Source organism: Camellia sinensis, chromosome 4 (assembly GCF_055761805.1).
Source record: "Camellia sinensis isolate YWXY chromosome 4, ASM5576180v1, whole genome shotgun sequence".
NCBI lineage: Eukaryota > Viridiplantae > Streptophyta > Magnoliopsida > Ericales > Theaceae > Camellia > Camellia sinensis.
Window position 1 is genome coordinate 37,180,829 of NC_138964.1, and position 72,089 is coordinate 37,252,917.

Genomic DNA, 72,089 nt, shown 5'->3' on the forward strand with positions numbered 1-72,089 from the left:
TCGAGCGGACCTCACGATTTCAGATTCTATAAATTCGCAAGTTGCTCCAAATCTAGGATTACTTCTCCATATCTTCTTCTTGGGTTCTAGGATTTATATCTAGGGATATTTTGCTAGTTTTCTTTGATGTTTTGATTGAGTATTCAACTCATGGTTTAAAGAGTATACATCAAAGGATTATTTGTTTGTTCTACATAAAAGAGAAAGTTGTTCTTCGGTGGATTCTGAAGAATTTGAGCCTGAAGCTTTGGTGGATTCTGGAGTGGCTCATCGTCAAGACAATTTCGAGGTGAAGACGGGGTTGGAAGAGATGGGGATTTGTGATTATGTATCAATTTTAAGCAGTAAACAACAATCCCAATCAAACAATCAAGACAAATCGACACAACGATTTTACATGGAAAAACCATAATTGGATACCTTCAATTGTGATAAAAAAAACCACGGGCAACAGCCACAAAACAATCCACTAAGAAAATATAAAGGAATTACACAAGTATACTCTCAATTACCTAGCGAATCTACGCCCGAATTGAACCAACCTCTATGTGTCTCTTCCAACCCCATCTTCACCTTGGAATTGTCTTGACGATGAGCTACTCCAGAATCCATCAAAGCTTCAGGCTCGAATTCTTCAGAATCCACCGAAGAACAACTCTCTCTTTTATGTAGAACAAATAAATAATCCTTTGATGAATACTCTTTAAACCATGAGTTGAATACTCAATCAAAACATCAAAGAAAACTAGCAAAATATCCCCAGATATAAACCCTAGAACCCAAGAAGAAGATCTGGAGAAGTAAGCCTAGATTTGGAGCAACTTGCGAATTTATAGAATCTGAAATCGCGAGGTCCACTCGAGCGAGGGAATTGACACTCGAGCGGGGACTCCAAATGACGTGTTCCACACTAGGGTGTACGCTCGAGCGGGGATTTCGACGCTCGAGCGGGAAAACACAGATCACAGTATTTTTGTAGACTCACCAAACTTCTGGAACTTAGCATTCTCCGCTCGAGCGGGGGAATGGACGCTCTAACGGGGAGGCAACTTTGAATGCATTTTTGCATTTTGCTTCGGGGGTGCTGCCCCTCGACCCTGCCGTGGCGCTGCCCCGGACCCGCCAAGGGGCGCTGTCCCCTCGACCCCCGCGAGTTGACCGGGCAGCTCGATCCTCGTCATAATCAGTGAAGTGGTAATCTTGAAAGTATTAACACCACAAACTTATCTGCAAGGCACAATTCGGGTTGGATTCGCATCTAATAAACTCATAACCTCACTGAAAATAAAGTGTGAAAACAAGTACAATTGAAAGGAGTTTTGTCAAACAGGATTGCCAAGAATAAAAACCTAACATCTAGGGGATTTCTAGATTTTTCACCATACGCTCAAGGTTTTCAAACCTGGTTAGCTCTGATACAAAGTTGTCACGTCGCACATTTTAATTACTAGGATACATTACCAAAACCTTTAACTTAAAACCAGGTACATAACATTGTATGGGAATAATCATTACACGTGAGTAAATCAAAAATGCTCTCTCTCGAATCAACATAACAAAAGTACATGCCCAAAGTTTACATTGAAATAATGAAAATAAATAATTACATGAGAAGACACTCATTAATCCCAATTCATAACATGCATTTCATTTACACACTACATAACAAATACACATAAAAGAAAATGGACTTCTTGAATATTCATACCGGTGTTTCAGACTCTATTTTTTGAAAATGGTGAAAACAACGTGGGATGAACAAATATGTCCAGTAGGGATCTACAATAGTTCTCAACAATAAGATCAATAGATATATGCGATCATGAATGCTAAAAGAAGATACACAAATAAATAATGTGCCATTTATATTCAAAATAAAATACACATAGATAATACCTTCCTCATGAAAATGTACTAAACTTTTCGAAGAGAACTCTTTCTTTATCTGCTTATCATTCTTGTATAAATTTCTAACAGTCTTTCTTAAAGTACCTATGTAACATTACATAAAGATTCAAGATCTATTAACCATGCGCTACTAATGATCATACATCCCATATTGTAAATCTCCACTAGTCATCGCCCACCGTAATCTACATAACTTCAATATATACATATAACTACACTTATTTCAACACACACCAAATAACCAATCCCTATACAACAAATCAATTCATTTCTATTTATCACATTCACACATACCAATCCCATAATAATTATCTTGCACAAGTCCACAGTCAATAACCGGTTCCATTACCAATCCACATCAATGAACCACACACTTTTCTTTCGAAAGGAAGGTGAAACCTCTATCAAGTGACATGCTTTACCGGTCACAAGCCAGAGGAAACGCAAAACCTTCACATATCTCAACAGACCACATGCTTTTCTCGAGTGCTATTCCAGAAGGAATACGGAACCTCTATCAAGCGTCATGCTTTACCAGTCACAAGTCGGAAGGAAACGGACCGTTATTCTAATATCACCAATCATTCATTCGTCATGTTATTCTTTATTACAGCTCATGGATAAATCCAACAACATCATTCATTGTTTCCATTATACATTAACCGAACAACACATCTATCATAAGCATGAAGATTTATCTTAGAAACTATTACAATTTATTTTCCACTACATTCTTTACTTCTCAACATTAACATCAACTCTTTATATTCAATTATATAACAGAATTGTTTTCATATTCTTCCAAAGATTTATTAATTCAATTTCCAATGTTAATTTCTCCAACATAACCTCATACACCATAACAATTTTCACAATGACTAATTATCCTTATTTATACTCATCTTAACCAAAAATAATCTTAATTTCTAGAATTTGGGGTCAAGTAAACAATCTTTCATCTTCATGACGAAAAGCCATAACTAGGGTTTGACAAAAATTAGGACTTTTTACTTTAGTGTGCAAAACCATATTCTAGTAACTCAAGTTTTCCATATTCCACTTCAATCATAAGTTCAACTTTCATAATTTGAAACCCTAACTTCCTTCACATGCTTTCATGAAAATCTCCTCAAATGAGGTTTTTATGCAATATAAATCTACCACCCATCTATCTATAATAATATATTAAAGAGAGGTAAAGAAATCCCTACCTCTAGCAAGAAGAGGAAGAAAGTCAAAATCCTAACTTCGATGAAAGCGTGATCTGCTTGGATAGATAGAAAGCCCTTGGCGTGCTCTTCGTTTTTATATAAGGAACATGGGGGTTAGGAAATGAGTAAAAAGATATGAAAATCAAACTTGAAGGCTTGAAACCCACAAAAATGGCGGAATGGAGGAAGAAGAGAGAAAAAATATAAATGAATGAAGAAAAGTAGACCAAAAATAACTTTTAAAGATGCTAATCTCGAACAGACCGCTCGAGCGACCACTCCTTCGCTCGTATGTCAAAGACACCACACCGCTCAAGCAATCAACCCTATGCTTGAGCGAACATTAACAGCTCCCAGAATCTTAGGTCTGCAAAAGTACTGAAAGCTGCACAAGACCACTCGAGTGATCAATCCGTCGCTTGAGCAATAAGAAGAAAAGAAACTTTTTCAGTGTGCTACATAATTAAATTTATGCCCCGTTTTGTTTCGGCAAAAATAAAAATATGTTCACAAAATAAAAAACATTTTCTTATATTTGGTCGCATTTTTTAGATTAATGTACTAATAGTTACATTAGTGGCGGTAGTAATGGCAGCGATATAGTGGAGGTGGATTTGGAAGTGTTAATGTAGTGGTAGCGGTAGTGGTGGTAGCAATAGCAGCGATCGCGGTAGTGATATGGTAGTAGTTATGCTGGTGGTGGTAGTGGTAATAGTGATGGGATGGTGATGGTGTGGTGGCGATGGAGGTGGTAGTCATGACCATAGTGGTGGTAGAGATGATGGTATGGTGGTAGTGTGGCATTGGTAAAACTTTAGTTCGAAAAACGTTTTTCATCTTTTAAAAACATTTCCCTTCCAAATAGGTTTATTTTTCGTTAACTATTAAAAATGTTTTGGGCGACCTACTTGCAGGTCACAATAGGTGAATTTATTACTCAATTGGTTATGTGATAATTAGCGGCATTTTTATAATAATAAAAAAAGTGTCACTAATTGTTAATTTTGTCAGGTCTTTTTTATATATCATTTATATAAAATAATATAAAAAAAAGATCGATATAATAATCATAATTCGTTCGATTTATAGAATTTGTCTCCAAAAAAATAGATGACACATATGTTTTCAAAAAATAGATCATCCATTTTTTTAGTGACAAATGTGGCAAATTAAATAGGCTAAAAATATTAGATCAACCTAATTTTTGTGTGAATGATATATACGAAATACGTTACAAAATAAATGGTTCAGGTTATCAAAATTAAACCTATAGTACATCCCACGACTCTAGACAACACCTTCCATTTCAAATCATGAACTAGAGGGGAGCACAATCCATTCAAATATATATTTTTTTTATAAAAAAAATCATCTTTAATTAAAAATACTATGTATATGAAAAATCCTTTTGTGTTCCACTATTAAATTTAATAAACTAATCTCTAATTAATGAAATTATTCACAAAAATATTTGAGTAACTCAATTCCATTTTCTTAATTTACAAAAACTATATGCAAATATTATATATATTCTTTTTTGCTAGATTGACTGTAAAATAATAAACAAACAACACATCACCTTCAATTGAAAAAAAGAAAAAAAAAATTATTAGCCTTAAAATATATTTTTCATATATATTTTTTTAATCAACTATGAATTTAAAAATGTTGAGGTACCTTAGTGAAAATAATATTAAAATATATAATTAATTATTTATTAAACAGGTATTTGTGTCATGTTTGACACTAATTTGATCCATTTAAACTTCGTTTGACAAGTGATTATTTTAACTAAAAAATCATTAAATAAGTCAAAAAGTCAAATATTTTTAACTTATATAAAAAAAAATCAAAGATTTCTTCGTAGTCACTCTCTTTCTTGCATTTTTTTTCGTAAAAGTCACAAAGTCTTTTATTAAACATATTGATTTTTCCATTTCATATTTTAGCCCCAAAGTCACTATCCAAATGAACCATTAATATTCATATTTTCAAATCGTATCATATTTGTACTCGTGTCAAAAAATTATCAACACTAACCCATTAATTTTGCATACAACTTAAATCGTTTATCATGTCATGCCAAAAATTCTCATCCCTACCTATATGTAAGCAGTATAAAATTTGGAGAGCTCAACATAGAATAAAAACTTCTAAGAAAAAAAAAAGACCATTGTAATAAAATTTTGTTTGAGCTTTAAATTTTATCAATTTAAATTCTAATATTTTGATTTTTTTTAATCTAAATCATTCATTTATTTCCCTTAAATAAAAATATTTTAAAAAATATATTTTAACCATTAAACTCGATATAGTTGTACACAAAATGTCTAAAATACCCTTTTTGTGGAGTTTAATGACTAAGATATCTTTTTTTCCGTTGGTTTTATTAAATGAACATTGACAAATTGTTTAAATTGAACACAAATCAAACAATTAGGATTTAAATAAACAAAATTAAAAACGCAAAATTTATTTCATTATAAAGTCAAACTCTGTAAAAAAAAAATTATAATTTTCTCAACTTTTAATTGATCAAATTCAAAATAATTAAATTGTTAAAAAAGTGTAGGCTCATTAAAATCACGGGACTTGGTCCATTTCAAGAGAAAGTTGCACCGAAATAATGTTGGTCCATTTTGATGGGTCAATTCGTTGGATCACTCTTAAAGGTATTGCAGTCGGCTTCGGCCTAAAGTTGGCAAAATTTTTGCTTTGGGGCTCTAAAAATTGATTGAATCCCATAATATTTTGGGAGTTATGGGCCGGTCCTGTGAACCGGTCTTCTTACCTAACAAGTCTTACTCAAAAAAATCAAACAGTGTTTTTCATTTTTACCTCTAGACTCAACACTACAAATTTATCAATAATTTAAATAAATTCATCACTGGTTTAAACAAATTTATCACTAATTTATCACTAATTTAAACAAATTTATCACTGGTTTCAACAGATTTATCACTAGGATCTTCCCCAATATACAGAGAGAGAGAGAAAGAGAGAGAGAGAGAGAAGACCCGGCGGCAAAGAGCCTAGATCCTAGATCTAGAGGTGGAGGCGACGACGATTATGGAGGTGGAGGCAGCAGTTTTTGGCAGCGACAATAAAGGTTGAGGTGGAGGCAAAGACGTCGGTAACTATGGAGGTGAAGACGTCGATAGAGGTGAAAGCAATGGTGAAAATGGAAGAAGATGCTAGTTTATGGTCGCCGACAATGACGATAGTGGATGCGGCGGTGGTCAGCAACAGTGGAGATACCGATGGTCGTTGGTGGAGAAATGTGCATAGAGAGAGAGAGAGTAATAACCCTTGAAGGATCAAAAATGTTCAGATATGAGTATAAAAATCTGAGAGCAAAAATGGAATAAACAAAAATGTTCAAGACCTGTAGGTAAAAAGGTCTCCATTAAGGACTTGTTTGGTAATAACCCTTGAAAATAGGACTGGCCTGTAAAAATCCCTAATATTTTTAGCTATTATACTAGTCCACAAAAAATAAAAAATAAATAAAATAAAATCCCCTATATTTAAAAGGCCCTGATTAAATTTGGCAAAGATTCAATACTAATAAATGGTTGATGTAGTGAATTATTTAAAACTAATAGATGGTTGTTTTTATTATAAAAAAAATTTAAAAAAGTCAATTGATATAGTAAATAATTTGAAATTAATGGACGATTGTTTTTCGATTGTTCTTAGGGAAAGAAAATTTTCAAATTCAAAATTGATTAAATCTTACCTTTGGTCAACTATGTCATAAGAAAGATTAAATGATTTAACAAATTTATCGATTGAAAATGATTTAGTTGATAGGTTGGATTGTATAAGTTTGATTGCCAATTTTGTAATTAAAAATGCGAGGACTGTAATGCTTAAGTGATATTTTGTTACAGTTTATTCACATTTTATGGAGAAATTTTATTTTCACACACTTTTTTATCTCTGTATACATAATTTCTCAATGCACACCCTTATGTAATTGGTTTTATGTTTTTGTTCTGTGTCCACACCTCACGTGTTCTAATTATACCCTAAACTAACATCCTTGTACACACATTATTTAAACCATTTGTTTCGCAGAGAATCAATGGTGTAGACCCATTTTTTATTCCATCCATCTTGAAAACACAACAACATCTTTTACAATAAATCCCTCAGCAAATTGCTCCATAAATCTTTACATTATACAACAAATTACTTCCATTCATTCCAGTTACATCATCAAACTGATTCCTTCGATCAACAATCTAGTCAACATCGAAAAAGTCATTAATTGGCATCGACTTGTATCAACATATATCTTGAAACAACATCATTTTGTATCAAACTCCATTGAAGACGTACAACTTCATCTATCTCTTATTTTACATAAACTCTCATTTTTTTCTGGAAGCAATTCGATTTTGCTTATTCGGTTCTGGTTATCTGAATGAAAAAGATTTATTCAATTTTTAACTTCCGAAACATGTAAAAAAATTCAGAACTTAGTTTGCGAAATAAATTCTTAAATTCGAAAGTTGATTTTCGAATAGAATTAATAATTTCGACAGTTGATATCCGAAAAAAGTAACATGTTTCAGCACTGGTTTATCGAATTAAAATCGTGAAACAAAGATTTGCACAAAAAAACTTACATTTTCATTACTGCTTTTGTTGTAACCAGGCATATTGTTATTTGAATTTGAATTTTCATTTATTTGCAACTCTTCCATCACAAAAATCAAGAATTATGGTGGATTCTAATGACCAAACGATATAATCAATGAAGTATAAACTCAGAGAGCAAAGCAATATGAATTGCTTTGCAAGCAATAGATGACTATAGAGTACATAGCAAACAATGGTCAATGGAATAAGTGAACAACAATGACGGAAGTGAGAAACAATGGAGACATTAGGGTTTCGTTTTTTTTTTTTTTTACTTAAAAAATGTGCACTGAGATGTTTATTTTTATTTTTAAATGATGTGTAAAAAAAAACTTTGATTTAATGTAATGGTGTGTTTTGATGTACATTATGGTCATTTTACTTTAGGGTAAAATTGTCATTAAAATAATATTTCATTAAGTGTGTACACAGAGATAAAGAGGTGTGTGGAAATAGAATTTTCCCTTTTTATGTGATACTTGAGTTTAGATTATTTTGATTTTCTTTATTTATTGTAAACTTTGTTATATATTTAAGTAAATTTTATGTAAAAAAATTAAAAAAAGGAAGAAAAAGAAGAAGAACACATAATCTTTTTGTGAAACCCCATATTTCTGAGGTATTAATATTTTTGTGAAGGACATTGGTGGTAGTTTGGTGGTGAGATTTTTAGATGAGAACATAACTTATTTTCTCTATATGTTTTATCTCTGTTTACCTCCATTTCATTATTATCATTATTCATCACTTTTATTTTTTTATTTATTTTTAGTTTGCTTAGGCTCTAAGTAAAGGTTCATTTCTTTCTCTCCAAGCAACTTTCTTTGCCTATAAGTCAATTATCTTTCTTTCTCTCCAAGTTTATTTAGAAGCCTTGTTTTGTCTATAAATTAGAACTCATCCTTTCAGCTTCTATCCATTCTTCTTCTTCGTCCATCCATCTCTCTCTCTCTCTCTCTCTCTCTCTCTCTCTCTCTCTCTCACTCTCATATTGTTCTTTTTTAAATTATAGAAATTTTTTTAGATTAAGAGTGTTTAGAATGAGAGTTGGTATTTTATTTAAGAGGAGAGTTGTAGATTTTGTTAAACTTTATGCACCTTTTCGATTCACAACCTTTGGAGATTTATGGTGATGATTAAAAGAATTGGTGTTGGAGGGATTTTCCATCAAGTGATCATGGAATTGTTTTGAGGTAATTCGGATGGTATACAATGTGCTTCCTCTAAATATTGTTGCAAAAAGTGTTTATCGTAATTACTTCACATTGGTACTCATCTTGATTATCTTGGTCATATGTTAAATTTTGTGGAATCATTCATGTTAATAGGTTTGATTATTCTAGTCATTTGATCAATTCTGTGAAATTATTCTGTGTAGTTAGTGTTGATTTGTCTGAATAAATGACGTGGAAATACTCTGTATATTGATTGAGTGGACCTTGCCCATAGCTTGGACCAATAGCTTGGATAAGAGGTTGTGCTTGAGTGAGGTGGGTGAGGCCGGTCACTAGTCATGTACTACGTAGGACAGGGTATTTGGTCCTGAATAAATTATCATATGTCGAGTTGACTTATCTGTGCAATTTCGTAAATTGCTTGGTATTTCAAATCGAATCGTTTGTGCCATGCCGTAAATTATTGGATTCCAGTTGATTTATTCTCTATTTGAGCATTGTTATTGTAGCGATCCCGGTTTCGATCCTTCTTTCATGATTTGCCACTTCGACTGGGCCGCTCGGGGGTCAATATGCCCGGTCTACTCGCGAGGGTCTAGGGGGCAGCGCCCCTTGGTGGGTCCTAGGGCAGCGCCCTGGTGGGGTTGAGGGGCTGCGCCCTCAAAATAAAAATGCAAAATGCATTCGAAGTTGCTTGTCCGCTCGAGCGGCCGTTTATGCGCTCGAGCGGAGAATGTTTGGTTTCAGAAGTTTGACTTGTCTACAAAAGTACTGGGTTAGTGTATTTGACGCTCGAGCGGGGCATTCCACGCTCGAGCGGACCATGTTATATCAATTCGTCAATCTGATATTTCATATCACTTTTTCAGTCATCTTTCTCTCTCTAAAACTCTCTAGAATTCCAAATCGGGAGCTTCTCTCTCTAGAAGTCATCTTCTCTCTTTGATTTCTCTAAATCCATTGGGATTTAGACCTAAGTTCTTCACCAAAGTTGGTTATCATCTCAAGGGCTTCGTTGTGTGCGGTGAAGATTGAGTTTTGACACCGTTGATTTTGGGGGTTTCATCTCATTTCTTCTTTAAAACTTGAGGTGGGGATTTTCTTAGAGTTATATATATGTTTTTGCAAGATCTAGATGATTTTCAAAATCATCCTTTGATTAGCTTTGAGAAATTGATTGTTGATTTCAAGAAGATGAGTGATTTTGAAAGAGGGTTTAATTTCTTTTCCTTTTAAAATAGAAATTGAAGATTTTGAACCATATTGATTGAAGAAAGATGATTTTGGGGAGATTCTTCTAAATATCTTGGAGATGAATGGTTTTGGTGAGAAAACCTAGAAATTGGGTCTTAAAGATACTGAAAATCCTTGGAAGATGTTGTCATATTTATTTTGTGTACCAAAATAAATGAATGTTTTGAAAAATTTTTATTTATATATAAATGACGAATTTTGTGAAAAAAATGAGAAATGTTGTTTATTTTGGAAATTGTTGTCAAAATGTTGATTTAGTTTTGAATTGACTAAATTGTTGAGATTGCTCGAAATGTAGGAATTACGTTATTCTCTTGAATGAAGTGGATATAAAAGTATATATATATATATATATATATATATATATATATATATTCATCTTGTGGAATTGTGTTGAAAAGATGATTGGGAATTTTGATCACAATGGTATATTGTGTGGAACAATTGAATATGGAAGTAATGTTGCATGGCATTATTCAGCATACATTGGCATTTCAATTCATTGGACTATGTTAAGCTTTGGAATTTGCAATGAGAAAAGAATGTTGGGAAATGAGTTTTCATAAAATGGTTTTGGGATAAATACGGTGGCAAGTCTTGATAAGTGGTGTAGATGAAATTGTTTAAGTTGGATTGAGTGTCCTTGGTGAAAGACCAGAAAGTCGCGTGGATAGGTGTCCAGCCTTCCGGTTAATACCGGTAAAAATGACAATTGGTAGTACTCATATAGTCTACTTGCAGACACCGACCTAGGGATTACCAAAGTTGTATTTACCGCCCCCTTTAATTAAATTGATAAATTTTGAACAATTGAAATTGCATAACATCATTGAGTATGATGGCTTTCAAAAGATGAATGTGTTTTATTTTCAAAAAGGCATGGCATGGCATGTGCATTCATCTCTTGAGACTTGTATAAAATGTATACACTTTGTTAAGGATTTCCTACTGGGCTTTATACTCACCCTACCGGATTTTTGTGCAGGAAAAGACGTGGTGAATTCGCCTAATTAAGGGCGTGGAAATGTGTGTGTTGAGAGCACTAAAGTTCTCATTTGCTGTGATTCTATTTGTAAGCCAAGGGCTATGTATATGTGGGTTTGAATAACCATTTTGTGTACCGGGCTTAAGCCTTAGAAGATTGTAAACCCTTAAGGGTGCTTATTTGGTTATTTACTTGCTGTTGAATCAATGTAATATCGCATGAGGAACTATTATTATTATGTAATGCAAGTATGGGAAGTTATATTTGGTTTTCCTTTAAGAGAGCCATGATTGTTGCATTATCATTTGGGCTAGAAATTTGAGGCGTTGCAACTTGGTATCAGAGCTACCAGGTTTGAATACTTGGAGCTCGTGGGAAGTGGTTGTTTAACCACAATGGGTTCATCTAGCATGCTTACGAAATGTTATGCATTTTGTGACTATGTGATAACATGCTTATGTGACTAAATGGTTATGGGATTGGACTTTTGAGATGTTGTTTGTGCCTGTTAAATTCCTTGAGGTCTCATTAGAATGGTACTTGATCAATACTTGTTCTACTAAGAATTCTTAGTTTTTCGTGAGACAAATTTCTTCATGAAAGAATGATCCGTATGTGCTTACATGACTAAGTGCTTATGTGTAGTAAAATTGAATTGTGTATATGGTAGAGAAATATATGGAATTGTTGTAGTCGAACGTGTAAGTCAAGTTACGAGCACATATGAGTTAATGTGCTAAATTATTTCTCTTGTATCCTTTATTAGGATGTCAGGAAGGGGTCAAGTCCGTGGTGGTAGAGGCGGGAGGCGTGGTAGGGCTCGCCGAGGTGTGCATGAGGTACCGGTCCATAGGGTTCCGGTGCAAGAAGAAGGGTTCGACCAAGCTAATATGGCCAAACAAGTAGGCCAAGCTAATGTGGCCGAGCAGGTAAGAGAAGCGGGTCAAATCGCAATGGGGGCCCTAGCCCGAGAAATGGCGGGGCTTTCAAGGAGTCTATGAACTTGTTGAGGACGAAGAATCAAGCCCGAGAGAACACCGTGGAGTCAAGGACGAGTTTCTTTACTAAAGAGTTTTTGCGGGCCAAACCAGATGAATTCCATGGTGGCCCCGAGCCCAAGAAAGTGGATGAATGGCTGGAACAAACTGTGAAGACGTTCGAGATACTTCATATAGATGATAGCGAGTTGAGGTGACTCTAGCGAGTTACTACCTTAAAGGGGATGCGGGTCAGTGGTGAAAGTATGCCAAGGATAGGGTGGAGCCATCATGGGAAGCCTTTGTGGTTGCTTTCTAAGATAAGTATGTACCTCCCGCTGCTAGGGAGAGATTGAGGCAAGAGTTCAAAGACCTCAAACAACTCGACATGACCGTGGCCGAGTTCGAGACGGTCTTCTCTAGTTTATCTAGGTTTGCACCAGAGTTGGTGGCAACGAAAGAGCGTCGTTGCATTGAATTCGAGAAAAAGTTGAATAGTAAAATTTTCTTTAAAATTGTTGGGAACATGATTCGGAACTATGACCGTCTTGTAGAGTCGGTGGCATACGTTAAGATTTCCGTACAAGCCGAGGAGGAGAGGCTTCGGAGTTCGAGGCCTATGGGCCAAAAGTCTTAAGGAAACTATAGGCAGAATAAGAAGAGCAGGGGTACTTTTTCATTCCAGCCACAACCACAGCAGTCAAAATCCACTTTTCCTTTGCCTAGTGCGGTTCCGGAAAAAAGTACATCTTGTGGCTTCACGTGTTTCTAGTGTGGCCAGCCAGGCCACAAAGCCTTTTCGTGTCCACAGAAGGGTGGAGGACAATTGATGTTGCCACCACCACCAATTAACCGATCTCAGAGTCAGAGTTAGTCTCAGTCTCAAAATGGAGGCCAGGGATTTAATTGTTATCAGTGTGGTCAGTCGGGGCATATGAAGAGAACTTGCCCTCAGTTAGGAGGCGCATCTGGCGCATTAGGATTGAAGCAGACTCAGAGCCACCAGCAGGCTCATTCAGCTCAGGCTTCACGAGCTAATCAGGGAGCCACTTCGGCTCAGTCGGTACAATGGGCTTATGCTCCGAGAGGGGGGCAAGGTAATCAAGGGCCACAGGGGCGCGTGTATGCTGTTACCGTGCCAGAGTAGTTTCCAGAATCCTCAGTTGTGAGAGGTATTTTTGTTGTGTATAATTCTTTGGCTACTGTATTGATAGACACGGGTGCGTCTCATTCATTTATATATACTACATTTGCTTCTGCGTTGGGGTTAGAAGTAGCACAGTTAGTGCCTCCACTCAGAGTAAAGTCACTTGTTGGGGGTACAGTTGATTTAGACCAGGGTTGTCATGATTGTGAAATAGAAGTTGCCGGGCGTCGACTTCTGTTTGCTTTTGTGTTGCTAGATATGTCGAGTTTTGATGTCATTTTAGGCATGGACTGGTTGTGTTCTTATCAAGCTGTGATTGATTGTTACCGTCAGAGAGTTATAGTGTGCACTTCGGGTGGTGATCGTTTCTATTTTCGGGGGAACCGAGTTGATAGAGCCTTGTCGCCAGTTGTTGACCCTCGTAGTAGGAGCAAGCTTAGTGGCCTTCTTGCAATTCTCTTGGATAGTGAGAGTGACATGGCTCATGTTGAGTTACCAAGGGCAGTTTGTGAATACACGGATGTCTTTCCAGAAGATCCTCTACCCAAAAATTAAATTAATATTAATTTAATTTTAATTAATATTTTATAAAATTAAATTAAATTATTTATATATGTCTATATATTAATTATTTTTAAAAATATGTTGCAATGTATGCATTGACAAAAAATATGGGAATGCACCAACAAATTCCAAACCAGAAATTTTTGAATCATTTAGTCCTGCCTTTTATTTTATGCACTGATAAGTCTCATTTGAGTGGTAATGACGTTTTTGTACATGGTGTTAGCGCATGTTGTCCCAAATGCTATGAATAAATTAGGAATTCGGTGATGTCAAAATTACGTTATGCCTAAAACGCTTATTATATTCTTTTTTTGTTTTCCCTCCATTCCGATCAAAATGGAAGAGACGAAGATGGAAACATTATGGATTCCTGATGTTCATGGTTGTAGATTGCTTCGTTTGTTGTTTATTTGATTTTAGCAGCGTTAAACCCTATCTTTGTGTTGTCAATTTTGATGCTTAGTTCCCTCCAAACCCTAGAAATACAAATCTCCAATTTTGAAAATACTGTGATTAGGATTGAGAACTACATCATTCCATTGTTGGGTTGACGTTACCAACGTATAACCGGCATGTGTACACTCCTCATTGCGTCGTTGGCGGCAATTGTGTTAGTGGGCAATGGCATCGGGTATGTGTTTCGATGTTGTTATTTTACTTCTTTGATAAACATTCTAATTGTGTTGTCGACATTGTTGTCTATTTTTATATGTAATGTTGGGTCAGTCATATTATAAGTTCGCATCGTAGTGTTGTTGTATGTGAATGATAATGTGGATTTAGAGTACATTGGGGTTTTGGTAGTGTGGTCACTATTCTGTTGTGGGTTCTGCATGTGTAGATGTCATTTAACAAGTTGGTGTAATTTTGTATTACCGAACAATGATTGTGTTGTGTAATGTTATGGTTTTTGTTGGCCGCATCTTGTCATTGTGATGTTTATATTAACATGTGTTTTGTACATGTGCAATGACTCCTATTTTTTGACATTATTATGGTTATTGGGAACATAGCAATGTTAGTGGTTTGGGTCATTTAGATGTTAATTAATGTCAATGTTATAAGAGGGACAAACACCACAAAAATTAACGAACACCAGTAACACCATAAATGGGATAACATCATCCACTCACAAATCACACCACTAAATCTCTTGAGAAAAATAGAAACGTATAAACCTACTTTACCCACACGCTCCCAACATTAGGAAAAAAATCAAGCAAAATCACACACAAGGGCAAACAAGTAAACTCCCAAACTCTGAAATTAAGGAAATACAACATATTCAAAATAAAAAGGACTAATTGGTTTGAAAGAAAACTTTAAGGATTAAATGGAATAACTTTTCTTCAAATCCGAATTATGAGTAATTTTTCCAAAAAATGATATTAATTTTATCATGATAGAAAATAGAACATAAATAAATATATATAATAATTTTAGTTGAATTATATATATATATATATATATATCTCTATGTGTACATATATATTGAACTATTTAAAAAATATATTATGAAATATGCAATGCAATTTTTGTTCTGTTGAATTATGAATGTGTATTTTAAATATCTAAGTGTACATATATATTGAACTATTTAAAAAATATATTATGAAATATGCAATGCAATTTTTTGTTCTGTTGAATTATGAATGTGTATTTTAAATATATATATATATATATATATAATATTTTTCTATTTAATTTGAATATAGTAAAATAAATAGTCATTTTAATATTAAAAATAATAATTAAATAAAGAATGATTCTAATTATTTATTTTGATAATCTTAACCTTATTATTCTATACAAGTGTTATTTAATCAAATATATATATATATATAATAATTTTATTTCATTTCATTTATTTATGTATATTCTAATAATCTTAACCCTATCATGCTATAAAAGTGTAACTGAAATAAATATATAATGATTTTATATGTTATTAAATTATAACATAATAAAATAAACACTCAATTTGACATTAATAATAATAGTTAAATTGCAAAAAAAAATAGTAACATACAAGTAAAAATGATTTGAATTATTTAATTTTTTTATTCATTCGTAAATAAAAATAAGGGAAATTTTTTTTTAAGGTCCTTCATATTAAGATTTTAGAAGATAAAGGATATACAACATTTTCTTAGTAATTAAGGTCCCTCAACATTTTTGCAGAGAAAATTCAACTTAAAGAAATTTTGCTCGACTCAAAAAAATTTCAATGAGGGCGAAATTTCTATGAATCAAATGAAATTTCTCTGAGTCGGGCAAAATTTCTCTGTATCGAATTTTCTCTGTGAAAATGTTGAGGGACCTTAGGTAATAAAAAAATCTTAGACCTCTCTTACTAGCAAAGTTGGTGAGGGATGTTTTGCTAATTTTTCCTAAAAATAGGTAGGAATTGAAGTTATAAAATAAAAAATAAAAAAATCTATTTTTAAAAATTAAATATATGTTGTGATTGGATTAAAAAAAATAGATATATTAATTATGTTGAGAATTAATTTTTCTTTAATATCTATTTTAAAACTGTTTATACATATTATATATATATATATATGTATATAAAGTTTAAATCAAATATAAATTTTCCTAATAAATAACTTCAAGTTAAATAGGAAACACAATATAAATTAATAGTAAAATATAATTAAGATAAACAAAAAAAAAGAAATATATTAATTTTAATATAAAAATTGAATACTTGAAAAAAAAAGTGAAAAAAGTAGAAGAAAACTAATTCGTAAAGTATTTTTTAATACATATAATTTTATTAAATTTTATTTATTAGTAGTTCAAATTAAGTAAAAATCTTTTAAATATTAGATTTTAGAAATAATTAAGTATAAGAGTATGTTACATAGCACTTAAAAAAAAAAAAAAAAAAAAAAAAAAAAAAAAAAAAAGATATGTCACATAGGAAGGAAGAAATATTTGAGGGTAAACACTACTTATATATATATATATATATATATATATATACACGATAAGATAATGATATGATGTGTCGCCTATTTTCAAATAATCAATAAATTAATTTAAATTCTTAAATTATAAACAAAAGAAATTTCAATAAATATTGATATTATTGTTTAAATAAAAAGATATTCTAAAACAGTATTAATGTTTTAACAACACATACAATACAAATAAGTTATGTATAATAAATTTATGGGTTTGGTTATGGTGTGCAACTTACACCTTACACCTTTTACCTTACACTTACACCTTACACTTACACCTTTTGTAAAAAATTAAACCTTACACTTACACCTTTTTTTGAGGTTGCACACCATGTGCAACCCACTTACACCTTACACCTTACACTTACACCTTACACTTACACCTTATACTTATACTTACACCTTACACTTACACTTTTTGTGTAAGTGGCACATGGTGTGCACTTGCACACTTAAGAAAACTCCTAAATTTATAGACAAGAAAATTAGTGAGTAAAAAAAGCCCTAGTTTTTATCCCAAAAGTTGTTGATTTTTTCCATCCTAAACACTAATGTTTAAAAACAATCATATGGGAGTTGCCTTCAACAATGCCAAGCAATTAATGTGTTAAAGTTTGTTAATCTGAAAGGAGAGAGCTTTAGAGAGAGTGATGATTGAGGGAGAGCTCAGTGTCAAAGCGTATCGTTGAAACTTGCAAAGTAGCATTTTAGATACAATAGGAGAACAGGTCAAAAATACAAATAAAAAATTATAAAATATAAAATGTCCACGTGCATAGCTTAAGCCTACAACATAATACTTTACATAAAAAATAAAAAAATTAAAAAATTAAAAAAAAGGGGGTAGACATACTATCTAAAAAGAAAAAGCTACATAAGAGTCAAACAATAAAAAAATTGCATTGATGAGTTCAAAATAGTTAGGTTTGAAATAATGGGTTCACGATTATATATCTTAGTATAGGAAAATGATTTGTTTCTCTAAAAAAAATCTCTCCTAATTCTCCTAATATTCAAAACGACGTCGTTTTGGATTTTTTTTTTTTTTTTTTTTTTTTGTCTTGGTTTGAAATTTAGAGCGATTAGGGAGCCAAAAATTAAGGGATGTAGCATGACCCTTTAGTATATTTCCTTGCAAACTTTTGACCTTTACTTCAATAATTATATAATTAAAAAAAAAAAATTCATTGAAGGATTCGGCTGACACCCCTGTGTATACTGGCGTCGCCCCTACTCAATAGTTGAGAGAGAAATGTTACCAAATCAACTTTTTATTGGCTTTTTGGTTAAGCCTAGGAAGGACTTCATTTGGGACTTTCTTAGCTTTCGTTTGGGAATTGAGTTGGCTTTTTAATTTTTTGATTTTTTTTATTATTTTAGTCTGGGGCTACAAAATTTGATTTGAAAAAGACTTTTTGGCTTTTTGATTTTTTGGTGAGGTGTCATCTTGTTAAATTACAAAATTGCCCTTTTCTATTTTTTTTATTTTTTAATTTGGGTTTGGATATGGCATATTTTCCCTTTTTTTTTTTTTTTTTTTTTTTTTTTTACAATTTTGGCTTTTTGCTGAAAATTTTTGTTTTTTTTTTTGTTTGGATTTGGCATATTTTGGTTATTTTTAATTTTAATTTTTTTATGTTAGGTTTTGATTTGGCGTATTTTGCTATTTTTTTTTTTTGGGGGTTTGGATTTGGCTTGTTTTGTTTTTTTGTGTTTTTTTTTTTTTTTTTTTTTGTATATTGGGTGTCGATCTGCCGACTTTTGCTTAATTTTTTAATTTTTTAATTTTTTATTTTGGGTTTGGATTTGCCATATTTTGGTTCTTCTTTTTTTATTTTAATTTTTTCATGTTGGGTTTCGATTTTGCGTTTTTTGCGTTTTTTTTTGTTTTTTTTGGGGGGGGGTTTCGCTTTGGCATTTTTTGCTTAATTTTTTTTGTTGACAATTTTTGTATGTTGGGTTTCGATCTGTCGAATTTTGCAAATCCAAATTTTTTATTTTTTATTTATTTATTTTTTTGAGTTTGGATTAGGCGGATATTGCGTTAATTTTTTATTTCTTTGACAATTTGTGTATTAGTTTTCTTTTTCATTTGTTTTTATTTGTTTCACCTTTTTTTGTTTTTCCACAAGCAAAATTCGTATGGATTGTTGTTTTCCAAAGTTAGGCACGTCAGCAACTGGAAGGGGTTACAGTCCCGTGGAAACTCATGCATGTTGTACATGATAATATATTTGAATACAGTCTGTTCCACGTGTATCATTATGTGACAACCATACGAAAATTATTTCGACTACTATTGTAGACGTCCCCCGAACGCCCCGGGGAGGAACGAGTCCCCCCCGTTCCGTTCGATATTGGGCTCACTACAGTTCGGACTCTCAAATTGTCACGGTTCTAAGTCTGAACCAAAGAGTCCAAATCCGGCAAATCGTTTTTGAGAAAACAGATTTTTTTTAGAAAAGAAGTGCCAAACATGGACTACTTTGCCAGACACAGAGTCGCCACCGAAATGTTTTATTTTGGGAAAATTTAGGAAACCCTGACTTGTTTGCCTAAGGCCACGTGTCCGTCATCACCAAAGTTGCATCGGCTCGGGAACTTGAGTACGATTGGGGAAGCTCACTTCGTGAGCACCCCCGCTCGCCCGATCAAAGATCGGCCTCTACTAACCATGATATTTATTTTTGAAAACTTTATGCATTCTTATTCCGGTTATTAGCCTAGATTTACTATGTGATGCACACAGCATACAAGTATAGACTGGATTGTCTGAATTGGAACAAAACATTTCATGTTGGTTTATTTTGAAAATGGTTTGATGGTGCTACCCGCAAGTAGGCTAAGACGTGGATTTACCACCCTCGGGTGGGCTTAGAAAAACATGATTTTGCCACTATCTAGTGGGCTTAAAACACACATTTGATGAATTGTTCCAATTCAAATAACCCAACCTTCACCCACAGGCATTCAGGCAGTTATATCACATAAGCATATAGCCTCATGGTAAGCATGCTATTCATGGCAGTCACTCACACGCATGCAAGGATGCTAAAGTATAAAACTTACCGAGTACTCCAAGCTAAAACAGAAGCTAATTAGAAATCCATGCATGATCCTAATTATACAGAAATGCCTAATGCAACACATGCAAAAATGCAACTATAGCAGGCTCGGCTATTCTAGACATGGCATATGAAATGCGACAGCTAACATGTATTCAACTTGGAATTGAAAAATACAATGCAGTTAGTATGATGCGCCAAGCTCGGTGCATGCAAAACAGATGAATGAATGCAAACATGCTATCATACTGTATGCTAATTGAAACATGCCCTAATCTAACCATCATAAGCGGGTAAATAAAAGGGAGAAAGACGTGGGGTTGGAAGACATACATCACACACACGCACACTTATTACAGTTGTGCCCTCGCGCAGAGGGTCCGAATAAAATAATATACAGTCCCAAATAAATAGTACAATCCAAATAAATAATACAGTCCAAATATGTACAAAATCCAAATTAATTACCAAATTAACTAAGAAAACAATAAACTGGCATGCAAGCCAGGGACTGTCTCGACGCTGCTTCGGATGATGAATGATGCATGTCCGGGTTACTTTTACACGGAAATCCACTGTGATGCCCCAATTAGCCTCTGTTTTGCAATAATTTTTGGAAAGCGCGCCACGCCCCGGAAGACTGCTGATTCTTGATTTGCTGCAACAGAGAGCAGGAAAGGGGCATGGGAATGTATTTTCACAAATGTATGCATGCTTCGATCCTCGTGCCACTAATCACGCATCTCGATGCATGATGGCCGAGGAGTCGAATTGTGTAACTCAATATAGAATGAATGCATATGAAAACACAACAAGACCTAACTCCATCATGGATAATCCGGAGTGTCGGTAACTGGGAATTGAGACACGTTCCGTCACTCGGAGTACGAAACGTCCCTCGTTTCCCGTGCTCGGGCTAACTCCTATCCCAAGCATGATGCAAAATGCATGATATGCATGAAATGCAACTAAGATACAACCTAACATACACAATGCTATGAAATGGCATACACGGTGCACGAGATAACATGGCATACACAATGCGCTAACATACAACCTAGCATACACAATGCTATGAAATGAAATGGCATACACAATGCAATATGGGCTTACACCAACATGAGTGGACCTCAGCCATACTCACATAGGAGGCCATGAGATGAAAAATGAGACATTCAAAATGCGTGCACACGTGTACGCAAACCGAGGACCGAACCTAAGGCACGAATGCCACTCTAACAAGGCATGGCAAGGCACGAAATATGGCACACAAACATGCAAGTTTCAGCACTGAAATGTGATGCAAAATGAACCCGAAACATGGAAACATGGCACCCGATGCATGGAATGGCCCCGAAACACAAAACTAGGCATATGCATTGGCCTATAGCTATACAAAACAGGCATTATTTGAACATGAAGTGTGAAGAAAGATTCAAGGCAGTTCAAAAACAAGAATATTTACATTTTTAAGCAAGGCCAAACAAAGAACACAAATAGGACTAAGCTAGCATGCAAAAATGGCCCCGTAAGAGAGGTAATGAAGCAAGTAGCAGCTTCTGGCCCTAAATGGCCAAGAGCCCTTTAACAAAGTTTAAGAGGGGACCAAAATGAAGCACCTTATAGTTTACAACAAGCCACGGATGTAAACACAAACAGGCCCAAAACAATGTGCAAGAAATGGGCCAAAAGGGGGACAAAGAAGCAAGTGATGGTTTCTGGCCTCAAAAAAAAGACGGCCCTTCAACAAAGTTGAAGAGGGACCAAAAACATGGTATTTTACAGTTAATGACCAAACCCAAAACAGTGCACATGTAAGCCTAAAATACTATGCAAAATAAGGCCTAAAAAGAGGTTTAAACACAAAGTGTAAAAGTGGAGCCTCAAACAGAAAAAGACCCTTGATCAACCATGAAGAAGGTGTCAAAATAAGGCTATTTACAGTTCAGACTAGAGTCCAAAAACACAAGCACAAGGGGCTAACAAAACATGCAAAAATGAGGTCAAAAGAGGGATAAAGAGGAAAGTGACAAAAGGAAGCCTCAAACAGTGAAGATCCCTTCAACAATGTTGAAGAAGAGCTCAAAATAAGCCACTTCACAGTTTATAACCAAGCTCAAAACAGTTTACAAATAGGACAAAAATACTATGCAATATAGAGGCATACAAGAGAGGTAAAGAAGCAAGTGTTAAAAGGAAGCCTCAAACAGGGAGAGGCCCTTAAACAAACATGAAAAGAAGCTCAAAATAATGGTATTTTGAGTTAGGGTCAGAGCCCAAAAATGGAAGCAAGTATGGCTTAGAAAGCATGCAAAATAAGGCTAGAAAAGGGAAGAAAGTGACTCACCCTTGTAGACCAATGCTCCAACAACCTTTGAGCCAAGTTTGGGAGTCCTTCACTTCTGGAAATCAGCCTCAAGTTGCTGGAATGGAGGATGGGGGCCTTGTGCTAAGGGGTGTAGGGTAAATAGTGTAGGACTTGAGAGGTTTTGATGCTTGGAAGAGAAGGAGAGGGAGATACAATACAAGAGGCTTAGGGAAAATTTTGGTAACCCTCAGATGGGAGCTGGAGCTGCTGTTATATAGGCAAAAGAAGGGAAGAAAAGGGGGGAAAAATGGGGGGAAAGAATTCAAGTTTTCCCCCAAAAGTGCAGCCTCCCGGATACAAATTCTGGGGGGAAACAGAATACACTTCTGTAATGTGTCTGGAGAGAGGATCAAGGCCAGCTGGTTATCTAGGGTTTTGGTGGCCGGCCGGCTCTCCCCATGGCCGGCCGGCCAAGGGTCAAAAGGATCAATCATGATTAGTGGCCGGCCATCCCAGAAAGAGGGCCTCCCATGTGTGCACAACACAACCATGCAATAAAAAACTGGAGAAAATGAACCAGGAGAGAGAAAAGGCCACTTTTAGGAGGGGTTCAAAAGGGTCACACACAATTACTGGCCGGCCATGTGATATTGGTGGCCTCCCAGGTGTGTACAACACAAATATGTGGTTTGGGGCAAGAAAAAGTGGCTTTAGGATGGTCAACATTGGCTTTCAAGTGAGAAAAAACAGGCGACAGAGGGCGGCGGAGGAATAAAACTGGTTGCTGGAACAATTGCTAGCCTCCCACCCTTCTACGACCTTTCTAACAATGAAACAGAGGTCCCTGGGAAAAATGAACTCAAACCGATGCAAAATGAAGGTTTGGGGGCCGAAACACGCAGCCCGATGCCCCGAAAACTGACTGTTAGGCACCGGAAGTGGTGTTCGACCACGAAGTTAGTTTTTCGAGCCACAGTGTCCCTCAAAAGGGAGCAAATAAGATGCATGCCAAAAACCGGAGCAAACGGAGGTGGTCAAGCGGTCCCGAACCGAGACACACAGCCAACGGCTCCGAAAAACCGGAAACCGGACTCCAAACGGGCAAAATGGCCTACGACCACGAAACGTAGCCTACGGCCACTAAGAGATGATCTACGAGACCTCTCCCTCCCTTCGGGAAGAGAAAACAGAGAAAACAGAGCCTGGTTCGCAAACCGAGGCAAAGCATGAAAGGGTCCGGAAGTCCGGAGGCAAGGCTCGCAGCCGAGACTCTGAAACCTCTGAACGAGCACGATATGCAACATCACCAAGCGCTCAATCGGTGACATCTGAGTCTTAAGGACGGTCAAAAATGGGGTGTCTACAACTATATATTTCCTAACATTCCGTTATTACGCATGTAACATAATTTGTCACGTATGTGAAGGCGGACCAATACCATATGGGGGTCCTCATCTCCAACCATTAAACCATCCTCGTCATGTTCAACTTCTGGTATGGCATTTACTATTGTCATTGCCTCTTCCTCGTCACAGATTGGTTGAACAGTTGTTGGGTTACCTGTGTTTCACCGTATATAATTATGTAATGCCATTGACGCACTTACTAACTGAACTTGCACATTTGCAAAGTCATACCGTGGCATGTCTCAAATAAACCCCCATCGATTTTTCCAAGCACTGAAAGTGTGTTCCACCACACTGCATAAGGACGAGTGCACTTTGTTAAATAATTCCCTTGGTGTGTTTGCCATCGTGTTCCGTGCAATACGTCGGAATTCTTGTTGGTGGTAACGGTGGCCTTTGAATGGTGCTAAGTAACCAATCCGGTTTGGATAGCCAGAATCGACAAGATAATATTTGGCTGCAGACATGACAACAATGCATGACACCAAAACGAACATTCAGCATCATTTTCATATAACGCTTTCTCAGGAAAAATTTATTTGTTAATAAATCTAATAACAGGACCATGTGTTACCTTCGTCAGGATGTGGGAAGGCGACATTGTCATTTGTTAGTATCTCGTTGAATATGCGACTATCATGCATACTTCCTTCCCATCCGCAGGAAATGAATATGAAACACATGTCAAAATCGACAGCGGCCATTATATTTTGTGTGTGACAGTATTTCCTACCGAAATATGTTGCCACATCTGGCCCGTAACCCATGCACTGACATGTGTTCCGTCTATTGCGCCAATGCAGTCCTGCAAACATGGATAAATTATTTTGTTGCGTAAGTGGGTAACAAGTGTTTCGTTTTTATAAAAGCGTCACGTGCAGATAATAACAAAAACAAAATATATTGTCTTCATTTATATGTCAATCATGTTTTTCAGAAGTACCTTGAACGGTAGGTATTTTCGTTTAGACCGCACGTATGGATGTATACGATGCTGACTGTATGTGGGCCGGCAATGAACAACGGTGAACTCTTTCATGGAAGTTAATATGTTATGCACGTGCCTCGACAGTCTCCCCGGAATGTTGGAACCGTTCTTGGATTTCCCGATTTTGCTTCCCTTTCAACACATGGATAAACATCGCAACGCTTTCTTCAATAGCTAAGCCATGGGGACGTTGCGGGACTTGTAACCCAAAATCATTGACTAATGTCTTACACAATGCGGCAAAAACTTCCTTCGGCATGCAAACATTTTCCTCAAATCGACCCATATGCCCCGCATCTAGTTCGCATATCCATGTATTCCCGGTTAGTATAGAAGTGCGAAACGGCGTTTTATTCATGTGTTTTTCGTACCATTCAGTCGCCAACTGGCATGCTTGTAGAAATGTGCAATTCTGTTCTTGTTGCACCTGGACCGCCATTTGATTAAGCATTTCCGTTATTTCATCATGGTTGCTTCCATCCTAGGGATTCATCGCGTCTTCGTTGATGCGAAACCTACAAGAGTGGCAGCCTTTCAATCAGTTGGCACATGATTCATTGACTTAAATTTTATTGAAGTTTGCAATTAGAAAATGCCGACATTGTTTTTAATCAAAGTAATGTCGTCATCAATGTCATTTGGAACGCATGATCATATGAATTGCACAAAAAAAAAAGAGGCTGTTCAACTTATGCTTTACAGGGGGGCCATGGTAGTAACAACCACAAAACTAGCCAGCAAACTAAACTAACAAATGAACTTGCGACATATAGGCATTCAAAAGCGTGCAAGTAAAACGTAATTCCCTGTCTTAAACGTACCCACAGAAAATATTATAACATAAACATCCCATTCATTTCCCAAAAACGAAGCACAACCATGCTTCCGTTCCGTCAACCCATGCACTTACCTAAAACTTGTTGCTGCCCGTAGCTAGTAATAAAAAAACAAAAACGACATAATGAAAACATGCACACACCACCATCCTGTTTTAGTAAGTCAAAGTTTTAAAAAGGAAGAGAAGGACATGCGTCTTCAACACTCGTAACACCGCTACATCACATCCGGTGACCCCCAAACAGGTTTGCAAAAGGCGCCGACGCAGTACACTGGAGCTGCTTCTGTGTAAGCCATCCAATGATGTGGTCGTCATCATGCTGGCACATCATGACCTCCCGGTAATCGGCGTTATCCATAAGTGTGGAGGCGAAGTGGAATAACGGTGTAGCAATCAGGGATGGAATACTGCTCAGTTTATGCATGCACTCGGAAATAGTGTACAACGATTCGTTGCCTGTGAGGTGCCTCACCGTGACCTGCTAATTCTTCAAACGCACCACATCTGTCATTCTGTTCATGCTTTCCGCAATAACGAACGCACCACTTGTTCCCTTCTTCAACTTTAAAACACTTGTTGATGGCGTCTTTCTCCTTTTTGCCTTTTCAATCGGAACATGCTCCAGTGAAGTATCAGAATCCACGTCCTGTACTCCTGCGGGTATCGAATCAGCAAATGGCTGGGCTCCCAAACTACGCACTGAATCAGATGAGTCCTCAGCAGGTTCGGAAAGGTTCTCTCCCGGGGTCCAATGATGCTTCCCAGTAGCTGATGCCCACATGAAGACCGTCTCCATCAAGTCACGATGTTCCAAAGTTTTTTTTCCTGAACTTCACACACGCCTTGTTGATCTGTAGAAATATAGATGTATGAAAGAGGCAAACGTTATATTTCATATAAATAAATTCTATTGAAGTTAAATGAAGAAGTAAAAAATGTATCCGTAAATGACAAATATAAAACTTGTTTGTACATGTACTTACTGATTCCATCTTGTCCCACCACTTGTCAGGTGCCTGAAACAACCCGGTGTCATAGTCAAAGCCTATCCCGGACACTCCCTTGCTTGAATCCATCAACTTTGTCCACGCTTGCCACTCTTTTTTCAAGGTCATGTACTTATTCTTCAACTGTTTCAGTCCATGTTTTTTTCCTATTTTTTTCTCAAATTTCCTTGCCAATGACTTGTACCCTGCTTGGCTGAGGACTAAGAATGGGCGATTTACTTTACTAATCTCATTTGCAATCAACTGGAGGAAAACTCGGACTGAGTTACTGTCCCATGATGCCTTGTGGCTTAACTGATTTTGTGTCTCTTCAAGACTGCTTGACTTGTCAGTGACAACGCCTTTGCTTTTCGAGTGGTTACGCGGCGAAGTACATGTCGAAGCAATTACTAATGTACGATTACAAAAGATTACCATCACAAATTTGGTTGTTATATACACAAGCATAAGCCATGACACATTAATAACAACAAACAGAGATATATGATGCTAAAGTTAAATTTGCATATAACCATTGAACATTACTAACGTACATACACAGGTTCCATGGAAGTTAGTAGTGGACAAAAATATGATAGTTAGTATTACGGCTCCCATATGCGACAACATACTACCAACATGGTACGAACATACTAACAACATACTGACAACATACTAACGTCTTTGTACATACTAAGAACATGGTAACGGTGCTTAATTACATACGGCACAACAAAATGACAACGACAATGCAGAGCACATACACAATGGTCTTAAGGACACGCAAGGATTGTTGAATGTCTATGACATCAGCCCGCAATTGCATGGCAATTTCATCTCCGGGTGACACATAGCCTTGGTTCTCTTGCCTTCGTTCTTCACACCAACCAATCCAACTTACACAGGGCTGATGAATGAAAATTATGGAACTATTAGTTTCATAGGTTGTTAATGTTCATAAAGTTATGACCGGTAAAGATTGGGTCACTCACCACAGGGCGGGGACAGACAAAGTAGGAACGCCTTGGATTTTTGGTGGACCTGGAAATCTTAACAATACACGGGCCATGTCCACAGGCACACATTCGTCGTGGCCATGTACTGGAAGTTGCAGTAGAGGTGAACGACGCCATGCTACGCTTTAATATAAATTAAATTTACATGAATCAACATGAACAGATACGAAGAGTAACGCAAATTTATATTTTAATATGTTTTTAACATCGTTTTAATATATTTGTAATATTTTTTTTAATATACCCAATTTTGTCATATATTTGTAATAACTTTTTAATATATTTACCTTCCTTCCCAAATTTAGTTTGTAATCTATTTTTGACACTCTTTACTATTTAAATAAAAAATTCTAATATTTATTTTAATATATTATTAATATCTTTCTAATATAGTTTTAATATATTTGTTAATAAACTTTTTTTTTAATATATTTGTAATATAAATTTCATGTATTTTGTAATTTGTTGTTAATATATGTAGATAATATATCTACATTCCTTCCCAAATTTAGGTCCAAATATATTTTTTATCTAATTATTTTATTTTTTAGAAATGAGAATTGAGCATTTCGTATTGAGTAAAAAATATACTGAAATTAATAAATTTATTTTGTAATATATTTTGAATATATTTTTTATGATATTTTGAAAATGGGTTTTTGAAAATATTTGTACTATATTTTTTAATAATTAAATTTTGTCATATATGTTTAATAAAATTTTTACACTCTTTACTTTTTAACTCTAAATTTGTAATATATAATTTAATATATTATTAATACCTTTCTAATATTTTTGTAATATATTTGTTAATAAACTATTTTTTTTATATATTTGTAATATAAATTTGTAATATTTTGTAATTTGTTGTTAATATATGTAGATAATATATGTACCTTCCTTCCCAAATTTAGTTCCAAATATATTTTTTATCTAATTAATATATTTTTTAGAAATGAGAATTGAGCATTTCGTCTTGAGTAAAAAACATACGCAAATTAATACATCTAATTTGTAATATATTTTCAATATATTTTTTTTTAATATTTTGAAAACATTTTTCAATATATTTATGATATAGTTTTTCATAATTAAATTTTGTCATATATATCTAATAAATTTTTTACAGTATTTACTTTTTAAATCTAAATTTGTAATATACATTTCACATATATTTTTTTTCATATCTTGGTAATATATTTTTACTATATTGCTTAATTGTTGACAATTTTTGTTTTTTTTTTTTTTGTACTATAAGTTTTATATATTTTGTAATTTGTTGTTAATATATCTAACTTCCTTCCCAAATTGAGTTGGAATTATATCTAATTTGTTATATAGATTTCATATATATTTTGTAATTTGTTGTTAATATATATTTTTTTATGTAATTGAGTTGGAATTATATTTTTTATATATTTTTCACAAATGGGAATTGACCATTTCTATTAGCAAAAATTCAGGGTTCAGCATTGATTATAAACAAAAAATATAACAAATCTGCCCCAAATGTGTGATAACCGAACAGATATATCTGCATTTCAAAATATAACCGAACAGATACAAAAAATATAGAACAGATTTGTACATCAGAACAGATATATAACATTGGCATTTCCTTCAGTTTAAACAACGGTGCCTTCATAAATCTGCCCTAAATTTGTGATTCAGAACAGATATATAAGATCAACAGATCTGATTTTCATAAATAAGAACAAATATTTTAAGAATAACAGATATATTTTATATATATATATGTATGTATATATACAAATCTGCCCCAAATTTGTGATTACCGAACAAATTTTGAACATAACAACAGATCCAGAATCCCAAATTTGTCACAGAGACAGATCGGTGCCCCGTCTGTGTGTAATGTAAGCGTAATCAACCCAATCATGACCTAAACTATGCAGATGGGAAGAAGAAGAGGAGAAATCAGATAGGCCATAGAGCATTACCTGCAGATCGGTTTGAGTTTGAGAGGCTTCGTTGTTGTTCGCCGCCGCGGATGCGTACTCCGGTGGCGATTTCCTCTGCCAAGGTCGCTTAGATGCCGTTAGATAGCTCCGTTCTTCTTCTCTTCTGCTTTGCGAAGGGTGTATTGGGTTCAATCTGAGGCTTGTCCTGCAGATGGAAGAGAGTTTAACCTATCGGGGCATTTGGATAAATTTACACGACCAAGCCTCTCCCATACCCGTGAAATGCATTTTTGTCGGGACGTGGCTGGAATAGCTAACTTTGTCGCGACGTGGCTAATTTAGCCCGGCTTTTCCTTCCCAAACAACACCTTATAAGTCCATTCTAGTATATCACCGTGTTATGTACGGTATAAGATTTATAAAAACTACTTATGATTATATTAAATAAATTTTTAATTATTAACATAAAATTTATAAAAAAAAATATTGACATTTTATAATTAAAATATAATAAAAATCAAAATTAATCATATTTGTTTGAAATTCACTGAATAAATAAAAATATCTTATAATTATAATCTCAATTGTTGTAAGTTTCTATTAGCATTCATCCGTTGGTAACATGATAGTTAGTACTATAATTGATAGAAAACATGTATAGTTTGCCTTTATAAAATGTTATAAAGTAAAAAAGTCATACTTACATGTTATATTAATTTTTTTGTTACATTTTAAAAGGCATAGATATTCTTTAAATCAATCAATATTTAAGACAAAGGTCACCAACGATGCATAATCTACTTGACATCACATAGTTAGTACATATGTGATAAGTGCATAAATACGGTCTTGACATGACGTTATATAATTTTTAATCATCTTAACTTCATTGTGTTAGAAGGAGGACGATCCCCTCCAATCCAAAATCTAGACTAGAGAGCGCTGTTTGGGCACATGGGACCCACTACGGGCCTTATTTTGATAATCTGAATCATTCATTTTGTTGGGCACTTCGTGTATTTCGTCCACAAAAAAATTAGGTTGATCCGATAACTACAACTTATTCAATTTATTGCGTTTGTCACTATAAAAAGGTTTGATTTATTTTTAAAAACACAATTGTTGTCTATTTTTTTAAGTGAAAAATTGAACAAATTATGATTATTGGATCGACTTAATTTTTTTTTTTGTAAAAAAATGTACGAAGTGTTTGACAAAATAAACAGCTCAGATCATCGAAAGAAGGCCTATGATAGGCATCACGGGCCCAAAAAGCACCCTCCGGTCTAATGTTTAAACTAGAGGAAATCCTTCTCCTTGTTAGAAAAGGTATGAATAAGTGATTTATAATAAGTTTGATAGTTTTGTACCTTTGATCTCATATTTTTCAAACATTTTAGCTGACACACAAGATAAACTCTGCCCGTTCATCTTGAATAATGAGATTTATTAAACTAGTGTTTGTTAGACAATCTCCACTGTATTCTAAGAAAGAATTAAAAGAGAAGAGAGTCTGTTTGATTACAAAAATCAAAACATAATATATAAAAACAGAAAAATAGAAAAATAGATTCTTATTTTGTTAAAAAACAAAAAAAAAATCTTGAAAGGAATAATAATGAAACAAGAAAGTAAACTATGCACTTACAATATTATCTTCTCAAAAATTTTGATCAAGTCTAGTGTTCAACAATATGTTCTTAAGGTAGATTCGTCATCTCCACAGTCCTTAAGGCAGACTTTTTACCTTTACTTCAATAACTATATAATTAAAAAATAAAAAATTCATTGGAGGGTTCGGCTGACACCTCTTTGTATATACTAGCGCCACCCTGCTCATTAGTTGAGAGAGGGATGTTACCAAATCAACTTTTTATTTCCTTTTTGGTTAAGACCTCATTTGGGACTTTCGTATAAGGAAAAATTACTAATAAATCCCATTTTAATAAATGTTGCTCTAATTAGTCCTAAGTGTTTTTTCTTAAACCATTTAGTCCTTTTTTATTTTTGGTATGATATATGTTTTTGATATATTGTATATAAAGTTTACATTTTTACCCAATCTCTCTAATTGAAGCTAAACAAAATTCAAAACCCACCATTGAACAACATCATCAACTTCAACATCCGAACCCTTGATTCCAGATCGGAGAAGAAGGTGATCGACAGAATTGAGGATCAACATTAACCTCAGAAACATCATCAACATAAACATCAACATCATCAACATTGACCTCAGAAATCTCCTGATCGGCGGAATTGAGGATCGTGGAAGCGTCGCGGCTCGGATCGGAGGAGAATTGAGCGGGGAAAGAGTTAAGGAAGTCTTCGGAGTCGGAGGGGAACGAGACTAAGGAAAGCGGTGCTACCGGTCTTCTTAGTATGTGCTCAAATGGAACGTTTCATCATAGTGTTCTTCCCAATCAACACCATCGACTCATCTCGCAGTCCCTTGCGAATGTTCTGAAGCTGGTTCGATCCGACATTATCGGCGGCGACGATCAAGATCTGAGAGTAGATATCGAGAAGCCTGCACAGCTTAGTGTCGTAGGAGCTTTTCCTCTCGGCCTTGGAAGCTTTCACCACTATTGTTGCAGACCTTAGCGTTAGGGTTATGGTTTCAGAGAAAAAGCGGCCAACAAACGCAGTTGATGTTGATGATGTTCACAATGTTGATGATGATGTTCGAATATATTGGTAAAGATGTAGTTGATGTTAATAATGGTCACAATGTTGATGATGTTGATGATGTTCACAATATTTGATGATGTTTGTTGATGTTTTGTTGATGTTTGATGTTGTTGATGTTTGATGATGTTTTGTTGATGTTTGATGTTATTGATGTTTAAACATTGTCTTCATGCTGGGCAGAAACAATGTTTGTTTTGAATGTTCATGATGTTTGTGGGTGTTTCAAACATCAGAATCGGTAAATTACACATAAACACTTTCCCCCAAAATTACACGTAAACATCAGTTCATACGCTTGGGCAGTTCAGTAAATGACACATAAGCACTTTCCCCAAAATTACCCCTCAATTACTGGCCCATATGCGTAAAAAAATGGGTACTAATGTCTTTACACATAAAATAGGACCTATTAGTCCAACAAAAAAACGTCGGGACTAAATGGGATAATATTCCCAAATTAGGGATTTAATGGTGCTTTCCCCTTCTTATAAGTCCTTAATAGTATATCACCGTGTTATGTACGGTATAAGATTTATAAAAATTACTTACTGTTATATTAAATATATTTTTTAATTGTTAACATAAAATTCATGTAATTATAAAAAAAAATATTGACATTTTATAATTGAAATATAATAAAAATTAAAATTAATCACATTTGTTTGAAATTCACTAAATAAATAAAATCTATTATAATTATAACTTCAATCGTTATGAGTTTTTTATCAGCATTCATGCATTGGTAACATGATAGTTGGTACTATAATTCATGGAAAACATATATAGTTTGCCTTTATAAAATGTTATAAAGTAAAAAGTTGTACTTACATATTATATTAATTTTTTTGTTACATTTTAAAAGGTATAGACATTCTTCAAATCAATCTATATTTAAAACAAAGGTCACCAACAATGCACAATCTACTTGACATAGCATAACTAGTACATGTATGATAAGTGCATAAATACGGTCTTGACATGATGCTATATAATTTTTAATCATCCTAACTCCATTATTCTATAAAATTATTGAAAATAACATTGTTTTAGAAGGAGGACGATTCCCTCTAGTCCAAAATCTAGACTAGAGAGCGCGGTTTGGGCACGTGGGACCCACCACGGGCCCTATTTTGATAATCCGAAACGTTCATTTTGTCGAGCACTTTGTCTATTTCATCCACACAAAAATTAGGTTTATCCGATAATTATAACTTGTTCAATTTATTGCGTTTGTCACTAAAAAAAGATTTGATTTATTTTTAAAAACACAATTGTTGTCTATTTTTTTAAGTGAAAAATTGAACAAATTATAATTATTGGATCGACTTACCTTTTCTTTTCTTTTTTCTTTTTTCTTTTTTTTTGTGGACGAAATGTACGAAGTGACTGACAAAATAAATGATTTAGATCATCGAAAGGGGGCCTGTGGTAGGCATCACGGGCCCAAAAAGCGCCCTCCAGTCTAAAATCTAAACTGGAGAAAATCCTTCTCCGTGTTAGAAAAGGTAGGAATAAGTGATTTATAATAACTTTGATAGTTTTGTACCTTCGATCTCATATTTTCCAAATATATTAGTTGACATCGCAAGATAAACTCTGCCCGTTTATCTTGAACAGTGAGATTTATTAAACCAGTGTTTGTTAGACAATCTTCACTGTATTCTAAGAAAGAATTAAGAAATGAGAGAGTCTGTTTGATTACAAAAAATCAAAACATAATATATAAAAAATAAAAACAGAAAAACAGATTCGTATTTTGTTAAAGAAACAAAACAAAACAAAATCTTGAAAAGAAAAACAATGAAACAAGAAAGTAAACTACACACTTATAGTATTATCTTCTCAGAAATTTTGATCAAGTCTAGTGTTCAACAATGTGTCTTTAAGACAGATTCGTCCTCTTTAAGGTGCTCACAAATATTGGAAGTCTATCTCCCATGATGAAATGATCAATGACAACTAGTAGCAGCACTACCAACTAATTGCCTAGTGAACACACTTTGTGTTTATGCTCTTTCTCACTGAAAATTAATGCAGCAAAATGTAGGAAGCAAAAGCAGAAAAGAAGAATGAAAATTAGATGATAAAACAAAATGGTGGACTTGATCACATCGGTTTGATGTATCTCTAAATTATACAATGCTGCTATAGGAATAAACATGCAGATAGATGTTATTCTTGTCACAAGGGAATATGTGAATGGTCCAGACCTTCCTTTTTTCTGTACCCATTTACCACAAGTCTTGCTTTATACTTGCCTATTGAACCATTTTCTTTAAATTTTCTCTTGAATATCCATTTATACCCAAGAGGTTTAGAACCAGGTGGAAGATTCACCAATTTTCAAGTATGATTTTGCATAATGGATTCGATTTCACTATTAACAGCCTCTTTCTACAAAGGTGCTTCAGGACTTGACATTACTTCCTTAAACCTATAATGCTCATTTTCTAACAGGTATGTTAGAAAATCTAGACCAAAGGATTTTGATGTTCTTGCTCTTTTACCACGTCTTGGTTCATTATCTGTTATTTCTTGTTGGTTATCACTAGTACTAGTCTTTTGTTCTTCATTATCCATAGTATCCTAACCTTGTGTAGAATCATAAGCTCTTTTCTGTGAACCTAATTCTTGTCCTTTCTTATAAGGAAAAACATGTTCAAAGAATATGGCATTCGTAGACTCTATAATAGTATTTATATGTATATCAAGTATTTCTAACTTATAAGTCAAAAATCGATATGCGTTACTATTATATGCATAACCAATAAATGCACAATCAACTGTTTTTTGTCCTATTTAAGTCTTTTTAGGAACAAGAACTTCTACCTTTGCTAGACACCCCCATACTCTTAAGTATTTGTAGGAAAGTAGTCGACTTTTTCACAATTCGTAAGGAGTGTTGTTAGTTTTCTTGTGAGGTATCCTATTGAGGACATAATTAGTAGACAAAATTGCTTCCCCCCATAAGTTCTATGGTAAGCCTGAACTTAGTAACATGGCATTCATCATTTCTTTAAGGGTTCTATTCTTCCTTTTAGCAATTCCATTTTGCTGTGGGAAATGAGGTGTTGTAGTTTGATGAATAATGGCATGTCGTGCACAGAATTCATTTAAAGGTGCATCTTATTCACCACCCATATCACTTCTACCCATTTTAATGGTTTTATCAAGTTGATTTTCAACTTTAGTTTTGTAGAGTTCAAACGTTGCCAAGGCTTCATCTTTACTTCTAAGTAAATATACATAACAATATCTTGTACAATTATCGATAAATATTATGAAATACTTTTTGACTCCTATAGTTTGAACAAATTTAAGATCACACATCAGTATGAATTAATTCTAGAGGTTTGGTTTTTCTTTGAATCGATTTAAATAGAGCCTTAATTAGTTTTGCTTTTACACATATCTCACATTTGTGATTAGGATCAATTTCAAACTTTGGTATATAATCCAAACCAATTAATCTATGCAAAGCATTAAAATTCACATGTCCTAATCTACTATGCCATAAATTTGATTCAAGAATATAAGAAAAAGATGTGTTACTTTTATTAATAACAGATTTTGGTACAACAGTCATTGCATTCAACTTGAAGAGGCCATCGTTCATGTATCCCTTACCCACATGCATACCACTATTTGTTAATACAAACTTATCAGATTCAAATACAAGCCTAAAACTATTTTTACTTAACAAAGAACCAAAAACTAAATTCTTCCGAATTTCTGGTTCATGAAGCACGTTGTTGAGGGTAAGTTCCTTCCCTGATGTCATCTTCAAGATAAGTTTCCCTTGTCCAGCCACAATAGAAGTAGACGAATTTTTCATGAATAGTTGTTCACTATTTGCAGCCTCATTATTAATAGTGTACATATGGGCAAATGTGTCGAGTTGCGCCAATGTCGATCCATCACTCCTTGGGATTTCCAACCAAATTAGCCTCAGACACCACAGCAAGGAGATTGATGTCATTTACCCCGTAAGAGATGTATTCTACTGCTCTCACATTGGCTTAATTGGTAGTCTTCTTGCTTGTACTTCCGCGATCCATCTTAGGGCGTCGGTAATCAGAGGCACGATCTCTAGTCTTGCCACAGTTATAACATTTTCCTTTGAAATTTTTATTGTTATTGTTGTCGCCTTGTTTAAGGCCATCTCTAACATATTTTCTTTTGTTGTTATGTAGTTTATGCACTTGCTCAACCACAATGGCCTTCGACTCAATAGGATTTTTACCATTCCTCTTTTCAGCCCTACGATTATCTTCCTCAATTCTTAGTCTTACAATAAGCTTATCCACAGTCATCTCTTTACGTTTATATTTTAAATAATTTTTGAAATCTTTCCAAGTCGGTGGTAATTTTTTCACTATAGTAGCAACTTGGAAAAACTTACTAAGAGACATACCCTCAGCATGAATATCATGCAAAATTAATTTAAGACTTTGAACTTGAGAAATAACCATTTTGGAGTCTATCATAACAAAATCCAGAAATTTACCGACAACAAATTTCTTTGTGCCGGCATCTTCTATCTTGTATTTTTTTTCTCCAAAAAATCCCACAATTATTTTGTTGTTTTTAGAGGACTGTAAATATTATACAGCATGTTGTCTAGGCTATTAATGATGTAATTTCTACAAAGAAAATCAGAATGCTTCCATGCATCCACCGCGGCGACAACTTGCCGATTTCTTTCATCCTCTTTAAGTACTAGAGCATATTTATGGAGAAACTGGGCAAGATTGAAAGTTGTCAAATAGAACAAAATTTTTTGCTACCATCTCTTATACTCTGTACTGTGAAATTTTTTTCGGTTTATCTCCATGGTTCACAGGTGCCACAGGCATTTGAACAGGGTTATGGGAAATAGCTGGTGTTGGTGTCATCACTAGATTAGGTGTATCAATTTCAGTTGCCATCAAATCTGACTACAAAAATCAAAAAACAAATTAAAAGTAATACAATTTTCTAGTTACAAAAACTAGAAAAGTAAATCAAAATGGTGAATACAATGAAGAGATAGATTATATCTTAAGATTGTTAGACAAACTTTATTGTATACTAAGAAAAAATTAAGAAATGAGATAGTCTGTTTGAATACAAAAATTAAAACATAATATAATATATATATATATATATAAATAGAAAAAAAAGATTCTTATTTTGTTACAAAAAAAAAAGAAGAAGAAGAAGAAGAATCTAGAAAGGAAAAATAATGAAACAATGAAGTAAACTACACACTTATAGTATTATCTTCTCAAATTTTTTTATCAAGTCAAGTATTCAACACTGTGTCCTTAAGACAGATTCGTCCTCTCTAGGGTGCTTACAAATATTTGACGTCTATCTCCCAGGATGAAATGATCAACAACAACTAGTATTAGCACTACCAACTAATTGCCTAACGAACACACTCTGTGTTTATACTCTTTCTTACTAAAAATTAATACAGCAAAATGCATGAAGCAAAAATAGAAAAGAAGAACGAAAATTGGATGATAAAACCAAATGGAGGACTTGCCTATTTATAGGAGAACTGGTGGCTTTTCATAACAGACTTTAACAAGTAAAAACCATATTCGAGATAGAGTTGAATAGGTAAAAACCTATTTGAATAGATTTGAACAAAAAAAAACATGTTCGAGTTGAATTTAAACAGGTAAGAACCTGTTCGGCATGGAGGAATAGGTGCATTGGACCAAACTACCAACATTCAAAAACGTTGGGGTCAATTTAGAATTAATTTTGAATTTCAAACCGAAATTCAAATTCCAAACGGTAAGAATTTATATTAATTTTAGAAAAAATAAAATTCAAATGTTTTTTGCCCAAAAAGATAAGCATTGGGCCGGACAAGCCCAACCCAGCCTAACACCACACACTCGCGCCCAAGCCTAAACAGACGACGGTGGCAGCATGCACGTATGTTTGTTTTGGGTCCAATGGGTCAAGCCTACTTTACCCATAACCTCACCCTTCCAGAAAACTTGGGTATCCCTTGGGGCCCTCTCCAAGATGCAAACCCAAGGCTTATAAACTCACACCAAGTTTGCCCACCAAAGCAATGTAGGACAAACCTTATCTCCATCATTTATGAAAATTTCTCCAAAACACCATTTTCATGGAGCTCGCTTTGGTATCGATTTCCCATTCAACCGATAATGGTTTTGAGCAAACAAATATATAATGTAAATTGTTACGTGACAGAGAACGCATTGCCACATGAACCCGCCAACTTTGATACATGGGTCTCACTTAAAAAATAGACCAAAGTTTATGAAAAATCTATTTTTTCCAAACCATTTCTTACAATGTTGTCTTTAACGACCATGTTAACATTGTATCTAATTAAAAAAGAAAACACTTGTTAAAAGAAAACATTGTACCTAATAAAAAATTAAAACACATGTTAAGTATGAATTATTATTGTACATAACAATTATTTATCGAAAGGAAAATACCTTGTTATAATATCAATATCATCATGTATGCAGTAACGACAAACAATGTGATCATAATGATATTCAACTTTTTGATAGCAATTTTTGCACGAATCAATCCAAAGATTGTCAACATCAATTTGTTCAATGTACCCAAGTAGTCAAAAATATTGAACTTACAAAATATTTGGAAAAACTTATATTCATATATCTTTCTATATATATAGATATCGTTTAACTTTCATTACTTGAAACGATAAGAATTCTTACATTTGACATAGATGCGAAATCACGTATTCGAATTCTTCTAACATTTAATATTACCAATGATTGTCAAATTGAGAATCTATTTTTTTGGTTCCAAGATACTAACTTTTGTGATATAGGATTCATAATAAATCTAGATAAACATGTCAATATACAAAGTATAATATGATCAGTGCAATAATTAAAGTTAAAGAGAAAAAAAAAAGGAAAAAAAAATAAAGAAAGGAAAAGTAAACCTATTGGTCTCCATATTTTAAAATTTTTAAATGTAATTTATATTATGGTTGGGAGTAATTTTTTGACTTTTTTTTGGTTTCAAAATACCAACTTTTGTGATATATAATTCATAGTAAACCTAGATAAACATGTAAACATATAAGGTAGAATATGATCAGTGCAACAATTAGAGTTAAAGGAAAATAAAAAAAATAAAATAAAAAGAAAGGAAAAGTAGACCTATCGGTCTCCATTTTTTTTAAATGTAATTTATATTATAGTTGGGGATAACTTTTTGTCATCAAAGTATAAATCAAATTGAATCACAATATAAATAATTTATATCTATATCGTGAAAGTGAAACTTAAATAACCTATTACTTAACTGAATAAGTTAATAAAAATGGAAAATTAATTATAGAGAAACAAAATCAATCAAACAAAATAATTTTTCAAAGTCCAAATCCAAAAGCATAAATCAAACTCATATCACAATATAAATAATTTATATCTATATTGTAAATGGGATGCAGGGTTGACCATTGGTTCCATGATTAAGACTTAGCCTAACAACCTTGAGGTTACAGGCTGAAGTTTTGGAACCACCACTTTGTGCATTATACCAAAAGTTAGATGTGTACTCAATTTTTTCCATTCTAAACATACATTAATGTGATTAGGTGTGTACTTAATCTTTCCCATTCCAAACATATATTAATGTGTATTAATTGGGCATTGTGTACTAATTGGACTTTTTTTTTTCTTCTCTCTTTTTTTTTTAATACTATCATTGTAAATGGGATGCATTGCCAAAAATTCACACATTTAATGGAATTCATGACTCATCAATGGCAATTAATGAATAGTTTATTATTTTTGAATAGTTTAATAAATAGTTTATTATTTTTTTTAATCATGCAGTTGAATATATAAATATATATATATATATAATTGTAAAAGTAGTGATATGAATATACTCAATTAAAAAAATAATAGTATGAACATAGAAGAAAAACAGATACACAAGCATACGTATCTATATTTACAAAGGAGAGAGAGTGAGAGTATAGAATGATATCTCTGTTCTAGCTACAAATTAGATCCTCCTAGTGATGAAATAGAGTTAACAAAACCTACTACAAGTATAACATTTTAAAAGTTAGTCATCACATCGTATTTTTTTTCAAGCTAAAAATGATAAATAACTTGATTGATTGTAAGATAGTTGTAAAATGATCTCTTAAGCTAGAAAAGAAAAAAAAACACACACTCATATCTCCATCTTACATGTTTTATTTTGTCATCCGTTTAAACATGATAGTTACAAAACACAATCATTTTTTTTTTCTTTTTTCAACCTAAATGTGAGACCATTTTTTTTTTCTAACCCTCCAACCCAAACGTTGTGTAAATCTTAGGGGTGCAACTCGGGCGGATTCGGTCAGGTTGGAGATTTGCCCAGGCCCAACCCGAATTATGTTTGGCAGTGCCCAAGCCCAACCATCAACCCAAGCTTGGCTGCCCAAGCCCGGACCAAGCTTCATAATTTGAACTCGGGTTAGCCCGAATTGTCCGAATTTCACAAGGCAACAAATAGTGCTTACCACAAAAATCCCAAAGTTAGAAAGCACAAATAACTTTATTCAATGGAAAATGACCTCAAACAAACCCACCAAAAAAAAAATAATAATATGCCTCTTTCTTTTTGCATTTTTTCAAGAAAATCTAAGATCAATGCATTACAACAAATAAATAAATATGGCCACCAAATGAATCAGAAGCTGCTAATCATCTTCTTTATCTGATCATATGCATAATATAACCAAAGAAACACAAAAATAAAAATTTACTAAATAATATATATATATATATATATATATCAACTTGGAATCAAACACAAGCAGAGCACAAGCATAGCCCATGGCTGGTATTTCTTGTTGGTTCTCAGTATAAACACACACACACACACACACACACACACACATACACACACACTCTCACTCACTCTCTCTCTCTCTCTCTCTCTCTCTCTCTCTCCATAATCAAACCCATTTTTCTCTCTTTGTCTAGACCCAAGAACATGAAACAGAGTGGAAGAAGAAAGTCAAAACCCAACGAGTCAGTCCTAAAGAAGAAGAAAGAAACAACCACAGAGAGAAATGGGTGTGGCTCAGCTTGAGCGTCTCAAATTACAAGACCAAGACTATTGGAAGACGATAACCAAACAAATATATACACAAAATTTCACTAACATAAACATATTTTGCAAATCTATTAAAAAAAAATTAAACTTATAAATCCACCAGTTTTGAGTGGTAATCGAATGACGAGTGATCAAAAATAGACAAATTGAAGCACAAATACAAACACACAGAGGGATCTACCAGTTTTGTGTGGCGTCGTTGTTGGTGGTTGCTGCACTTCGTGTTCGTGGCCCTTGTATCTCCACCGTTCTTCAACTCCGATGAAAAAGTGAAATGAGAGTTTGAGACAGAGAGGGACGAAAAGAATAGATAAGGTAGGGTTTTGTTTTTAGTTTTAATTTAATGATCCAAATAAAATATTCTAATCCAAGGGCCAAAGACCAACAAAAATAAATAAATAAATAAGGGCCACCTATTTAATTTATACATATATTATATAATTTATTAAATGCAGTTCGGGTTCGGGTTGCTCGGGTTATCCATACATTCTATCCAGGCCTGGCCCAAATTACAATTCGGACATCAAAAATCTGCCCAGGACCATCCAAATTACAAGATATTGTTGCCCAAGCCCTAAAAAAACAGGCTAGACACGGATTGCACGGGTTAAGCCCGCCCAAGTTGCACCCCTAGTAAAACTGCCTCTAAAGATTGGTAAAAGTAGAATTTATTAAATATTTAACACCCACAATAAAAAACTTGGTGTTATACAAATAATTATTTTTTTTTTTACTTTTTAAATGCAGTAATAAAGATTAAAAAGAAAAAGAAAAAAGAAACTAAAAATAATGTCTAATTAGTACACATTAATGTGTATTTGGAAGGGAAAAGATTAAATACACACTTAGCTTTTGACATAATACACAAAATAATAATTTCAAAACTTAAACTCATAATCTCAAAATTATTCGATCAAATCTTAACTATTGATTCGATAGTCACCCTTATACACAAGTAATAAATGTATACCTAAAAAATAGAATAAATCAGCTAAAACAGCATTAAAAGCAATTGTTATAGTCCATATGTTGGATTTTGCATGAGACAAAAGCAATCATTGAAGGAAGGGCATTCAAAAGGCAAAGCATGAAGAAGTAAAGACGGGCGGCGGCGGTGATTGAAAAAACAAGGATGGACAACCGTGATAATTAGGGTTTTTTTAAATTCAAAAAGTTCAAAAAAGAAGGGTGGGCCGAAGTTGAAAAATATAGTATTTTCTTTAATTTTGAGAAATCAAAAAATTTGGAAATTTATATTGGAAATTTAGAGTTTTTAATGACTTTATGGGCTAGAATTCCATTTTTATTAATATTTATATATAAATTTAACTAAAAAGTTTACTAATACAAAATTATAAGTTCAATTTGTTAATGTTTTGTTGAAGTCTAACTTGCTAAAATAAGTCCATTTTCACTTAGCTCCTTTTGTTTCAATCAAAAAATTAATTTTAACGTTTTCAAAAAGTTAAAAGAAAAGTTTTTAAAATTTTATAAATATATGCCAAATAAGCCAATTTATTTAAGTAACAATTTATTTGTGGGTTTATTTTAGGAGTGAGGATTCTCAGCTGCCCTTTCCTGCAGCCCTTGCTGATGTCATTTTGACAACAATGACGTCATTTTCGTTAATGTTTTTATTTATTTTTTTCCCCAAACTTTGAGTTTCCTGCTTTTTTCACTTTCATCTTCCTCTATCATCTCATCTGTTATGTTTAGCCATAACAGAGAGAGAGACGTTAGACAAAGAGAGAGAAAGAGGCGAAGAGAGAGAGGCATAGAGAAACGAACTGAGATAGATGGTGGAGGGACGTGACGACGATAGCAAAGGATAAAGGATGACAAAGGGACACGATGGCGACGGCGAAGGATGGAGGATGGTGGAGGGACGCGACGCGACGACAAGGCGAGATTGTGACCATGATGAGGTCCATTTCATCATTTCAGATTTTTCTTACTGATATATACATATATGCACATATAACTAGGTCTGCCTATGTTGTCGGTGTTGTGAAATTCCTAATTTTTGTATTCCTGTTTCTGAAATTTCTGAAATGTCTGTGTTGTCTGTGTTTTTGAAATTGATGTCATATATACATATTGAAGAATGTTGTGCGCTTCTGTAAGCTGTATTTGTTACTGCATAGGCACTAAGGATAAATAAGCAAAGTTAATTCGAAAGAATTAAGCAAAATTGATTCATGTTTGATTTAGTATGTTTGATCATTAAATACTAATGATCTGTTAAGAGATTCTTTTGTGGATTAGTATATAAACAGCCTTTTGAAAAGAATTAGAGGTTATTTTAAAGCCTCTTGCTTTTTCCGTTATAGGTGCTATTGTTTTATTTTCTTTAGATAATCTAATTTTAGTTTTTATCATAGTTCTATATATGTTTAGTAGTCTGCTTTGAAAAAAAATAAGTTGCAAAGTGTGTAGCACTTTTGTGTTTGCTTGGCATTTGGGATATTCCTCTTGGTTTTTCCATTATAGGTGTTGTTGTTTTATTTTCTTTGGATGATCTAATTTTAGTTTTTATCATAGTTCTATATATGTTTACTAGTCTGCTTTGAAAAAAATGAGTTGCAAAGTGTGTAGCACTTTTGTGTTTGCTTGGCAGTTGGGATATTGTTGTCCTATTTTCCAAAGAAAAAATTTATATCCCAAGCCTACTTACTTGGATTACATTATTCAATTTTTGTTTATGTTATTTTTATTTTTATTTTTATTATTTGTATGCTACTAAATTGTAGGTAGTGGAAGAAAATAATGTTATCGATGAGTTGGCCAGTTGTGGTTGGAAATCGAAATTGTACATGTTATTTGACTCTGAACAAGCTACATATGGCTTTTACAATAACTATGGCGGAAAGGTGGGCTTTAGTATTAAGAAGGCGTATGCACACAAGAACAAACAAACTAAGGAAATAACTTCATGGACTTTTGTATGTTACAAAGAGGGAACTCGGGGTATTGACAAGAAAAATCCATTAGTAAAATTTCCGAGACAAGAGGTGAGATGTGATTGTGGTGCCTGATTTAGTATCAAGTTAGATAGAAATTTAGGAAAATATATTGCAATTGATTTTGTTGAACATCATAATCATGACCTTGTGCCTCAAGAGTGCATTTACAGATTGCCATTCCAAAGAAAAATATCTACCACCCAAGCAATTGAAGTAGAATTGGCTTCAAAATCTAAAATTCCTCTTAACTCTGCTTATGAGCTATTTGGTAGGGAATCTGGTGGAAGAGCATCACTTGGCTTCACGAAATTGGATCAAAAAAATTACTTGAGATCGAAGAGACAAAAAGATTTGGAATATAGAGAAGCAGGTAGTGTGTTGTAGTACTTTTGTAAGAAAACTGTGAAAAATCTATCATTTTATTATGCAATCCAATTAGATTATGAAGAGCAGATAAGTAATATATTGTGGGCCGATGCTCAAATGATAATGGACTATGCTCAATTTGGTGATGTAGTGATCTTTGACACTACTTACAAATTAAATAACGAGTACAGACCTTTTGGAACATTTGTTGGATTTAATCAATATCAAGAAACAGTTATATCTGGTGTAGTGTTGATATATGATGAGACTGCCAAATCATTCAGATGGTTGTTTCAGATTTTTTTGGAGGCAATGTCAAACAAAGCACTGAAAACTATTTTCACAGATCAAGATGCTACGATGGCTAACGCCATTCTAATTGTCATGCCTAATACAAACCATCAACTTTGCACATGGCATTTGATGCAAAATGCTATCATGCATGTAAGTTCTCTTTTCAAAAAGTAAGGATGAAGGGTGTGTTTTCAAAATTTATGCATGACATTGATGCTGAAGAAGAATTCATAATACAATGGGACCAAATGCTTGATAGGTATGATGCACGCAATAATCATTGGTTAGACCAGACTTTTGGTGTGAAGAAGAAACGTGGATGGCCATATATTATGAATTCTTTGGCAGCTGGAATGAGTACTACTCAACTAAGTGAATCCTTCAATGCATTTTTGAAGGATTATCTCAATTGTGATAATAACTTGATGGATTTTTCATACATTTTAAGAGGGTGCTCTGTGAGAAGAGGTATAAAGAATTGGAAGCCAAGTATAATTTGTCCCAAAAATTGCCAAGGGTTTCAATTCCAACTTTGATGTTAAGCAAGTGGCAAAGATTTACACCAAAACAATTTTTGAGGAATTCCAAAATGAGTACATGCAGTTCATAGAAGCGTCCATTGTTGGCACTATTAATGATGCTGAGAGTACCATATTCACAATTAGAACAATGGTAGATGGGAAAAAAGATAAGAATGTCACAATGGATAGAGATGGTTCTTTAAGTTGTAGGTGCAAGAAGTTTGAAGTGAAGGGCATATTGAATGCAACGGAGCTTCCTGCACAGTATATATTGAAACGATGGACTAAAAAAGCAAGGGTTGAAAGTGTGAAAGATAACCATGGGTATGACGTCAACGCTAATGTGAAACTACATCAAAGCGACCGATATAGGTCATTGACGAATATGTTTAGAGCAATAGCAAGTAGAGCAGCTGAAAAGTGAAGAAACTTATCATTTGTCACTTTCAAAAGGTAAAGAATTGAGTGTAATGGTTGAAAACAAGTTAAGTGTGCACAGTTGTAGTCAAGTGAAGCTCACTGAATTGAGAAATTCCTCAACTAACACATGCCCACAGAGTGATGAAGTAGATTGTCCAATCCAAGCTAAAGGAGTCAAGAAAAGACAAGCAACTAGTAAGGGAAGAAGGAGGATCAAAGGCGGGATAGAAAAATCTATTGCAAAGAAGAAAATGATGCAATATAAACAGGTAATTGCACCAAAAAAAAAAATTGAACATGCAACGAGTTGAATCAAATTGAATTTGTACTTTAATCTCAGTTGGGAATTTATATTAAATTATTAAACTCCATTCATTTTGGACCCAATTGATTAAATTGTGACCCGTTAGTAACCATGTAATAGTGTTGTGGTTTTATTATTATTATTTGATTACCATAGAAGAGTTGTAAATATTTGTGGTGTATACCATTAAACGTAATAGATGTTGTGGTGAGAAAATATTATATTTGCTTTTGTCATTAAAGATGTTGAAATGTAATTTTAAATTAATATATATATATATATATATATATATGTAGGTGTATATATATGTAACGCCCCGTATTTTATTATTCGGATAACTTTATCAATATTCATTAATTAAGTCCATTTACAAATAACATGTCATCCTTGGATGAAATGATGAATGATTAAATATACATATTCCCTCTCATAATGCAACAATGACATTTACATACAAATAAAAGAAATGCCTTGAGGCTTACAATAAAAGAGAGGACACTACTCTTTACAAAAAAAAAAAAAAAAAATAGCACTCAGCCAAACAACAAATGAAGTAATATAATCCATCACTACATTACACTTATGAAATGGTAAAATCCATTGTTTGATATTCAAATCCGAAAAACATTCCATGTACACATGTGCAGGCAGGGGGTGAGCAACCACTAGCTCACCAAGCAATCTCATATTAAAACATTCGAAGATATGCGGTTACCAAAATACTCATGCATATACGTGAAATCATATCATGTCAAAACCATATGATTTTATTACATAATCTCTTAAATCCAATTTATTTAATTAACCACAACAAGTTAACTTGAATAAATAAACATGTTTCAATAGCAACAGGATATTATTTTCAATTCATTCAATTATCTCATTATCAATTAAATCAAATAATTAAACAATTCATCAAATCCATTTTATACGGTCTTGTGAGATGAATGCATATGCCATATCATGCTCAAAATATTTTTCTCGTCTTTTAAAAATCTTACGCACAATGCCATTTTGAAAACACATTAATCTAACAATGTCAATAAAATTCCAATATGGTAAATACGACGGAGGTAATTCCTAGGCTGGTGTCTGCAAGTAGACTATACAAGTACTACCAATTTATCATTTTTACCAGTATTAACCGGAAGGCTCGACACCTGTAATTTGTCATTTTTACCAGTATTAACTGGAAGGTTCGACACCTGCAATCTATCATTTTTACCAGTATTAACTAGAAGGCTCGACACCTATCATCTACACCACATTTCAAGACTTACCACCGTATTTACCCCAAAATCATTTCATGAAAACTTGTTTCACAACATTTCTTTCTCAATGCAAAGTTTTCAAATCAGATTTCAAATTTCATCATTATCAAATGAATTGATATGCCAATGCAATGATTAATAATACAATGTAATAATTCTTCCCCTTTCAATACTTCCACACAATATTCCCATTGTAATCAAAATTCCCATTTCTCATTTCAATATAATTTCTCAATATGAATATAAATACTTTTATTCCAATTCATCAATGAGACAACAAAATCCCCACACTTAGAGTTATCTCAACCATTTAGTCACTTCAAGACTATATCAACATTTTTGAACAACAATTTTCAAAACTTCAACGATTCTCATATTCAATGAAAACCATCATTTGTATGTAAACAAAATAAACAAATTTTCAAATATCATTTATTTTGGCACACAAAAAAGTATAACACCATCTTTCTTAAAAACTCCTAATTTCAAGATTTTCTCACCAAAACCACTCATCTTCATTTATTGAAAGAAAGTCACCAAAAACATCTCTCTTCAATCCTCATAGTTCAAAACCCTCAATTTCTATTTTAAAAGGACCAAGAAAGTAAACACACTTTAAAAAAAAAAATTCTCATCTTCTTGAATCAACAATCAATTTTCAAAACAAATCAAAGAATGATTTCGAAAATCATTTAGATCTTGCAAAATCATATATATAACTCAAAGGAAATCCCTACTTATTAAATATTACCATTTCCATCCTACTATGTCAAAAGTTATGGTATAATCTTAATAACACACTTTTAACTATAATGGATATAACATTTTAATCCAAACTAATTTAATCCACTAAATTAGTAAGTTTATTATATTCAAAAAATTTCAAATTAATAATACCAAACCAAACTTCACATACCTCATCATTCAAACATAACTATATTTCAACATAACCATTTTTAATGCCAAACTATTTAAAGAGGTAATATTTTTACCAAATTTTCTACCAATAACAATTTCACAACTTTTTCTAAAATTACTTAACCAACATGATATTTACATCAAAAATTATGAAATATGCCCAATAGTAGCATTTTTAAGATTATGAGTTCGAAAGTCCACATTTTACATTCTTATTTTCATAAAAATAAACATAACTTAATTATCAACATATCATCTTTTATAAAATATCATGAATATAACATTTTTAGAGTTTTTAATCCCAAAACAACTCTATAATTCCTACTTAAGCATTTACTCCATATTCCTCAACATTAATTTATTTTTCTCAAAAATAAATTCCAAATCAAAGATAAAAAAAAAAATTCAACTATATATTTCTCAAAATAAATCATCTAATCATAATATGATGTAGATACAATCCATACAGCTATTAAATTCTATTTTCAGATTTCTTTTACAAAATTAACAACACAAAATGATTTTTCCAAAATCAATCTCAAAATACCAACATTCTTAACATTTCAACACAATTTTTCTTTCAAAAATTGCCAAACAAAAATCTGAAAATATATCTATATGCAATACCTTTTATAATAATATATTTTCTCAAAATAACCCTAACATAGCTTTAATGTAAAAATATGAAGAAAGTCCCTACCTCAAATATGAAGAAAAACAAATCTGAAAAAGTAAACATCGTCCGATCATGAATCCGAGATCATCATTGCGAAGATCACAACAAGCTCTCCAACTTTCATTTACAACACTTTTACAAAATCTCACTCTAAAGACTCTCATCTCAAGCTAGAAGTTTGAGTAAAAATGGTGAACATGGAGAGAGAGAGAGAGAGAGAGAGAGAGAGAGAGTCACGTTAAGCTCTCAGCATCTAAGGAAAAAAAGAAAAGAAAAAGAAAGAAGGGAGAAGGTGTGGGGGAACAACCCCATGTGGGTTCACTTTCCCAAAATGGATTTTTTTATAAAAAAAATACAATATAATTTTTGTAATAATATCGCAAAATTTTACAATATAAATTATATAATGATATAATTTTTTTTCTCACCACAAAATATAATATTTTGTTCACTATGGAATATACATATTTTTATTCTTTATAAAATATATAATTTTTTCATCATATGGTACACACCATAAAATCAACTATCAAATATTTATTATAATCTCTATATAATAAATAATAACAACTCCCAAGGTGGTAACTACCTATCACATAATTAAAAAGGACCAAACAGTTAAACATGAGTCACTAAACAAACTCAAATTAAATTAAGGCCAAGTTTGGCATATTGCAAAAAAGTCAAAAAGCCAAAAAGTTACTCAAAAAGTTAAAAAGTTAACACTAGTCACCAAAAGTCAATAATTACGACTGCACAACTCTCAATCCTAATTTTTCCCTACAAATCAATTTTTATAATTTTTTATTACACATTTTTCCATAAAAAGTCAAAAAGTTAACCCAAATATCCATATTTTCTTCCTCAATTTTTTAGTCTAAAAAGACAAAATGTGCACTTATTTAGGACACCCCAAGCAACCCCTAAAATCTAAGTCATGTGTCCCACCCATAAGCCAAACATGGTCCAATTATATACCAAAATAGACCCAAAAAATTTATCCAAATCATGATCTAAACATTAAAAATTAAATCACAAAATTCTGCTATAAATTAAACTGAACACCAATCAGTCCGTGAATTTTCATAAAATAAATACTTATCATTTAATTCTGAAATTTTTATCCAACGTGCTAGACTCATATGGGAACAATGTATAAAAAGTTCATAATTTTCTGAGATCGGGAATTATTTAAAAAAAATACTAAACTGAACTATTTTTGCCTAAAATTTACACAGCAGTCAAATTCAAAAATTTACTCAATTAAATTATGCACTGTCTATATTAAAAAAAATTGGGTCATTAAAAAAAAATATATATATATATACATATGGTTAGATATTTGGTTAGATATTTGTTTATAATATATATATATATATATATATATATATAAGTGACCAAATAGGATATTTTATTCAACTTTGGGTTCTTGCTGTGAGGAGAAAAAGAGAAAAAAAGGGGTTCCAATATTGGTTTTTCATGGGTTTGATCTAGTATAAGTCATTTTTGACCCCTAGTGCTTTTGATCAAAACGTAGAGGACGGAAAAGGCGTCGTTTGGCTCCGAGCATATTTAATTTCTATTGCCAAAAAATTTGAAAGCTTCTTGACTTGAGGTATGGATTTTTACTACACTTCTTTATATACTTTTACTTGATTATATGGAGCTTAGAGTTATATATAATTTAATTAGAATTTTTGAAAAATTTGTGATTTATTTGCTTAAAAGGAAAATTTTGAGAAAATAAAGAGTTGATGCCCAAATTGTGAACGTGTAAACTTGGAATATGTTTGTAAGGTTATGAAAGAACTATGTTTTAAATTTGAACAAAAACGGACTTCGATTCGATCGGTTTTGAAATTTTTACCGGTTTGTGACCAAAAGAGCATTTTTAAAGAAAAGAAAGGAATTATGTTTAACTTTTGGGGCTTTTGATCAAAATAGGATGTCATAGTTGAATAATACTTGGAGAATGAGTTTGGAAAGAAAATGATGTTTTCTTGGGCATTAACGACATTATTTTGCTTAATGTATCTGTTAGAATAAAACCGACATGGTTAGAAATGGACCTTGAGAGGTTACCGGACGTGATTGTGATATGAAAACTAGTGTAGTCGTTCATATTTGATGAGATGTGGAATAGATTGTATTTATCAAAATTTTTAGAATTTAATTGTCTAAATATCTGTTTAGAAATATCTGTTTTGGGCTATCGGTGGAGGATAGTCATGATTGTTGTAGAAATGCATGAAACTTAGGTAAATTGAACCACATTCCTCATTTGTTTCATTGGACATTGCATTACATTCATTTCATTAGAAATGTATCGATTTTTGAGAAATGTTTGGAAATGTATCTATTTGCGAAAATATGAATACTTGGTGAATCTAGGTAGGAGGTGTAGAACCGCGCTGTTAAGTGTCGAGCCTTCCAGTTTATTGGTCAAAATAACAGTGGTAGTGCATTAGGGCTTACTTACAGACACTCACCTAGAGATTCACAGAGCCTGTATTCATGTAACAGATATGGTTTAAAATGGAAATGGTTTTATATCTGTTGTTACATCTCAGCATTGCATACTTTATAAAAAGAGAGATAAACTGTTTTATCATGGGCATGGCATGAGCATACTCTTCTTTAGTCTGGTCATGGTCCATATATTGTGTAGTATATCTCTACTGAGTTGTGGCTCACCCTATAAGGGAAACCATTTCAAGTACAAGTGATATGCCTCCACCAAGGCACTGACTTGGGAGGACTCGAAGTTGACGTTCCATTTTTGTTTTATGGTTATTTATTAAATGTAAGCCCAGGGCTGTTTTTGTGTTGAGTTGAAACTCTATTTTGTGTAACCAAGAATGTTCTTGGATAAATTTGTAAGCTTGTAGGGCAATTATTATTTGTTTGGCTTTCATTTCATACTTGTTGTAAAATGCATACTTGGGATTGGAACTAGGGCATTGATATGTGAATAACATGTATTTGGCATTTGGGATTAAATGAAAATAGATGTATGGAATAGTTAGCTATATATATATGTGTGTGTTTGTCTATCAGGTGGGTTTGTTGTATAAGTATATATACCCTGCCCAATTTTTAGGGCGTTACCGCACATGATTAAATGATATTTTTTATGTGTTATGTGTGATGGTTATGTGTTATGTGATATGTGTTACCAATTTTGTGTTATGCTGCATATGAGTAAATAATGAATTAAATAAATTAGTCATATGTAAGGTGATGCTTGTTGTACTCCCGCAGGTCAATCTGAGCCTCCTGTCGCCATGGACAGTAATTCTATTCAGGTAATATTTAATATTGTGTTCAACCTTGTATTAATCTTAATTGGATTGGTTCTTCTTGCAATCTAGTCCTGTGATTTTTTTTTTCTGTGCATTGGTTGCATGTAAGATGATTCTTTTTGTGTTTCCCAAGGTCAATCTCAACCTTCTTCCGCCATGGAATTCTATTTAGGTAAAATTTAATATTTTGTGCAACTTTTGACATACATAGACCTTAGGGAAATTGAACCTCATACGGAACCATTGTTTTACTTTATTAATCTTGTTGGATAACTAAGATTCCCACATATCTTACATTGGTTGTATATAAGGTGTTGCTGTTTATACTCCCCAAGGTCAATCTCAACCTCCTTTCGCCATGGGTAGTAATTATGTTCAGGTAATATTTAATATTGTGTGTTTTTTTCAAATGAAAATACATTATAAATTAAAATGAAAATGCATTTTAAATTTTTTTTCATTTCATATTTTTTTTATTTTGTTTATGTTGGTTGTGTTTTGGGTCATGCTCGTTGTGTCTATATTTCTCAATCTCAACCTGAATCTCAACCTCGACCTCCCTTTGCCATGGGTTGTGTTCATCCTATTATGTATCATACATATGATATGAGTTATAATTGCTTACATACTTTACATTGAAAGAGTAGTATACATTGTATCAATATTTTAATAAATTTAGCACTATTGTAGGGAAATAACACGCCTCAGTTAATGTCTTTAGTCTATCCCACTCAGATATCATTTCAGGAGTTACTTCGAGGTACTAGTGTTCAACACTTTGCAGTCCAACTATCGCAAGCCTCACATACTCCTGCTGACAGTCATGTAGATGGACATCCATGAAAGGCTTGCATCGAATGATGATGTTGTTAACTTTTCAGATTTGGGTCCTTTTTTTTTTTTTTTTTGTTTAGTTTTTTCAATATATGTCTACCAAGTCGAATAGCAGGGTGTTACCCAAAAGACAACCTAAGAGGGAGGGTGAATTAGGTTTTTACAATTAAAAATTAATAATACCCTAATAAAAATTATGACTAGCACAATAGATAAATATAGTTAATGAAATAAAAATAATTAAAACAAGTGTTCTAACAACTATGTTAGTAATGATTTTAGCAGAGTGAAAATGTGAAATATAGCTACAACAATTTAAATAAAATAAAGAGATAAAGGAGAGAGAGGCAAACAAATTTATAGTGGTTCGGCTTCAACTCGGCCTACGTCTACTCCTCAAGCTTCACTTGAGATTTTCCACTATGCTCTAGCTTCACGGGGGTGCTAGCAACCTCTTTACAAATAGAGCAATCCTCCACGGATTTTACACAGACTTTCTAAGTCAAGAACACTGAGTGTACTACAATCTTACAAGGTTGACAAGAATGTGTTTTTGCTTTCACGGAAAGCTACAAGAATTATCTCTCAAAGATAGATATAAAAATGAAGCTTTGGTTTTTCTGTAAACCTCACACAGGAAAGATGAGCTTAATGTTATAAGGCTCAGTGTATAATTTCTGAGAGAGGATGTAAACAAAAATTGAAGAATACTTCTTAAAGAATTTTTCAGAGAATAAATGTGAGTGATTATAGGTCAAAGAATATTTTATGGTTTTTTGTAACTAGGCTTTGGTATATATAATGAAACTTATAGCCGTTTATAGCTGTTGTATTCATTTGAATTTATAGCCGTTGTACTCCATCATTACTAATTTGAATAATATCTTCCACTCCACCATTACAAATTTAAATATCTTCCATTTGAACATTTTGAACCTTTTGGCCTGTTGCTGTGCTAGGCTGTTTGAACCTTTGTTTTGGGCTGTTTGAACTCTTGATTTAATCAAATATTAAATACATTCTAACAACATTTAGGATAAAGGTTTAGGTGAGAAATAATGGGACAAAATAAATTTTGATTATATTTTTCTCTTTCAAATAAATCATCACTGCAAGAATATCGGAAATTAGCGGCGTTTTTAAAATGCCGCAATAGGCCAGAAGAACGCCGCAAAAAGAAAAAACGACATTTATAAAATTCGTCGAGGATGTAGCTGTCGTTGTATCTTTGTAACGTTTTAAAAATGCCACTAAAGACTTTAAACGATGTTTTCTAAAACGCCTTTAATTCTCTTAACAATTGTTAACTATGCACATTAGAGGAGTTATCTCTGACATAATCATGATGACATTTTGCGACGTTTTTAAGAAAAACGCCACCATTTCTGTCATTTTTTTTAAAAAAAAAAATGAAAAGTCATAATTAATAATCTTTTGACTTTAGTTCAAACCAAACCTATATTATTCATCACCATTCTCAAAATATATACATAATGTGAATGAGCATTTATTTTTCAATTTTTCATAAAAAAAATAAAATAAAAAATAAAACTCCTTAAAACACAATATGACAATACAATAATAATAATAATAATAATAATAATAATAATAATAATAATAATAATAATAATAATAATAATAATAATATTCAGTGTGCTCTCCAAATTCTCTGAAAATAACTTCATCCACAGCTCTCTTCAGCTTCATCAAGTCATCCATCATCTTCACCAAAATGATGATTATATACCTAAATCATCAAATTCCATTAACACAACTTCAATAAACTTGAATAATTGGAAAATCTACATACTCTTGCATACCATGTCAAGAAGGCTAGAAAGATAAGAAATTATGAAATTTCCAAGCGCATGTAGAATAAAAACTTTTTTATTTATACATTGTATTCACAATATGCAATATAGATTGTGCACAAATTGAGTAGAATAAAAACAGAAGAAAAGATAAAAGCTGCAATAACCCTTGAAATGCAATTCAAACTATATGGTAAATTGATCTGTAAGTAGGTATAATATAGAATGATCATCATCACTGAGCACTTGGTATATGATGGAACTACACGATGAGGACTAACAAATTGCAAAGGGAAGTACAAGTAAAAACTACGAAGAGATTTAATTACCTAAAAATAGTCTTCTTGGCCTTTTCAAATAACAATCTTCTACCAGTAACTCTTATATGTTGCATGACCTCTGTGTCACTCCTTAAATCAATCTTACACGCTACTTTTCATTCTCCCAAAACCTTTGAGTTGATAGGAATCTCTCTAAGAACCTGGGAAAATCTTGCTTACACAAAATTCAGATTTATATAACATTGAAACAATAAGATCTACCACACAATACAATTTTCTTCATTTTTTCCTTAAAGGTCATAGAATCCTCCAAATGTCCCATTTTATTTTTCTAATAATAATGATAAAGTGTCCCATATTGCTCTCCCTTTTGTCTCCCACACAAACTTCTAAAACTGCTCATGAAACTATGGGAGAAAGTAGTTGAATAGAGATTAGGATATGCAACAGTAGTTTTAAATGAGTAATATGGTTTGATGCTGCAAAGATCCACTATGGAAGCTATTTTTCTACTTAATCGGCTAATGAAAAAATATAGGGAAAAGAACAAATATTTCCATATAGTGTTTATTGACTTACGAAAAGCATATAGGGTTATTATGATGAAATCTGTTTGAGTCTTTGAGATGGTATGGAAATGTGAAACATAAATAGTTAATGCATCTATAAGGCGGAGTGATTTAATCCACATTGATGTTGCTAAAAAAAATATATAGGCAATGAGGCTATGAGATGAAGACATGATTAATCTAAACTTAACTGAGATGAAATGACTTCAAACATAACCAAGTTAATTAACTGAAGGAAATTGATCCACAAGGTCAAACTCAAGTAATAGGGATAAATTCTTGTTGAGTTGGTTTTATTATTTATTTATTTTTCTGAAATAGCATCATTCTTTGCTTCTTTCAATTACAACTTGGAGTTTTTTGCTCCTATAGATAACCCTTGACCGGTTTTCAGTTATGTGACGATCTGGTGAGAGAACCAATGACCTGATACTATAAGCAATCACGTCCAAAGGGAAGGCACTTAGTTTTAAAGTTTACATTGACAACATTATTTAATGAATTACTTATACAACAACAGTGGGACATAATGACAAGGTTGAGACATAAAGACCCAAAACTCTTTGGTAACACAATATACCATAACCAAACAAACATAAGAAAGAAAAAAAGCAGGACATAAATTCCCCTTCCCTTTTCACTTTTCAACCAAAAACATAGGTCATAAGAAATGCTTCAAGCATTTTTAGAATTCAAGCTTGATTCAAACAGGACATATGTTTGACAATCAATAGGACGCAAAAGTCTAAAGATTTAGTCCTTAACAATGATTTATCCAAAATACTAAACAAAATATATATTATTGCAAGGAGGGAGGCCAAAGTCAATCCACTTGGTTGGCAAACTAACTAGCCATGAGAAGGACAAGTCCTAGTTTCTGTTAGCTTCACATTAATAGCTTTAATCAATCTCCATGTTCTGCAACCCATCAAAGATGAAGATGGATACCCTTGTCCCATTCACAAGTTTCATAATTCATAAATAAAAACTCAAAGCTACACTAGGCCATTAGAAAACATGCAATCATGACTAAAGTTGCTTCAAAAGTCGCTCTCAATTTTCCCTTGTCGACATGATGATTGACTGAAACACCAGTCACAACACCAAAGAAAATATTGTTGCATCATGCCAATTCAAAGATTATCAACAACATATTAAATTATTGACATGTTTTGGTGAATTTTTGCTTCCTTACAAGCTTTCCCACGTATTTTCCATCATAGGAATGTCTGGCTAATGCAGTTTACCATGTATTGAACAGAATTTTTCATCTCATACATTTCTAAATAACAGACTAGAGGTCTATCAACAACTGTTTATCATTTGATCAAGTCATTACAAGAGAAAACAACAAAATCAATTTGGGCCACTGTGGATGCGCCCTCGGGCTTTATGCCACCACAGTTCGGACTCCCTTTTGTGTCACGATTCTTAATTTGAACCAAAGAGTCCAAATCCGACAAATCGTTTTGAGAAAACAGATTTTTAGAAAAGAAGTGCCAAACATGGACTGCTTTGCCAGATACAGAGTCGCCACCTAAATATTTTTTAATGGGGGAATTTAGGATACCCTGACTCGTTTGCCTAAGGCCACGTGTCCGTCATTACCAAAGTTGCCTCGACTCGGGAACATGGATACGATTGAGGAAGGTCAGCTATGAGCACCCCCTCTTGCCTGATCCGAAGATCGGCCTCTACTAACCATGATATCCAATTTTGAAAACGTTATGTGTTCTTATTCCAGTTAATTTGAATTACTATGTGATGCGCACAGCAAAACAAGTATAGACTAGATCGCCTAATTTGGAACAAAGCATTGCATATCTGTTTGTTTGGAAAATGTTTTGAAATTTGCTACTCGCGAGTAGGCTAAAACACGGATTTTGATGAGTTGTTCCAACTCAAACAATCCAACCTTCACCCACAGGCATTCAGGCAGTTCATATCACATAAGCATCTAGCCACATGGTAAGCATGCTGTCATGTTAACATTTACACTCGTGCGAGATGCTAAAGCACAAACTACTTACAGTGTACTCCAAGCCAAAACAAAGAACTCGTTAGCAATCAATGTATGATCTAAGTCCATGTTAAGTGTCTAATGCAACGCATACAAAATGCAATTAGGATAGGCTCGACTAATCCTAGGATGGCATGTGAAATGCAACCATTTGATGCACATATTCAAGTTAGATTTGAAATACTATGCAGTTAGTATGATGCGCCGAGCCCGATGCATGCAATACTGATAAATGATGCATGCATGCATAGCATAAGGATGCTAAATTCAATATGTCTTAGTACTAACCATCAAAGCAGGTAAGTAAAAGGGAGAAAGAAGTGGGGGTTGGAAGACATGCACACACGCACCCACACTTATTACAAATTTGCCCTCGCTCGGAGGGACCGAAAGAATAATACAGATTTAACTAACCTACAAGCTAATTAAATATTACAGACCAATTAAACTAGTTAAGCAAATTAACTAATCTAATAAAATAGTAAACAGTCTCGGGAAGAGGGCCAAATGCAATGCGTGCTCGGCTCCGCTCGGAAGTCCACTGCCATGCACAAGTTGCCTCTGTCCACACTGTTTTCCTTCTCTGATCATTGCAAAATTCTCAAGGTGCACTCTATGAACCCTGTGGGATACCACCGACCAAGGGAAATGGTCACCGGCCAAAGGAAATGATCACCGGCCACTGGTTAAGCTATCGGCCACCAATTGTTGGTCGGTCGGCACTAAAGATGGGCGGCCTGCCAAATGTTCTTGCAGAATCCTGTTTTGACAGCAGTAGAGGGCAAAACAAGGCATGGCAATGCATTCCAAGCAAATGTGTGCACCAACACATCCCTTATCATGTTTATGACTCAAAGAGACATGGTTCTCGATTGTCGGACCACCAATCGCGCATTTCAATGTGTAATGGCCCAAGAAACCAAGTATGCACTTTGATTTCAAATGAGATGCACATCAAACAAACAAGTGAGGCTCAACCTCTATCATACTCAATTCAAGAGGCAAAGCGTGCATGCCAATGCAATGCAACCTAGGCATGTTAACTAAGTAATGCAACATGGGCATGCAATGCACAATGCATACTAGGCATACAACCTATGCAAGCAAGCATGCAAGGCATGAGGCAATGCAAACCAACAAGTGTGCAAGATGCAATGTGGATGTTCAAGCCTGTAGCAACACATGGAGCAAACATGTTAAACAACCTAAACATCTAGCAACACACAAGTATGCAACAACACACAAGGTGAGCATGCAACAACATGTGAATAATGGACTTAAACTAATTTGGGCAGCTCTCAACTAGGCCCAAAACAGTGGCCAATACTAAGGAAATAGGGGCCAAATGCACATACAAGCATGCATGCAAACATCGTCCATCACTTAGGCATCAAAGAGCAACTTCTAAGTACACTTAAAAGGGGGTAAACATGGGAAAATGGCATGCATTATAAGCTCTGAAAATCACATGAGGATGGTGCCAAACCAACCTAAACCAAGCAATCAAAGCATGCTAACAAGCCCAAAGCTTGAGGCCAACCAAAGGGCTCAAACCATGGCCATGCCAACCAAGCCTCAAAGGGCCAAGGGGACTCCAAACAGCCCCAATGCAGGTCTAAACAAGACCAAAGACACACCTAGATGGCGTCTAAATGGTTTAAACATGCAAGCATACAAAAGAGGTCAAACATGGAGCATAAGATGACAACCTTATAAAGCATCAAAGGGACATCAAATGCAAGCATACAAGTATGCCATGAGGACTGAAATGATGCTATAAGTGGTTCTAAGCCACTGAAATGATGCAAGAACAGCATGTTAGAGGGTCCGATACTTAAGGCCTACAAGAGAGATTACATGGTAGCTATACAAACCGAAACATGGATGACCCAAATGACCAAAAATAGACCTCAAGCACACTAAAACAAGCATAAAAGCTTCACAAAGCTAGGCCGAAATCATGCTAGAACAAGGGTTAAAACCTAAAGCATGTTAAGGCAAAAAATATGGCATTACAAGACATGTATGCAAGGCAAGCATGGTGTGTCTAAACCAAGTAAAAACAGAGGTAAAGCATGGCAAAATACTACCAAATACCTACTTAAACATGGCCAACATGAGTTCAAAAATGGTGCTCACACATGAGGCTTAAATGGCACATTTTGAAGACAACAAGGAGAGGGGGTGGCCCTCTCCTTCTTAGGACCTTAAACCACCATCCTCACCACTAAAATCTCTCAAGATTTCAGTGGTGAGGAGGCCCAAACAAGGTGGTCCCGGAGCTCACCAAAATAGCACAAAAATGGGGCCAAATAAGCCCTAAGAGGGGTCAAACAACCCCAAACAACAAAACACCCTTAAACAACTATTTTAAGCAAGTAAAAAAAAGACTTTTATTAGTTATATGCAAAGTCTAAAAAAAGTTGCAGGATAGGCAAAAAAGCTATGCAAAAATGGGGAATAAAAGGCAAGAACACTCACCCTTGAAGAACACTTCCAAGATCGCAAGGTTCGACCTCTTCTTGGATCAAAACCAGCTCAAAAAGTCCAAGATCAACCCTCAAAAGTCTCAGCAATTAAGGGAAGGTGTAATGGTAGGTGTTTATGTGCAAAACTAAGACTAAACACACACACAACACTCAAGAGAGGGAGAGATATAGAGGTAGAGTATGAACAAACCCTAACCCTAAAGCTCAAAGCTCTGAAAAATTTTCTAACCCTAATGGAGGGAGAAGAGGCTCCCTCTTATAGACAATCCCTCTTGTAAAGCTTTCCAAACAAGCTAGTCAAGAGGGAGATCCCTCCATAGACGTGTATGGAGGGGAGCAGAGTGTATGCCAGCTAGCACAGCTGGCATAAAAATATCTGCAAAAGTAGATGAACAGTGGTCGGCCAGCCAAAAATGCAATTTGACCAAAATAGATGGCCGGTCAACCATCTAGAGTGCCGGTTGGCCAAACATTTGGCCGATGGCAACAAAACACAGTCGGTGGCCTCAAGCCATGGCCGGTGATGTGTGGGGATGGTCAACAAGCCATTCCCTGCCCCTCAAAGGCAAAGCACAAGTGTTTGGTGCAAAACCAGACACAAAACAGTCAAGCTGAGAGATCCTGAGGCAAGGCGCGTAGCCAAGACCTTCGGGACTCAAGACAAACACAAACAAGGATGATCACCGAGTGTTCAAGCGGTGACGTCCAAGTCTCGAGGACGGTAAAAAATGGAGTGTCTACAGCCACGTTTAGCTTTTTCTAAACCAGTGACTTATGATATGCAGTACAGTTTTGAGATGATAGTTTTCAGCAAGGAATCTGATGTAATATATTAGATTGTCTCAATTGACTAAGAGATGTTAGTGGATATATGCACAAGGGATATCTCTCAGACCTCTCTCATCTTTTTAATATGGAAGAAACTATGAATACTTAAATAATAATATGTGTGATATTACACTAGATTAGATTCTCTCTGTTGTACTCAAACTAAGGATACATTGTTTTACCCTTAACCAATAAAACTCCCTGGCTTTGGCATTTTTTTTTTTTTAATTTCAGGTAACATTAGCTATACCCTAAACTAATAAAATCTAAATGTTCTAACTGTGAGACAAAAAAGCGTCCTAGGGAACAAAAGTGAAAAAATGGAAGCTTTACCTTTAGAGCTGCCACCATCACCCAAAAATCAGATGAATTAGAATCAACATCAGCACGACTATCATTAATTATCCGCTATAGATTTGAACCTGACATGCCAAACATGAGATAAAATTAACCATCTAATTATGTGCTACAGGTATGATTCACAGTTAATTACAGTAGGATGGAAGCTCCATAAGCCATATTTGCCAACTACTTAAATTAAGAATTCTGCTCCTATAATATCAGGCTAAATTATAAAAATGTTACTTGCCCATAAAAATCAATTAAAAAGCATGCCAAAAAAAAATTCACATTTCCCTATCATCTTCAAGTGCAAAGCAGACTGCATAATACACACAAAGATGCTCATTGCATACTTTGAATGCACTCGGGGGGTCTGAAAATCTTTATCTGCCACATATTACAATCATGATTGAAATCCCAAAGCTTCTTGATGATTGGACAAAACACAAGAACAGTCGAATTTAAATAGAATAAAAAACTGTAAGGTTGGGGGACACTTATTGGAGACAAACTTACTAAACCAACTAAAAAAAAACAATGGTAGAAAAATATTTGATGAACCATGAGAGAAATGAAAAGTACTCAAGGTAGAATATAAACACAATTCCTTATCATTGCAACTGTAAAAAAGTAGGATTTATTCAAATAATTTTAATTCTCATATTCATCCATAATCTATAAGTTCAAAATACTAAGACTTGGCCAAGTGACAACTATTTTTCTCAATACCGGATTCTGCCCTAAGAGGGCTAATTGTCTATAGAAACAATGCAACAGGTTCACAATGACAGAGGTTAGCATATAATATCTTCACCATGCCTCAACAACTATGCATGAATTTCTTCACACTAGTATCGCTCCAAATAAATTAGACAGCATCCCTTACCAGCAAGTTACAGCTTAGTCCAGTGTCCAGGTGGCATTACAAGTGATGACATGGCAAACCTGTTATGTTCTTTAAGGAGAGTAAATGAACTAGTTTGCCCAATAATTTCGGTCCAACTTTCAAAGTATGTGTAGACACCCCATTTTTGACCGTCCTTGAGACTTGGACGTCACCGCTTGGAACACTCGATGATTATTCATGTATGTGTTCGTTTAGAGTTCCCGGAGGTTTCGGCTCGCGCGCCCTGCCTCAGGATCTCCGAACTTGATCGTTTAGTGTCTGGTTTCACATCGAACACTTATGTTTTGCCTTGGAAGGGCAAGGAAGGCCTTGTAAGGCATCCCCACACACCACCGGCAGTGGCTAGAGGCCACTGGCTGGTCTTTTGCTTCCATCGGCACATTTTGTTGCCGGTCGGCACATTTTATTGCCGATCGGCATAGTTTGTTGCCGGTCGGCACTTTTTTTTGTCGAAACAACTTTTTTGGGCAGCCGACCACTGTTCATCCACTTTATGGAGATATTTTGTGCCAGCTGTGATAGCTGGCACCAACTCTGCCTCCCTCCATACACGTGTATGGAGGGATCTCCCTCTAAGCAAGCTTGTTGTATAAGCTTTGCAAGAGGGAGTCTTATAAGAGGGAGGGTCTTCCTCTTTATTCTAGGTTAGAATTTTGGAACCAAAAACCAGAGCTTTGAGGTATAGATACACTCTATCTCTATATCTCCCTCTCCCCCCTCCTTTGTGTGTGTTTCCTTGGCCTAAAGGTGGTTTTTACCTTACTTTTGCACCATTACACACACTATTACACCTTACTCCGAGATTGAGGAACTTGGGGGGTTGATTCTTGAGTTTTTGGACTGGTTTTGATCAAAAGAAGAGGGCTAGACCATTTGTTCTTCAAGGGTTCTTCAAGGGTGAGCATCTTGCTTTATATTCCCCAAACTTGCAATAGTTTTTTACCTATCTTGCTTGCTATTTTAGCTTTTGTGTATAACATGAAAAAGGCCTATATTTTCATGCTTTAGAACTTTCATTAAGGTTGTTTGGTGTTTTGAGTGCAAACTCACTCTATTAGGCCTTGTTTGGCCACTTTTGTTGCCTCTTTGGTTAAGCTTTGGTCATCTTTGTATTTTGATCTCTTCACCACTGAAAATCAGTGTATTTTTAGTGTTGAAGAGGTCAGTTTGAAGTCTTGCATAGGGGAGGGACACCCCTCTCCCTTTATTGTCTTGTTTCCTTGAGTTGTGGCCCAAAAGGGTGGCATGCATGCTTGCTTGGTTTTTGCTTCATTTCAGAACTTTTTGGGTGTTTTTAGGTCATGTGGGATCTCTGTTTTTGGCCGGATTTGTGCCCCCTTGTATGCTTGTAGCACATGCTTTGTATTGCTCCATTTGGCCTAGAAATGTCCCTTGTGTTTAGACCATGATTCTTGTGTGTGTTGGCTTAGTTCCATGAAGCTTTTAGCATTGTTTTTCCATGCTTAAAGTCTGTTGGTTATCCATTTGGTCATGCTTGACATGTTTGTTATAGGTGCTATGTATTTTGGCTTGAAAGCTTTGAGCATGTTGACCTCTAACATGCATGGTTGTGATCACCCTCATGATTTAACATCATTTAGGACCATATTTTAGTCCAAGAATCATGTTTGTATGTGTGCATGCATGACCTCTTTTATGCCTTGAGGGTGTACCCTCTTATGCCTACATTTGAGCCTTGGTGCATATGCCTCTTGGGAGTCACCTTAGCTGCCATATTAGGAGGGTTTGGAGTCCTATCTTGGTCTGTAAAATTCTGTTTTTACTTGTTTTAATCACGCCATGAGAGGAAATGTTGGTGGGGGTAAGTTGTCTCCTTTTTGTGCCTTAACCTTGGGACCATGAGTTTGCTTGTTAACATGAGTATTGGTCCACCTTTTAGACATCTTTTGGCCACTGTTTTGGGGCGGATCAAGGTCTGTCCCTTTATGGCATAGGGCCCCATTGCATGCTTGTTCCATGTTCATCGCATGGTTGCTTCATTAAACCTCGTGGCATGTTAATCCCATTCCCAAATTGGTCCATGTTTGCATCATATTTGCACCTTGTATGCTTGGCATTACACATTTGTCATGTTGGTTGCATAATGCTTGTTGTGCCTTGCATCTTGGTATCATGTTGCATTTTGAGCCATGTTTGCATAACATGCATTGCATTTACTTGGTTTGGGGTGTCAAACCAAGTGTGGGAATCAAGGAACATTCATACTTCAAGTGATGTAATGTGCCTCGATTCCCGGTCACCGGGGCCTTTGACTCCAACTTGATAAGGCCTCGGTTTTCATTTTGTTTGTTGCATGCGTCTTTATATCAAATGGCAAATTTGATCCTTTGAGCCACCATGCACCATTGATGGTTCGAGGATCGAAGGACATGCCTCCTTGAGTCCAAAACATGATAGGAAGTATGACCATGCTTACATGTGCCTGAAAACCCCATGCCATGCACTGTCTATTCTCTGTTTGCTGTCAAAACTGTCTCTGCAGGAAGTTTCTGCCGATCGGCAGAATTCAGTGCTGGCCGGCAATATTTTAAGTGCCGATTATAAACACAACAGCCGATGGAAATTCTGGAGTGCCGGTAGGAATTCTGTCTGGCCGGTGGTGCTCTGCAGTGTGTAAGGAACCTGCTCCAGGACTTGGACAATTTTCAGAGAGATAAGGTAGTACAAACAGAAGTGGCAGGGGTATGGTACGGGTTTTTCGGGCGAGCCGATTTCCGAGCATGCATCATCTGCGCGCCCCGAGGTAGAGACTGTGGCCACCCTCTTTTTTTTCTTTTTTTTTTCTTTTGCATCCTTTCTTTTAATTAATTAGAAATTCTGTAATAATTTTATTTGTTTATTATTTGGGACTGTAATATTTATTTGGGCCCTCTGAGTGAAGGCAAATCTGTAATAAGTGTGTGTGGGTGGTGTGTATGTCTTCCAACCCCACTTCTTTCTTCCCTTTTATTTACCTGCTTACGATGGTAGATTAGGGCATGTTTAGATTCAGCATACCTTATGCTATGCATGCGTGCATTCATGCATTTGTACTGCATGTATTGGGCTCGGTACATCACGCTAACTGCATTTGTATTTCAATTTACAAATCGAATATGTGATAATTGATCGCATTACATATGCCATGCTTAGGTTAACCGAGCCTATCTAAATTGCATCTTGTATGTGTTGCATTAGGCAATTTAGCATGAACTAGGACACGCACATTTTGCTAACTAGTTTACTGTTTTGGCACGGAGTACTAGGTAAGCTTTTATGCTTTAGCATATCGCATGCGTGTGAATGTTGCCATGATAGCATGATTACCATGAGGCTAACTGCTTATGTGATATAACTGCTTGAATGCCTGTGGATGGAGGTTGAATTACCTAAATTGGAATAATGCATTAAAACTGTGAGTTTTAAGCCCACTAGATAGTGGCAAAATCATCTTTTCTAAAAGCCCACTTGAGGGTGGCAAAATCCGCATTTTAGCCTACTTGCGAGTAGCAAACCATTTTTTTCAATACAAACATGAAATTTTTTGTTCCAATTTGGGCGATTTGGTCTATACTTGTTTGCTGCACGCACAACATAGTAATTCTAGGCTGATAACCGGTTTAAGAACACATAAACGTTTTCAAAATTGGATATCACGGTTAGTAGAGGCCGGTCTTCGGACCGGGCGAAAGGGGGTGTTCATAGCTGACCTTCCCCGATCGTACCCAAGCTCCCGAGCCGAGACAACTCCGGTGATAACGGACATGTGGCCTTCGGCACCGAGTCAGGGTTTCCTAAATTTCCCCATTTTAAAAATATTTAGGTGGCGACTCTGTATCTGGCAAAGCGGTCCATGTTTGGCACTACTTTTTCAAAAATCTGTTTCTCAAAACGATTTGCCAGATTTGGACTCTTTGGTTCAGATTAAGAACTGCGACAACAAAAATCGCGAGTCCGAACTGTAGTAGCACGAGCCCCCCCCGCGGGCGCGTCTACAGTTTCTGGCGACTCTGCTGGGGATTTTAGAGAGCTTGACTCGAACTCGTGATATCCTGTTTTGATCTCATTTATGTGTCTCTTTGCATTGCATGTGCATTGGTGCGCCTAGGAACACAGTGTTTGCCATCTGCCATTCCTGAACGGTTTGCCAGAGGCTTGTCTTGTCAAGACATGTCCATAAGGCTGACCGGTTATGGGCTCTGACAGCATGGGAACACAAACCCCGGTTTACCGGGGCACCCTTTTTGACCATTCGACCTAGTGCATATTCGGAATCCATAGTGACCATTCCAAGTTAGGACAGGTTGCTTACCCGATGTTAGGTTGTTTGAGAACTGCTGCGTGCGTAGTGAAACCCTAGCTCCTGACAAAATAGGACAGGGAAACCCTACCCCAACATAGGGGTGTTTTTGGCTCTCTTTACCTGCTATGTGCTTTTAGAATGTTGCTCTACAGGAATGTGCATATCAGTTTGCAAGATTGAGTATTAGGCCTGAGGGTATCAGCATCAGTTTATGAGAATCAGTTATCCGCGGATATCAGGGTTCAGTTTTGGGAACAGAGATTTCGGGAAACAGTGATCAGTATCGGGGAACAATGTGTACGTCTTATCGAACTGTGCATTGTGAATGCCCAACTGCATGTTGTATGTGTTTATTTTAAAACAGTTATGCCGTCCGATTACTTGTTTATTTACTGCTTTATTTATCTTTTTGCTAGGTAGTTTAGCATCATTGCTTCCAACCCGGTAGACATCCCCCAAGCACTCTGGGTCAGAGGTCGCCGACTCCATCGATCTGAGGATCTGATAGCAGGACAACCGGTGTACCATTCTCTACCCCCGATTACTAAACGGAAGGCAACTAGGCAGAGGGCATCGGTTCAACAGTCAGTTCAGAGGGCCTTATCTACCCCACCTGAGTTCAGTAGGGATCAGGGTCCTGTTTCACCTGCAGAGAGGGAACGCATACCAGTAATTCAACCAGAGCAGAATAGTATGGCTAGCTTAGAGGAGATGGTGCGCCAACTTCAAGAAAGCATGAAAATGATGCAGCAGGATGCTGTCCGACAGGCAGAATTCACGAAACAACAAGCCACAGTTATGGGTGAGCAAGCGGAGTTAATTGTGAGATTGCAGCAGCAAACTGGGACGTCAACTTCACAGCAAGTCCCTCCCCCACTAAGGGTTCCGATACCCGAAGAGACTCCAAATGCCCGGAACGTCCAAGAAGATACGGACATCCTAACGGGGCCAGCTCCACTCCCGATTCTGCCTCAGCAATCCAAGGCACCCACTCCCATCAACCTATCGGATTCTCCCTTCGAGTCCGAGGTGGACCCCGTGGCATTGAAAATGCACAAGCTTGAAAAGCTGTTTAAAACGTCTCAGGGTGCGAAGTCCATTCCGGACATTGGAGACGGATACACTGATACAGCCGTGACGCTGCCAGATCGGTTTAAGATGCCACAAATTGATCGTTTTGACGGATCTGAGGATCCCATGGTACACCTGTGACTATTTTCAGACGTCCTAAGGCCAATGGGCCTCACTAGATTGCAGAAGCTGTCTTTATTCGGCCGGACCCTGTCGGGTGTAGCGGCCGCATGGTATGCAAAATTGGAAGATGACGTCAAGAGAAGTTGGGACGAGATGGCTGAGGCCTTCATTCTGCAGTACTCGTATAACACGTAAATCAAGATCACGACCCGGGATCTCGAGACAACGAGACAAGAAACCAAAGAGAGTTTCTCAGAATTTGTTACCAGATGGCGGGCTAAGGCTTCGATGATGACCTTAAGACCCACAGACAAGGACCAGATTCGGATGATTGTGCGCAATCTTCAGCCGAAGCTAATGCAGAAGATAATTGTAATTCCCTTTCCTACTTTTGCTGATCTACATGAAATGGGGGTGCAGATCGAGGATGCCTTAAAACAAGGCCTGATTGATAATGACCGGGAGCAACCCCGCAGAACTTTCAATCGAAATACTACCGCAGGCCCGAGTGGCACTACAACTGCCAGGACCTCTGAAGTGAGTATGGTCACCACCAACCCTTCCCCAAGAACTACAGTAGCCGCATCATTCTCCGGTGCGTTTGGAAGCAACCCTCAAACAACCAAATACCCTCCCAGAAATACCAGAACCTTCGCTCCACTTTATATGCCCCTATCCAAAGCTTTGGGGGTTTTGATCAGAAAAGGGCATCTGAAGCCCCTAGAGCCGCGGCCCTTACCCGAAAGACTCCCCGCCACCCACAATCCAGCCAAGTATTGTGCATTCCACCAGCAGCACGGTCACGACACCGACCTGTGCTTTCGATTGCGTCATGAAATCCAAGATCTCATCGATAATGGGGTGATTTTACCCCCTGAAAAACCCAATGTTACTACAAATCCTCTCCCCACACATAACCAAGTTCCACCACCTAAAAGAGTCAATTTCATCCACACTGGGGTCACATCCTACGATCCTAGTATTTATATCACACCTTCCTACCTGCCTAAGCCGGAGGTTTTCCTTCCTGATAGCACCGATTTGTGCATGATGGACGTCTCCATAACCCAACCCAAGCCAGTGGTGGTGACCATCGAGAACAAGAAAGAGATTGTCAAGCCAGAGTCTGCGGAATCTGGAAGTGATGTTGGGAACGCTTATAGTCCAAGTGACTACATTTCACCAATGGGCCAGAATAGACCAGATGTCAAAATTCCAGCCGGGGGAGAGCTGTGTGCAATCAAAAGGGACAGTCCAGGACAGGGGACGGATGATTTGACAGCTGTGGAAGAGGATCTTGCCAAGTTCCAGTTTCAAGATAACCAAGACCCAGAAGACCCAACCGTCAACTGGTTCGATTATGAGGAATCGGCTGAGGCCACGAGATGGTTGGACGATCAGCCAGATGTGGTAGGAGGGTTTCAGTCAGAACAAGGCCCGACAGGGGCAGAAGCGTCAATAACAGCCAGGAAGGTCGAAGAACAGAATACATCGCCAGAGAGCGCCGGTGTCGAGAGTTTCGCTCGGGAATGAAGCATTTTGAGTACGGGGATCATTGAGCAATCTACTGCGTTGACACAGTCAGAATAGGGAAGATTCGAAGATTCGAAGAGGATCAGGAAGGCAAAAGGCCACGTGGGGGTTGAGACTGCCACAAGTACAGAAATGGAGAATGCTGCGAGCATAGGGATAAAAGGTACTGCAAGTATCGGGACAGTTATGCCAGAACCAGACAGATGCCTGTCGGCTGCAGATGGTATGTGGTGGGAAGACGACGATCTATGTCTTGCCCACACGGACGAAGATTGGGAAGATAACCAACCAGATGATACCTGGTATATCGGCGAGGTCGATCACATGACCAGGAGTGGACGGTACTTCAAGCCTCCACACCTAGATCAACCGGAAGCGTCGGGGAAAGATAAGGAAGCAAAGAAGCAAAAGGAAAAACAACTCGAAGATGAGGCCGTATTAAGACAATTGAAAAAGATACAAGCAGACATCTCCATCTGGGGACTGCTTATGGCTTCTCGAGTACATAGACAAGCCGTCCTTACAGCCATGGCCAAAGCCAAGCTTTCCATAGACACCACGCCCGAACAGCTGGTGGGCTTAGTCTTTTCGGGAGGAAGTTCCCCAGCATTGAGTTTTTCTGACAAAGAACTGCCACCCGAGGGTGCGAACCATAACAAGCCACTCTACATCTCTGTGGAGTGCAGGGATAAATGGATACCTGTGGTGCTTGTCGACACAGGGTCCGCCATCAACGTCTGCCCGGCAAAGACAGCTTATGCGATTGGTTTGAAAGTCGTGGATTTCATGCCGACGGCCCAGGTAATTCGGGCGTACGACAACACAAGCCGGGAAGTAATGGGAATAGTTAAGATTCAATGTAACGCCCTCAAAAAAAAAACCCATAATAACCATAACATTAACATGCATTTATAAAAGAAAATGAATCATTTGAGTTATTCATCAGAGTATTCTTATTGAAAGGCATCACATGTAACATCCTGCAACATCAAAATAAATGCCCTAAGGGCTTACATCTTTCCAAGCTAACGCTTGGACACAAAAAGGATGAGTACTAACTCATTTACAAGTTAAGCCCTAGGCTTGAATGTTTACATGAAATCTCAAAAAAATAACAAAATAAAACATATAACTAAAGACAAGTCTTCAAAATCCCAAACATCAAATCCTTCCAGGCTAAGTCTGTGGAGGTAGCTTATCACCTGAACCTGAAAATGATGTTCCCATAAAGGGTGAGCCACAGCCCAGTAGAAAAACACTAAACCAAATATAAGCATTGAATAAAGCTATAGCATTCAATAGATGGTTAACTAAGATAATCAATTTTATCATTAAACAGTCTCAAGACACTAATGTCTAAGACACATTTCACTTTCCATTATTATCAACATGGCTCAGAACCTGGCCAATTTACAACAGTGAATTGTATATCATATTCACATTACTTCCAATATCAACAAAACAAACGAGACTCATGCTCATATCAAAACACTTCATACTTCCCATTTGATACACATTTTAGTGCTGTATCAATAATCATGTAAAAACACTTCAATATAATAAGCACACATAAAAATGGTGCTAATGGAGTCCATCCCCTATCTCCTCCCAAACAAAAATCCGGTTTAGAGGTCCATCCCCTATCTTCCCCTAAACCGTGGAGTACATCCCCTATCTCCTCCCACACAAAACAATGTATGCAAATGCAATGCTCAATCAATACACGTATTTTCTGTATTAATGCAATAGTCAAAATTAATGACTTAACCAATGTGATTAGTTTCAGTTATTCCTAATCCACATGCAATGTCTACAACAATCACGACTATCCTCCACCGATAGCCCAAAACAGTTATTTCTAGACTGGAAATAAATACAACAACAATTCACTAGGCGAGTGGTTTAAATTATCCCACCACACCATTTAATCAATGAATTCCTCAATTTCATGAATTTAACCAAATTCCCTTAAACTAATTATACAAATTAATTTATTAATACAACTAGGGTTTTTCCCAAAATTACCAAAGTATCCCCAACATATCAAAATACCAAAACTTAGAACAAAACTTATAGAATGGAGTAGGAAATCCCTACCTTGAAGTGAAGAACTCGAATGGATAAGATGAAGATGAAGACCCAAATTCCAAAGTGCTCCAAACCACCCAACGTTCAGATTAAATGGAAGCCCTCGACTCACTCTATCCTTTTAACAAAGGACTTAGGGTAGAAATACACTCTAAGTAGATCAAACCTAAGAGAGAAGGTGTGTAGGGAGAGGGAGAAGACGGTTCTAGGGTTTTAAAATCAAAAAGGAGATGAAAAATGATCCAGAAAGTCGGATCTCGGGTTTTTATACCAGTCGCCCCGCTCGAGCGTGGAAACCCCCGCTCGAGCGGCGAATGCACACTCCCAGAAATTTTTTACAGACAGGTCCCCGCTCGAGCGCCTAACTCCCCGCTCGAGCGTCACTCACGACTTCCCGCTCGAGCGTCCAATCCCCCGCTCGAGCGGCCAACACTACACAGGAGATACTGGATGGGTGTATTCCCCGCTCGAGCGTCCAAACCTCCGCTCGAGCGGATAAGCCAAAATCTGGGCAACTAGACTTGGTTCCTAAGCTCAACCAACCTGCTCCAAATCTTCCCAACACAACCCAAGACTCAAAATAAGAAAATAATGAATGACAACAACAATTATACAATGACGGAATCTACGGAACCTAAGTCCGGATACAATAATCAAATG

General features: G+C 35.3%; 1 protein-coding gene and 2 long non-coding RNA genes across 3 annotated transcripts; 1 reads left to right on the top strand and 2 right to left on the bottom strand.

Moving 5' to 3' along the window:
- Positions 1-27,270: 27,270 nt before the first annotated feature.
- On the bottom strand, positions 27,271-29,569 carry LOC145823299 (uncharacterized). The gene is made up of 3 exons (XR_014365587.1): positions 29,409-29,569; positions 27,424-27,570; positions 27,271-27,338 (listed from the first exon to the last, which is right to left on the bottom strand). It is a non-coding gene; the product is annotated as an uncharacterized LOC145823299 (long non-coding RNA).
- A 6,024-nt stretch (positions 29,570-35,593) lies between these two features.
- On the bottom strand, positions 35,594-41,515 carry LOC145823300 (uncharacterized). Its single transcript, XR_014365588.1, has 2 exons — positions 41,377-41,515; positions 35,594-36,997 (listed from the first exon to the last, which is right to left on the bottom strand). It is a non-coding gene; the product is annotated as an uncharacterized LOC145823300 (long non-coding RNA).
- Positions 41,516-43,030: 1,515 nt separating this feature from the next.
- LOC145823687 (uncharacterized) lies at positions 43,031-45,763 on the top strand. Its single transcript, XM_082923197.1, has 5 exons — positions 43,031-43,120; positions 43,946-44,088; positions 44,329-44,528; positions 44,676-44,968; positions 45,335-45,763. The coding sequence occupies exons 1-5, from the start codon at positions 43,031-43,033 to the stop codon at positions 45,761-45,763; spliced, it is 1,155 nt and encodes a 384-aa protein (XP_082779323.1).
- Positions 45,764-72,089: the final 26,326 nt, after the last annotated feature.

What these genes read in the sequence shown, in the direction of transcription:
- LOC145823687 (XM_082923197.1), top strand. Translation starts at nt 43,031, where the DNA reads ATGACAAAGGGACACGATGGCGACGGCGAAGGATGGAGGATGGTGGAG. An exon ending in GGCTTTAGTATTAAGAAGGC is followed by an intron (nt 44,089 to 44,328) that starts GTATGCACACAA and finishes GTGCATTTACAG; the next exon opens with ATTGCCATTCCAAAGAAAAA. An exon ending in TGCAAAATGCTATCATGCAT is followed by an intron (nt 44,969 to 45,334) that starts GTAAGTTCTCTT and finishes AAAATTGCCAAG; the next exon opens with GGTTTCAATTCCAACTTTGA.